The sequence below is a fragment of the Chenopodium quinoa genome, unplaced genomic scaffold, assembly GCF_001683475.1.
Source record: "Chenopodium quinoa cultivar QQ74 unplaced genomic scaffold, ASM168347v1, whole genome shotgun sequence".
Classification (NCBI taxonomy): Eukaryota; Viridiplantae; Streptophyta; class Magnoliopsida; order Caryophyllales; family Amaranthaceae; genus Chenopodium; species Chenopodium quinoa.
In genome coordinates, this window is record NW_018742914.1 from 7,227,592 (window position 1) to 7,299,680 (window position 72,089).

The following is a 72,089-nucleotide window of genomic DNA, read 5'->3' on the forward strand; positions in this document are numbered from 1 at the left end:
TACAGGCGGTGAACTAAGAAAAAGAGTGACATTATTACATTTTTTTTTCTTTAAATTACTTGTCCTTTCAAATTAGTTGTCACACATTAAGTATATAAAAATTGTATTTTCAAGCGGAGAATAGGAGACAGAAAATATTGTTAATATTAATAATATTACAATTAATATAAAATTGTATACATAACAAAATGTATTTGTATGACTATATGTAGTCTCTCTGTTTCTTTTTATTTGTCCTAATTTTCTTTTTAAGGCGTCTTTTTAAAATTTGTCCTAATACTTTACTCTCATAAAATACTTTAAATTCTGCTTTTTTTTTTCTTCTTTTTTTTTCTTGCATCAAATTTACTTAACTAAAACTTAATAAATTGAAATATCTCTACGGAATAAAAAACCGAGGACGGAAGGAGTATTTAATTGGAGACGAATGGGAGAAGTAGTTTTTTAAAATTAACCTATTCAAGTGTATGAATCTTCCCATAACTATTTATTTATACTCATCTGCTCATCAGTAACCCTTGTTCAAGTAGTTAATATTGGTCAGAGGTAGCAGAATCCAGTTGCATGGATGCAGAAGAAAGTAAAAGTGTACACTTCAAATCCAATCTTGGTCTATATTGGACGTTGAACAACACGCTCTGAAATTATCTGAACACCCTTTTTTAAGTAGCTACTCTTAATTGGGTTTTTCTTCCTCTTTTTGATTGGTTACTCATTAATTAATGTCTTGGGAATAGTTGATGTTCCTATATATATATGGTCATTTCATTCATACCATATTTATGGACAGACAATGGTCTAACCAACTATAAGCTCTTTTTACTACCTCCGTGTTACCGTGTATATTATTTGCTACAATTTGACATATTTTTCGTTGCAGATAATATACGAAGTATAATGGAGGTAGTAGTTATTGTCAAAAAAATTGTGGTAAAGTTTGTGGAGAAGTGAAATTGAGGGTTTTCCAATGGAGTAAAAGATTTTCAACACTTACAAATTTGAGGTATGAAGAGTACTCCGTAACTCGCTAGCTTAGTCATACATGATAAAATGAACACGCATTCAACAACAGTTTATTCAGTTGCATCTTATACATATGACTTAAGCCTTAATTAGATCGTAAAAGAGTCTGCTAAGTGTACACGATAATGGCCTAGACAATCTTCTTCAATGTTTAAGTTAACATGCACGATCAATTATGAATATGAAGAATTGCAAGAACATCTATAGTGATTTTATTGGTGTCTAAATTTGTGTCAACTAATTACCCTTACAAGTAAATTTGGTGAATTCACTTGGTAATGTTTGTTATTTGTGACTTTGAGGTTATGAAAGCACACATTTTTAATTAAGGGTTTTCTTTAGTGTTGAGCTTTCTTTACTATTCCCTTCCAAATGGTTAGGTCTAATAAGATTGGATATACCTTATATCCAACTATATGTCTAATTGTCTAGACTTTAAGTCTGCATTTTTGTAACACACTTTATAATATTAATTAATATGATTTTATGTCACCTCAAATCCGACTGTAATTGAATCATTACTAGGTCAAGTTAAAATTGAAATTCCTAACATATTGAGTTAGATTTAGATTGATATTTAATACATTAGATTGAACTCGAGTTTGTTTAAGTACAATAGCAAATTGTTTTAGCTTTAATCAAGCTCTAGCTAGTACTCCTCGAGTCAAGTTTAAGTTCAATACTCTAACATTTAGGCTCATATCGAGTGTTAGTCTCCTTGAGTCAAAACATAATTTGGTTCAAATTTTAAATTCTCAAGGCAACTCAAATGTTATGTCAATTTTGGTGTGAATAATATAAATGTGACGACTATATTATCGAATGTCATTGGTTCTGGTCAATCGATTACAGACCAATTAGATTCCGTCAATTTGAATCCGGTCAACTTCAACTTTCAATTCTATTTTTAAAACTTTAGTTACAAGCCATTCTCCATTATAGTGTATCATTTCTCTTTACTAAAGAAGTCATTCACAAAACTAAACTCATTCAATAAGACAAAGTCAATATACCTTTCTTCAAGGTGATGGTTGGAAACCCAATCTACTAAAGTAAAGACATGGAACGAGGAAGAAGTGGGCACTAATGCACTATAGAATGCACCTGCAAAAGAAATTAACTCAAAGTTAAGTAAAACAGATAGCATGTCAGACTACTAGTGTACTCTTTTTTTCTTTCTTTCTTTCTTTTTTTTATCTACTATGTATTTTATTCTTTAATTTATACTACGTATAATAAACCAATTCAACCCTTAACACCCACGATTTTTTTAGGCCTATTATTTATGAGTCAGACACTTAATAAAAAGGAGAAGAGCCAAAGAGGCGATGAATATCTCCACTTCCATGCACACTACTTAATAAGATTCAACCACTTACACAAGTACACGATAGTAAAAAAGAGTCTTACCAAATGAGTCGATCATTGCTCTGAATGTCAGACTACTAGTGTCCTGAGTACTAAAAAGAAATGAGAGATAGAAAAGGAGAGAGAAAGAGCTAAATTCCATTTCCCAATTCATATCATGCACACATTCAGTTGACACAACTCTCAACATTACAACCCACCAATCTCTTCTGAGACTGACATGCAGAACAACTGCATTTGAGAGTACTGTCTATGCATCTCTCTGTCTTATCTCTTCTGTTTCCTAAGCCCATACATTCATCCCCTTCTTCTGCTTTGCTACTAACTTCAACTTCCCCTTTTTCTTCCTATTTATACAACAACAAAAATTGAAATTACTTGCCTTCAATTCATAAACTATTCAAACTACACACCTTTTGTTCTCTAAATTCTTCTGCTACATTACATTACATTACACCTAATAATTCTGAGTTCTGAGATATTTTGCCTTGTTCTGTACTAGCTATAGTCTGATCCCCTGCTTCTTATCTTCAAGGTTCATATTTCTATCTAATTCTACTTTTTTTTTGTCATCAATGTTCATTTTATTTTGTTGTATGTCTATGCATGTGCGACTGTTTTTATTCTCATACTCGCTTTGTCCCACTAAGATTCCATTTATATTTCGAGTATGCCCCTATTCCTTAAATGGAACAATGCCCCCTCCTCGATTAACAACCCATGTGCACCACAAAAGAATCAACTCTAAGAAAACAGACAAAAAGATATGGGACAATTTTAATGGGACATAGGCGTTCAGGATAAGAATGTTAGATGTTGCTTAATGTTTTGAATTTAGTAAGGTAGCTTAGCAATGTTAACTAAATAGATGTATATGCTTTTGTGGTAAAAGACTAAAAGTGTCACATGATGTTACAATTCAACTTATCAAGAGCTTTATCTTGAAAATGGATCATTTGATCATTAATATTATGCTTTAATTAAAATAGCCACACAATTGCATAGCTTACATGTGTGAGTGTAGAAGCAAATATGTAGTTAAAAATGATTGCATTGAATAAATAGTAAAAGGATTATGAAATGTGTGGCAAACGGTTTGTTGATATCTAGTGCACCCAAATTAGTAAAAGGGTTATGGTTGCATTTAATGTGCTTTATATATCTTTGGTTATGTTGCTCATACTTTTACATTAGAATTACAAGTTACAACGGGTGCACCAGATATTTTGGATGTCCGAGTTTAGACTGTGATGTATTGAGTTAGAATGAAGAGTTCGAGTTATAATACATAAAATAAGACGAATTTGCTTTAAACCCCCATCCTCCACTTTTTAAGAAAGATCACCTAGTCTTTAACTTTTGTCTCAAGTGTTGATGGGCCTAATATGTTAACGTTATTCCTACACATGATTATGTTTTACATAATTTATGACTTGTAGCACACAAATTTGGTACATGTGAATGTCTTTTACATAAACTTTATGATCTTACTAAGTTTTTAAAAAATTGTGTAGATATGGAGAAACAAGAGGGTGAAACTATCCACAACAATATGGAAGAAAGAACCAAAGTATTCCCTTGTATGTTCTGTTCAAGGAAATTCTATAGCTCACAAGCTTTAGGAGGCCATCAAAATGCTCACAAAAAGGAGAGGATTGCAGCAAGAAAAGCCAAGAGGGTAACTGAATATTCTCTCCTCAACGCGTACTCGCCACCATCGTCTATGTCGTCGCTATTTTTTTCCGGCAACCACCACCAGCAACATCCCCATATGGCCCTCCTTAGTAGCCCACCCCCACCACCAATTTACATTGCCTCCCATGCTTCCAACATGTCTCATTTTCCTACTAATAATCAACTTTGTGACCCATTTGGGCCTGGTGGGCCGACTCGATTTCCTAATATGATGGTTTATAATAGTAATGGTGGGAGTGGCCCAATTAATCCTTACTCATCATGTTGTGAAGAGGCCCATGACCAAAATATGGGAAATTGGCAAAGGGAGTTGAGGTTTGGTGGGCCCAATAATACGAGTTCAATGCAAGTGTTGAAAAAGAATATGGAGACTTTTGGGAGAGATTGTCATAAAGAGATGGAAATGAAACTTGATTTGTCTTTGCATTTGTAAAAAATAAGATTAAATGGAGGCTTTGTATTTTGAAATTTTTAGAACTTTAGTTTATGACTAGGCTTGGAGCCTTCAATTTTGGCAAAGGGAGAGAAATTAAATAATAAAAGAGTTATGATGAATTTGGATCTTTTTATGCTTGCATTAGAGCTAAAAGAAGATTGTACTTTTGTTGGTACTATAATTCACATTTCTTCCAAGATTTTTGTAGGCAAAAGAAAAAGCCAAAACACTACATTTAATAAATCTATTCAATTAATATGATAATTATCCCTAATAAGAAATATTATTATAAGGCTCTATGTTTATTAGATATTTGCTTACAACAGCTTGACTTTTACAGTATCTGTATAGGTGTAGAGGAAATTCTTTGTACTCCTTTCGTCCCTTTATTAGATGTCTACTTCTCTTTATGTCTACTTCTTTTTATTATGTGAGCGAGAAATAGACATCTAATAAAGAGACAATAAAAAAGAGATGGAGGGAGTATTATTATTCCTCGATCTTATAGTCAACTTGTTTACTCAATAAACAAAATAAATATATAGATGGGAATATAACAATGAGAATTCCAATATACATAGCCAATCACTTGTCACTTAAACATGACATAATGCATAAAATTGCTAAAAATGGTTTATCAAATAAGAGACGGAGATAGTACTATTATAATACCTTTGTCTTCTTTGTTATAAATTTCTCTCAATGAATGTTCAAGCCATTAGGCCCGGCCAATTACTGCAAACACAAATGAATGGTTAGAATGGGCCAAATGGTCTGCTTTTGTAGAGTTGTTAGCCCATCAATTATGTCACGTGCCTCCTTCCTTTGGGCGGTAGGTCTCTTGTATCAAGCTGATATCTTTGCCCAAAAAAAATAAAATCCACTCATAAAAATATATATTATTTAAAATGAAATTACTTAAACAAAATGTGGTTTATTGGGACCAAATAAGCAAATACACAATGTTTAGTTATAAATGAGCTAAAAAGTATTAACCAATCACACTAATTGCGTATATATGTCGCTCGTGGAGTATCTCCTTTGCCTTTCTCAAAAAATACTACTCCCCTTTTCCTTGAAAAGTTGTTGTATTTAGCCTTTTTGCATCAAACTTAACTTGTTTTGATCATGGATTTACTAGAAAATATATTGATTTGTAATATGGATAAACATAAAGGTACCTTTTAAGTTTGATTTGATAAGATCTTTCATAATAAGATATTAGTTTGGTTGCCACAAATGTGGTTCTAGTTGGTATTAAACTATTAATATAGACATACATGATAAAATTATAAATTGACTGACATTGTTAGCATTTGACATATGCTTAATGTATACCACTTTAACAAATTACAATTTAACAAATACAGAGCAAAAGACAAGGCAATTCTTTCATACCGTAAACTGGAGGATGATGTTGGTACTATTAAGGAATGGATAAATCACTTTTTATATTTAGGGCTTCCTAATGTTTATTTTTCTTACTTTTTACAAAAATTATGAAGTATCACTTTTCATATTCACTCTATGCTCACAAGAATGTTTGATGATATAAAACAATACTGTATTGAATATAAGATAATACTATAATGATAATATGCCTTGATATCATAAATATATAAAATCTAAATAAAACAATTTGCAGATAGTTGGAATAAATCTAATAACAACTCATTTGAAAATCTAACCTTTTTTTATACATTAGTATAAAAATACATTAAAAGTTTAATCAAACAATGGCATGAAATTAGATAAGATCAAACTATATTTTACTTAAATTGGACTAAACACTTTATTTTAAGTTGAAGAGACCAAGTGTGAAATCATACTATTCATCACTCTATAGTGGTCAAATTCATTTTAAGGAAGGATCAATGATCAAGTCAAAACAATTTAATGTATTTCAAAATTCTCAATCAAGTCACTCTTAGCTAATTCTTTATAAATGCAAAAAGTTAGAAACATTAATTTCCAACTTTTATAGGCCAAACTTTTTTGGAGAAAAGAAAACAATAAAAGTAGAAAAATGGAAAAAAGAACACACATCCTATAATTTTGTTTTTACATACTTATAATCCAATCAGAAAACAAATTAGATACAAATACTACTTTAATTTTCAACTAGTTTACTTAATTTACCAATAATTGTGGATGATGCAAACAATCTAGAGTCCATTACGCCATGACATGCTACTGTTTATATCAAAAGTTGAGTGCGTAATTTGTACGTAGATTATATTAACTATGATTAAAAAAAAAAAAAAAAAAAAAGAGTCAAAGAAGCAGTTAGTTTAATATTTTTTTTTTTTTGGTGCTCTGTTAGTTTAATATTATAATGAGAAATAATAGACAGTCAACCTAATATACGAATATTCAACCTTAGAAAAAGTTAAATTTGTGGCTTAATTAGTGGAGCCCCCTTAACAAACGGTAAATTTAGCAATTGTACCAATCATATTCAATTATCTACTCATTTTCCATTTATTGCCGTGATTGTCGGACCTTCTCTTTGTCTCAATAAGTCACTGGTTAGTAGGGATCCGGTGCCCATTGCTCCATTACCCATTTTGTTGAGGAACTCACCACAAAATAATGCGTCGATTGGTGTTATGTTATGGTATATGAAAATGCTACTCTGTATTATAAGATAAGACTAAAATCGTTTGTTAAAATAAATTGCGGTAGTAATCTTAATTATTTTCCAATATTTGTAGTAATGTAGGTTTTTGTTTGACTGTATATTAATTTCAATAAAGGGTTAAGAATATTGTTCCTTTTTTTAAAATCTAAAATCAACCATCAGTTCACACTATTACCTACACCGGCTTAATTATGTTTATGCGGCTGGCATGCATTACACATGAAGTAGCTCTTTGCAAAATTGGACCAGCTCTCTATTTGAAACAATATTCTTTTTTTTAATATATTTTTTCATATTATTAACTAACACTAATTGTTTAAATTGGTTTTGGTTTAGGTACAATTTTACTTAATACAAGTACAAAATTTCCACTCCATTCGGATTAACAATCATGCATGTTGTTTCGGGTGAAAACAATGGGACCTTGCCGAAGGTCCGATGAAGCGGAGAAGACTAGATTCGATCCAAGTAATGTTGGGCCGAAGGTTTCCTGCACAGTAAACACACGTAAACTAGCCTCGGGGGTGTTGCCGAGGAAGGCCCCTCCGATGCTAAAGTCAGTACAGTGCGTAGAAAGAGAACACTATGCAAGAGAATTAATTGCTTGAGGCTTTGCTTGAATGAATGTACAAATGTAATATTGATGGCTTTTATACCTCTTCATACATGGAGAAGTTGGGCCTTAGCCCAATTGGCTTGCCTTGAGGACTGATCTTTGACTTTAGCACAATTGGAGAGATGAACCTTGACCTTGGGCTTTTAATTGGATCATTTAATGCCTAAGCCCAATTGGACTAAATTGGACCCAAACAACTTGCCCCCCAGACCCGATTTGGAAGGATGACGGGTCGGGTTTGATTTAATCAGAAAAGGAGGGAAGTGAATGATTTAATTAATCCAAAAATTTGAATTTAAACCGTAATTAATGAGATAACAACGGTTAAGGCGGATGATTGTGGAAGTTGGATGGATAATGGGCAGTTTAATCGCAAGGTCGTGTGTTTAACGGTTACTTAGTGGGGTATTTAAGAGAAATTGAAACGCGGACTCCCCGTATTCCCATTTCTGGAGATATAATCAGAGGCGCGTCATCTCTCCTCACTTATTCACCAACACAAACCCAGAATTCTCGAGAGAACCCAAGAACCCGCATCAAAACTTCGCAAATTCCCCGAGCATTAAGCTTAGAAACTGAGACTTGCCACTACCAATTCGTAAATCGGCAACTTTCGCTTCAGATTAAGGTAAATTCCTTTGATTTTAGTTTATTTTTCTTCGAATTCGAACTCCTTCCCTTTTTTTCGACTTTTCTCTTCGAAATTATCAATGGCGAGAGGAGTTAGGGGTAGAGCCCGTGCTCCAAGAAGAGCAAGGCCAATTCCCGATCCTAGGAACAGGATTGGGACCTGGAATGGACAAAGAGCAGAGTCTGACCCTGCTGAAGGGATTAGGGCGACTCCAATTTCCTCGGCTCCTCCTCAGAGAACGGAGGGGCCGAGCGCTTCTGGGCGGGACGATGAAGTTCTCGCTGTCCTTTGGGATATCCTCCCCGGGTTTTCAGAGTGGGAGGATGCCGAAGTAGCTTCGACCATGATAAAGAACCGCCCCTACTCATGGTGGGTGGAGAATGCCGAACAGTATCGGTTTTCCGAACAAATTGAGTTGCATTACGGCATCCTTGAAGCTGATGGGTATTGGTGCCGAATGCCCGTGGCATCCGATAGAATCCATCGTCCACCCCCGGGGTATGTGGGGGTGTACACAAGACAACTTCAGTATGGGCTGAGGTTCCCTTTGGACGTATTCGTCCGAGACTTGCTGATCCATTACAATATTTCCCTATGTCAGCTAACTCCTACTAGCATACACATACGTAGTACATTGTTTCGATTTAAAAAAATTTATGTCCATACCGTTATTGATTTATATATAACATGTACGATTGTGTTAGTTACTCGAAAGAAACTCAATAATTGACATAAATCTCAACTGACTAGCTACAAATATAATAAGATCATATCTCGATCTTTTGAATATACACTGTCCATACTCAATCCGATCCATAGCTTCCTACATTGTATTGGATTAATCCTAATATATAGGGATATAAACAATAATAACAGTCCAAACATTCATGTATGAGTAAAAATGTGGAATACGTAATATAATTATTCAATGATTATTAGTTAATATAGTTATTAGTTACAAGTCTAATGTAGGAGTAAGACAAGGCATGATTTAGGTAGAAAGGTAACATTACGTATGTACATAACTCCCTGACACTATCTTTATTGTTACTTCATACTTATTTATCATATGCATGGAGAATTGGAGATTGAAACGTTTAAGATTTGGGCAAAATTTGTGGGCAAAAATACAAAACCATAGTCAACAATTCCTTTAATTAATTGTGTATGTAATTACACATGTTATCTTAGCTTGAGTGTACATTAAGAAATTAATTAATTTGTTGAAATATAAGGACAAATAAATTTCCCATTTGCACTCATTTAATTTGACCTTAAAACAGATCTCTCTGTTGCAACATATATAATAAATAACTCTCTTAATGTGTTCTTAATTATCAACTAATGACTCTATATACTAATTTGATCTTGACATTAGAAAACAAAAATATATAATAAATTACTCTCTTAATGTGTTCTTAATTATCAACTAATGACTTTATATACTAATTTGATCTTAACATTAGAAAACAAAAATATGCACGTTATCCTTGTATTATAACTAATGGGCATGCATACTCAATTGATGTAAATATGTAATTCGAAGTGATTAGAAACCAATTATGATGTTAATTATCATTTTATCCGCGTATATATAGTTCAAATCAATTAAATGCTACAGAAACTATTTGGTATTCTTGTATGAGACGGGTGTATGATAAACCAGGAATAGATGTCGTATAAGGTTTTATTTAAGTGACTTATATGCCACGGAGTAATTAATTAGCATATAAAAGTGAGTTAAATCTTATATGAGACGGGTGTATGATAAGTTAGGAATAGAAGTTATATAAGGTTTTATTTAAGTGACTTATATGATACAGAAAAATTAATTAGCATATAAACGAATAGTGAGTCAAATCTTATGCTGTCACATGCAATATTTTGTCATTGAATAATCAATCATTTTCACAATTTATGAAGCTTAAGGAAATAAATGAATGTAAAAGAGCTAGAGATCGATAATACTATAAGAACTGATGTACTACGTGATTGATTTGCAATTGATAGTTTTTTTTTTGTCTAAAGTTTAAGTTGAGACAATTATATGGGGTTATTATGTCCTTTGATTTATCTTGATGATAATTAACAAGCAAACGACTGATAATTATTATGTAATATAATTGATTGTGATTGGTTGATCTTACAACTCATGCATTGGTGGATAATTGAGTTGATAATTTGATTTACTACATGAACATTAAAATACTTTCAATTTTTCACACACCTTCTTAGAATAAATTAACTCCTTGGAAATCTATTTCATCATTGATTATTATATATTTATATCCCTAAAAAGTCAACGAAAATCCTCATTTCATATTCACCATACAATCGGGTTTTTTTTTTTAATTTTTTTTTATTTAACAACTCACGAGGTACATTCACAAAGTGACATATAAGTATAGAAAAACAATCTTTGTACACGAGTCCGTGAACAAGATACAACCGTTTGTATAAGAAAATATTCTCATTATTTTACAAGTAGTTCGTTCAAAAATAAATAAAATTTAGAGTGCAAACCGCAAATGTGCAATAATCCAAACTACAAAAAAGTGGAGTACATTGCAATACAAGCAATGCTGATTATTTATTTCGGATTCAAGACTTTGTCATAGCTTTCCTAAATTGGCTCTATCGCATGGGAGAGTGAAATAGTCCAAAAAGATGGCAATTTTAACAAGTTAAGTTAATTCTAGTTATTTAAATAAATTTGGAGTACTACCTAAAATCTAATAGAATTTGTTATATACCATTGGGTATACCGTACATCTAGGTAATTTGCTAATTATTTTTCGCTCATTTAATAAATGAATAATGAATAAATTTTTTTTTGCTCATTTATAAAACGGAAATTTCACCAAATGTCACTGAGTAATTGAAAAATTCACCAAATGCCATCGGACTTTTCAGAATTCACCAAATGCCACTGAGTTTTTAAAAAATTCACCGAGTGCCATTAATGACTAACGGTAGTTAACTCCGTTAGTCATTAAGGCTAATTATGCCACTTGGTGGCTTATGATTGGTTGCTTATTAAATTAGTAAATTAATTACTTAATAAAAAACTTTTTTTAAAAAAAAAACAGCCACCATGACCCAGCCCCAACCACTATCTGTCACTGCCACCACCATATCTCCGCCTCCAGCCAGTCCCCACCGCGGCGCAACCCAGCCTAGCTAACCCGCGCCAACCTAGCTAACCCACGCCGACGACCGCACCGGCGACGACGCAACCCAGCCTAGCTAACCCGCACCAACGACGCAACCCAGCCTAGCCAACCCACGCCGACGACGCAACCCAGCCTAGCCAACCCACGCCGACGACGCAACCCAGCCGCGATTCACAAACTCTCTTTCTCCCTCGACAATCCCTCCCCTCCCCACCGTCGATGACCAAACTCCCCCCCCCCCACCGCCGATGACCAAACTCCCCCCCCCCACCGCCGATGACCAAACTCCCCCCCCCCACCGCCGGATCCCTTAATTAAAAACCCCAAAATCGAAATCTAGGGTTTCGACACCTTAAACCCCCAATATCGATTTCCCATAATTCGAAGCCCCTTCCCCGCTCCGGCGAACCCAAACCAACCCTTCCCCTCCCATCTCCACCCCCCTGAACCACCTCACTTAAAACCCAAAATCGAAAACCTTAAAATCGAAATTTAGGGTTTCGATTTTGGAGATTTCAATTTTGGGGTTTTAGGGTGTCGAGGATGGTGGTTTAAGGGGGGAAGTGGATGGAGATGGTAGGGGTAGGGGGAAGGGTGGCCGCCGACACCAAAGAGGATGTTGGTCGTCGGTGGGGGTGGGGGCAAGGGGTTGGGCTGGCGTAGGGGCGGTGGGAAGAGTGGCTGGGTTTTTTTTTTTTTTTTTTTTTTTTGTTTCTGATTTATTTTTTTTATTTTTTGAAAACTTCTGATTTTAATTTTTTTTGATAAATAAAATAGTAATAATAAAGTGAACCAATTAGAATACACCACGTGACATAATTAGCCTTAATGACTAACGGAGTTAACTGCCGTTAGTCATTAATGGCACTCGGTGAATTTTTTAAAAACTCAGTGGCATTTGGTGAATTCTGATAAGTCCGATGGCATTTGGTGAATTTTTAAATTACTCAGTGACATTTGGTGAAATAGCCGTTTATAAAATGAGTAAAAATTAATGAGCAAATAACCCGAGTGTACGGTTGTAATTTTGAGAATGACATTACATAACATATTACATCAGAACAAATTCAATTTTTTTGGGTACATTTTTATTGTATTTCGTTATTCAAAGAGTTGAAACATGAAAATAAGGGGTTGAAAAGTGCCCATAACTAATTAATTTGATAATCATAAAACAATTTAGCCACATCATTAGGAAGCTAAGAATGAATTCGCATGCAGTTGCGGACAAATGACTAATGCACAACAACATTTCAGAAGGAACAAGGTAGTGGAAGAATATTTCGTAAATTCCTAGAATTTTTTTAATAGTGGTATACCTCCTATAGTCCTATACATATCAACCTATAAATTGTGCAAAATCTTATTTTCTACTCTGTAATATATATACTTGTATTATTTTGACTTTTTATTAAAAATAATAATAAATTATTTCTGATATGATATTGCTACAAATTTTTTTTATAAATTGTATATTGAGTTCTATCCAATTTAAAGTGTTTTGCACATCAAGCACACAGAGTTGGGGGATTCAAATAATTCAATCTTGTGAGCTGTGACCTTAAAGTTATAAGGATATTTCCCAAATGATCAACACCTTATACTATACTTAGCTTGATCTTTCCATTATAGTTTTTAGAATCATTTATGAAAGATTGCAATATCATCATAAGAACATTTTGTGACACACGCACTACAAGCACGCATTGACTCTATTCTGGTTTCTCTCTTCCCTTGACCTAATTCACTTACAAGATTTTTTTTTTTTTTACAACCAAAATAGTGTTACGATGGTAAGGTTTTCTTATTTAAAATGTGTACATTATTTACTTGTATTGTTTTCAACATTTCAACTTGTACCTTACTTGTCACCTAATATATACTTCAGAAGTTTATAATTCGCACATTGATAATTATGAGACATATAAGGTTTTTTTCTTCCTAAATTCCTATTTACATTCTTAAGTGTTACCTAAATTATTATAGCCAACTGGAAAGGCATATATATAAGTTTACATTCATTGGCGGATCTATGAAGGGGCCTGGGTGGCACCGGCCCTCCCCCCCCCCCCAAGTTTTTATTTTTTTATTTAAGTAAATATATAAATTTATAAGTTAAATACAATTTTTATGCAATAAATAACATCAAATTAGCTTTATCATAGTGGTAATGCATTGAGTTTGGACTAAAAGTCTTAGGTTCAAGCCCTTATACAAGCATTTTATTTATATTTTTTATTTAGTGCCCCTCCACACTAAATATTCTACATCCGCCACTGTTTACATTAATAATCAGGTGATGTGTAACTTAATTTTTTTTTATCAATTATTAACCTTACAAAGATTATGAGTCACACTCTGGCACATTAAAATTAGAAGATGCATAATAAGATTATTAAATCTAAACTAATGCCTATTACTCCATGTGTTGCTTCCAAGGGTGTATTAAATCTAAATTAGAAGATGCATAATAAATATTCTACATCCGCCACTGTTTATATTAATAATCAGGTGATGTGTAACTTAATTTTTATTTATCAATTATTAACCTTACAAGTTAACTAAATAATAGGATAGGACTTCAAAAGATTATGAGTCACACTCTCGCACATCAAAATTAGAAGATGCATAATAATATTATTAAATCTAAACTAATGCCTATTACTCCATGTGTTGCTTCCAAGGGTGTATTAAATCTAAATTAGAAGATGCATAATAAGATTATTTATAACATGCAATTCCAAGGGTGTATGAGTTGCACATTAATATATATTAGGCAATGCATAAAGTTTTTCTCCTAACTTCCTATTAAAACATTATTATTTTTCAAATAATTTATAACATTGACTCATAATGCTTATTAGTTGCACATTAATAATCAGGCACCATCATTTTTTTAACTTCTCATTATAACATTACGTGTCGTCAGGTATAATATAGATTTATCTAAAAATATGAGTCTCCCCATATATAAAACGCGGCTCTAAAAGACGCGACTTGTAAGGCTATTTTTGTTGTAATGTGGATTGTCAAGTAATTACTGATTCCTATTAATGAATGATCAATATAATACATCTCTTCTTTTAAGAATATACTTGGTTTATGTAGTACTCAAGTACATGAACACCAAAAAAATTAATTACAGAAATTAATTGCAATTATTTGTTTGTTGTAATGTTGCATTAGATACAAAGTTGTTAGAATGATATGATTGGAATGACCATTAAGCATCTTACATGGAAACGTGAAAAGGTGCTCAAACAATAATACGGACTAATGAAAAAAAAATCACCATAAAAAAAAAAAAAAAAAATTATGAATAAAAAATACATAAATAAAAAAAAATAAGCAAGAAAAACTGAAGATAATCTTGAACCGGAACATTGCATACAAAACAAAGATTAGTGGGGTAAATGTCGAAATTACCTGGTATAATTAACAAAAGTTAATTAAATTAATGAAAATCCGTCTAAACTGAAACCGAAAGAACCGGTGACAGAAAGAGAAAAAAGTTGTCAGAGATAGTGGATAAGAAGGTTGAGCCGTACTGGTATTTGACACCTGTCCACCGCCCCACATGCTGTACGGTTTCTCTCAAAAATTTAATTTTTGAAGACCAAAGACCCCAAATCAGATATACTTAGCCATTGTAACATTTTTATACATGAAAAGGAATTTACTAAGGTACTGTTCACTTCACCTTAAAATAATAATATTTAGTAAAAATAATTTCTGTTTTGCAAATATAATTTAAGTTCAGTAAAAATCAGTCACTTTAAAGAAGAAATATAAAAGAGAATCAATAAAAATAATTTCAGTTCAACAAAAATTGTTTCAGTTCAATAAAATTATTTTCACTTCATTATAAATAATTTAATTTCAATAAAAATAATTTATATTCATTAAAAAAATATTTTAAGTTCAGTAAAAATAAGATTTGATTGTAGGCACAAAGGGAAAGCCAAAATGCTACAAATGGTAGGTTTACATTGTATTTTTGGATTGTAATAAGATTGGAGTGCACTATGAAGAGAATTGCTCCAAAATCAAGGTGTTGCTTATGACAATCGTGAATAAAAAAATCACGCATGTAATTAGAATTGCATCACAATACAATTGAAGAGAAGTGATTCATAATATCCTAATTTTAAAATGAGATCGAGAATACATCTGTTGAATGTAATGTTTAAAAATAGTGGATTAAGGGTTTGTTCATATTTACTGAATTAAACTAAACTGAAATGAATAATTTATGAGAGAGAGAAATTAGGAGTTGAACTGAACTAAACTGAACTGATTGAAGCTGAAATTGAGTAAGGGCCTGTTCTCTTACGTTGAAATTCAGTTCAGTTCAACTCAGCTCCTAATTTCCTTCTCTTATAAAATATTCATTTCAGTTCAGTTCAGTTCAGTTTAGCCGAGTTCAGTCAATGAGAACAGGCCCTACATGTGAACAGGCCCTAAATTAAGATACACAATAATTGATAATTGTATGCATTTGGTAATGGATAGTTTTAGTGGGTCACTACTCACTAGCTGTTTTGTTAGTAATTAAGGTAGAAATCTAGATTCAATTTTGGTTTCTAAGTGGTTTTTATTAGTCAAGCACAAGCTTTAGTTCTTGTAATTAGTTGTGTTAGTGGGCAACTATCTACCCCAATTTCTTAAATTAGTGGCTTAAGTTTATCTTTGTTGTGTGCTTATATGATAGGCCTTTGTTATGCACTTTACATACCACGATATGCAAGTTCATTAGCCTGAATTCATCTTGCGTGGTTAATGTAATTCCTTTAATTAACATTTTCAACTCATTTTGTGGAATTGTTACCAACACATTATTAGTGGATTGTCGTATTAAGATTTCTACTTTGACATCATGTAGTTTATTTAGATTATCTTCTATTATCAATCGGTTTTACTTCAATTGTTTTATTTTCATACAATTGTTTATGCACGTTTGACAATGCATAGTTTTAACCTTGCTAGCTTAATATTATAAACCTCAATTATTCCGGTCAAAAAAAGAAAAAAAAAATCAACTTCATTAATTAATTACTCCGTAATAAGCAAAATATATACTCGTATATGCGGAGTAAATTTTTTATTTGTATTTAAAATAAATTTATATATTGACTAATTGACATGAAGTCATGAATTGATTCATTGTATAAATCGGTACAGACCATTAATTCATCGTATAAATATATTTTAAATTCCCTAAAAAATCTTCATGTGTATAAATTTGTTTTTAACTAATTCTTGCCCTTCGTACATACGTAGTATAAAATAGAATCAGATAAGATTTTCTTTACACAAAATTATTATGCATGCAAATTAAAGATATGATGTGTGGTTGTATTCCGCAAATTACAATTAAAAGTTATTTTCTCTTTTTATATTGTTGTTTCATACAACCTTCACAAGAGTTTTAATAATCTGTTATAGCTGTGAAGTTGATTTTAGCATGGTTTATCTAATTGTAGACGAAAAACTATAATACTACACTACTACACCAACCATAAACATAGTAATGTAACAACTGGATTTTTGCACTATTCATCATACTTGTTTGATCACATAAGGTAATTTGAAATAATTGATTTTACAGTATCAACTTTTTATATTTTTTACTCATATATAATAATTGATATTTAACATATAAATGTGCTTTGAAATGAATATTGCGTAATTTCATCCTTGTTGCAATATTTGTGCAACAGAGGAAGTACTCCGTACCACTCTATGGAGAGTGGGGAGACTTAAGAACATAATTAAATCAAATCACACTCATAACGTGTAAAATTATTGAATAGACTCAAATCACAATCGTGATTAGTGGATAACCAATATGCAGTTTCAAGTTTGAAAGTCCGGAGTAATTATGTGCACTACACATCATGATTCCCAATGGATGATATATTCAATTTATGTAATATTCTTCAGTTTTTGTGTTTTGGTGATTTTATACGGGTTAATAAGATTAATAAGATAGTGGTAAACAACGATTAGGTGTTATATATATCAAGTATTTTTTTTTGAAATAGAAATATTTGTATTTACAAAAACTTTTGTATACACCCGGTTTACACTAATATTACTGTACATCGAGCAGTATAAGGGTAACTTTTATCTAATTTTAGGGTAACTTTTTGCCTGTTTTGGGGTAACTTTAAACATAATACAATTTTTATATATGTAGACAATAAGAATAGTTTTATAATGGTAATTTAATTACATTCAATCACTAATAATTGATTTTAGTCATTTAAAATGTGATCATTTATTAATAATTTTTATTTGTATTGGATTACTTTTATGCATATTAGGTAACTTTTATTTATTTCAATGGTAACTTTTGATCAAATTAGTCTATTTTTATAGTAGATGTACAATAATTATTGTACACCCGATTTTTTTTAAAGTTTGTGCTGTATTTATATATATCAAGTATTTATACATTATATTCACTTTAAAAATAGAAAATATTTGTATTGGAAGTATGTAAATATTTTGATAAATGAAGAAATTTGCATGGAAAATATTTATGTTGAAGAAAAATGACTAAAAGAAAAAACTTTCCCTAAATGAGCAGGTGAACTTCCGCTTTAAAAAAGCAGCAATTTAATCAAGAAAAAAATTTGAAATGTAAACATAAAAACGTCTAAAATGATAAACTTTAATTTATCTTTCAGGAAGGGATTAATGGAGTATAAGGGCCTGTTCACATTTACTTAATTTCAGTTCAGTTCAGTTCAGCTCTAATCAGTTCAGTTCAGCTCCAATCAGTTCAGTTCAGTTCATCTCTTAATTTTCCTTTCTCATAAAATATTCATTTCAGCTCAATTCAGTTCAGTTTAGTTCAACTCCAATCAGTCCAGTTCAGTTCAGTTCAGTTCAGCTCCAATCAGTTCAGTTCAGTTCAGTTCAGCTCATTTCAGTAAATGTGAACAGGCCCTAAGTATAAGGCATCTAATATAAGTTTATAAACTTTAATTTATTTTGGATTGAGTTTATCCGGTTAAGTTAGTTATTATCTTGCTTTGATTAAATTTAGTTTGAGTGATATAGTAAGTTTTTTGTTCTTAAAGAGAACATTATTAAATCAGATTTTGTTATATATGTATTAAATGCAAAATTTATATTCATAGTTTAAATTGACAAGAATATTATATATGGATCTTGCTAACGAATGCCCCCGGGCGTTGGATAAGTATTTAAAATATTGGGATTTGTTAAACATCGCCCACAAATTACTACATAAAGCCCACAAAATTCACTTGGTTTGACAAAATTGCCCTTGACCTTTAAAAAAAAAACACTCACACTCTCATCACTCACACTCTCATTGCTCATCTTCTTTCAACCTCTCTTAAAAAAAAAAAAAAAATTCAAACAACGACAATGTCGAGGCGGCAAGGCAAGGAATTGGCGGCGGCGGCGGAGGGAAGGATGTCCCAAGGTGGCAAGGTACAATTTGTAAAAAAAATAAAAAAAAAATAAAGGGAAAAACCGCCGTGACGGCGGTGGGGCGCCCTGGCTGGACGCCCAGCAAGCGGTGGTGGCGCCAGCTGCAGACGCCGCCACCAGTTGGCTGGCGCCTGGGCTGGACGCCATAGCCACGGTTGTGGCGTTTATTCAAGGCGCCGCAGCCGTGGCTGTGGCGTCCAGCCCAGGCGCCAGCCCACTGGTGGCGGCGTCTGCAGCTGGCGCCACCACCGCTGGCTGGGCGTCCAGCCAAGGCGCCCCCCCCCCCTTTTTTTTTATATATTTGTTTTAAAATATTGTTTTTAATTTTTTTTTTTGTGTAATATATTTTTGAATTGTTTTTATATTTTGTTGTTTATTTTTATAAATTTTTTCAATTTCGTTGTATTTTTTCTATGTTTATATTTTGTTTACAATTATTTGTATGTTTTTAGTTTATTTGATTTGGGAGTGGTAGCTATTTTTCGTATAAATTTTTGTATGTTTATATATTTTAAAATTTTGTGTAGAATTCACTGGGTCGTCATGGTGCGGAGAAGAATGTAGAGCTTCTTAGTAGAAGCTATTCAGTGGAGAGGTCGGGGCATAGACATGTCAGATCCCGTGGTATTTCGGCCTCAGCTCGTAGAGAACGGATCCACCGTCGGGATGAGGATGACGATGACGATGATGATGCTGAGGAGGGTGACCAGGAGGAGGAGCAGGAGGAGGGCGCAGATGAGGATGAGGATGTGGACGATGGCAGTGGACCGTATGATGATTACGGTCCATTCAGTCAGAGGGTTGATGACATGTACGAGACACATATGGTGGAGGTGCGTAAGGGTAGGGGTGGTAGGTTTGTTAGTAGATCTGGCACATCATCTGCGTCCACTGTATCTAGGGCAAGCAGGAAACGGTCGAGGGCCGGTAATGATTCTTGGGTTGTTAGGAGTGAGGTGCCCGGTGGGCCTGTTGACGGGAGTGTGATTCCTAGCTTTCTAGGACACATAGCTGCCCGTATTTGGGAGGACCAGGAGAGGCCTTCAGTTACGGGGTTGTTGAAATGTCATACCCGGGAAAAGACTTGTAGCTTTTTGCGTACATGGGCTGAGGCTTGGTCGGCGGAGAGCGAGATGTTCGAGCGACTGGAGGGCACTGGGGTGAATCACGTTCCTGCCACCATGCACGATAAGATTGACAGTACGCTGATCACGGCTTTCATTGAGCGATGGCAGCCGGATACAAACTCTTGTACGTTGAGTCGATCAAAATCACAAATGGCCAAGACTTGATCATATCAGCACAATCAGGATGCACAAGGAAAAGATGAGTCACCTCCGCTGTATCTTCATCAGAATCAAACCAGAACAGGTAACCACGTGATTGTGCCTGGTGTAGCAGCTGCTGTATAGGGTTCCTTCCCTCTGTCCGTTCAAACCTGAGTTGTTGTCTGACGTTGTAGATGTGTCTTCGGTTTGGATGGTCTTCTGGAAATTTCTCTAACACAGATGCTAATATTTTAGCAGGCTTCACTTGAGCATCACTCATTTCTTTCACAACTAGTTTCGCAGCAGGACTTAAGCCGCTCAGTTGTCGATGACCCTCTTCATATACTATCATCTCATGGTTGTGATACCCCCATTTAGAGTAACCAATCACTTCCCAACCGTCACGACTCCGTAGTTGTCGAACCTTTACTCTGAACTCACACCCACAACCTTTCCGCTTTGTATCAAACCGAGTGGCTGTACGAAAATCTCTTTCTTCTCTTTTGCGATAACGGTCACATCTCAAAATGCGATCCATTCTACCATCCCGTTGAGATTTATGAGTTACTACTACCAAGCAAAATCCAGCTGCAATTGCAACCTGTTTTGCCCAATCAATCGCCTGTTGAGCTTCTTCGAATGGACCATCATGTCCAAATATCCCACTGTAATCATTTCCGTCTCCACCATATTCCTGCATCAATTATATATTACAATAAATACATTTAACGGATAATACATTTAATTTCTATATTTACACAAAATTAACACAAAAAAAAGCATAATTATATATAATCAAACTTAATTTTTATAAAAACCCAATTCGAATTTTCAAACTAAATTTAAAAAATACCATTTCGAATTTTCAAATTTAATTTTAAAAAAACCTATTTCGAATTTTCAAATTTAATTTAAAAAAAACCCATTTCGAATTTTTTTAAAAAATCATTTTCGATTTTTTTTTTTAAAAAAAAATAAATAAAAAACAACAACAAAATCAAAAAAGAAAAAAAAAAAAATTAATTTATAAGGGTGGCGTCTGCCAGGGCTGCCACAGCCACTGGACTGGCGCCTGGCAGGGCCGCCTCAGCCAGTAGAGTGGCGCCTGGCCAGGACGCCAGTCTGGTGGTCTGGGCGTCTGGGCTGGACGCCACTCTGGTGGTTCTGGCGTCTGGCTTGGACGTCCAGGCTACGGTATGGGCGTCCATCCTAGGCGCCGGAGCCACTCCGACGGTAAACCGTGAATTTTAACGGTGACTTACCTCGTTTTCCGTCGACGACGACGTACCTCCGGCGTCCCCCGCATCTCCGGCCTGCCCTCCGGTCTCCCCCGGCGAGCCAGTACGGCTCCACATTTTTTACACCGAGATTATTTCAATTTTAGAAAATGGGCATAATGGTCAAACCATATCATATTTGTGGGCTTTATATGGTAAATTGCGGGCGATGTTTAGCGTTTCACTAAAATATTACCTAAAGTGGTACTCCTTTCGTTTCATAATGTTAGTCCCATATACTATTTTGGGCGTTTCAAAAAGATCTACCCATATTGAATATATTTCATTTATAACTTGATTTTTTTTTTTGAATTGATTGATTGTGGATTGATGACACAACTCTAAGTAAGGAAATTTTTACCTTAAATTATGCAATTATGACTTGTGCTTTTCTAATAAAATATCAAAAAAGTTAAATAAGGTAAACTAATTATGAATTATGTTGTACTTTAATGTTAGATTCCAAATATATTTGTTTTCTTATTTTATGTGATTGATTCTATATGGGACTAACATTATAAAACGGAGAGAGTATTAATTTGGGAAAGCATGAAAAAATCACGCTTCGATCGGTATAATTAATGTTAATTTTTAATTTAATCCTTCTACTTTTAGCTAGCTTATCCAACGCCCGGGGCGTTCATTAGCTTTTTCCATTATATATTGACAATTTGTCACGAATCATTATGTATTTGACAAAATACACTACGGATTGATAAATTTTAATTTAAGAAATAAATGGAATAGAAAATCTGATTCAGGTTGTAATTCACCTTATTTTTACCGATTAGAATTTATTTTTTCTGGTCTGACTTGATTTGAACTTTTTCATGATCTAAAAATTTTTTACCTTTGAATTGTAAAAACAATCTTGGTCTAGTGGTAAAGTTTGCATCTCATAACCTTGAACTTGTAGGATCAACTCCCATTAGAGCTTAGAGACACTTTGGAGTGGGAATTCTCTTATCCTTCCCCTTACTCCCGTATTACCTAAGTCGGGCCGGGAAGACCTATGAGAGGTTCCAACCCGGTAAGGCCCGCCCTTTCTCCTTAACAACCACCCCCCAAAAAAAAAGTACCAGTACATTCTATAAAAATACAAAAATAAAGCATATCTATCACCAATTAGTCACACAATCTACTCCGAGGGAGTCGTAAAGTTCAGTTAGGGGCAGTTAGATACCAAATGGTAAAAAGATTAGGTTGTTATTTAGTTAGTACTTCTTCTCCCTTTAAAGTCCAATTAATTTAACCAAATCTTCCAAATTCCTTTCTTCTCTTTCATTTATCAATTTCATTATTATTCTAGACAAAAAAAAAAAAAAAAAAAAGGCTAAATTAAATTATTAAATAAAATTCTCTTCAAAAAAATAAAAATAAAAAATAAAAAAAAAATAATAATGAAAAAGAGCATGTTAGGCTCCACCTTTCTGTTATAAAAACCCGCCTACCTTGGCCATTTTCCTTTCACTCTCCTCTTCTCAGTTCTCACAATAATCTTCTACTCTCTCTCTCTCTCTCTCTTAACCCTAAATTTCAGGAGAGAGATTTTCAATTTCTTAGGAGAGAGAAATAATGGCGGAAATTTCTTTGATCAACTTTACTCTCTTCACATTGTTGTTTTCAGCGCTTTTCTTAAGCGTCGTTAATGGCAGATTGACTAATGACGACGTCGTTAATTTGAGGTAATGTTAATCATTTTAGCTGCATTGCGTCGAAATTGTTGAAATGTGTTTTTCAATTGAGTTTAAAGGTTGATTTTCTGGTTTTTAGGGTTGAAGAGCATTTGAAAAGCTTGAAGAATTCATCAATGGCGGATAGGTTTGTTCGTCATTTCTACTAATTTTTTTAAAAATTATATTAAATGAATAAAACAGTAATTTTATTCATTATTAATTAAATCAGATAAATAAATATAATTTTTCATTTTAGTTTTGATTTTGATTATTGTGGTAAATTGCTCTGTTTTTCTCTGTTTTTGAGAATGGAAAAATGGTTTTCAATAATATACCGTTGAAATAGCTTTTTCTGGTATGAAGTGAAGGGCAATTTTGTCATTTAATATGAAATAAGTCGTTAAAATGACGACGTCAGTGATTTGCTGATTGTTAGTTGTTACACTACACTAGTCCACTGTAGTACTGTACTATTGTTCCGGTAGTTCTGTTATAACTGGTGTATATTATTTTAATAAGAATATATTAACATGCTTTATCAATTATAATGAACAAATCTTTTTATGCTTAATCTTTGGGATATTTATAAATGTACCCTAAATATATGGTAGTATGATTTATCCCAATAATTTAGCATGTCATTAGTCCTTCAAAATAGTGTAAGTACTTACTATGGAGTACTATCGGTAAATATATATTTGGTCAAAGTCGGGTCATTTGGTACTAACACTGAATATAAAATATTCTCCCAACTTTATTATTGTATCCTATTAAGTTTAAATAGAGTAAATTTTAGTACGTTGTGAGTTTGTGACTATAAAAAATTGGAATTTGCAATTTTTATGGATGAGTTGTTCGTTTGACCTAAGAAAAACAGTTGAAATTTGATTAAATCCCAACAATAGTACATTTTTTTTGGGTTGAAATAAATTGAATCTCATAATTGTTGGTCAACGAAATTCTGATTTCAGGGCCAAGAATGCTGAAGTGAAAAATGAGCAAGCAGCAGTTGAACAACCAGAAGAGATTGTTTCTATGGTCCAAAGGTAAAAATTTCATTTTCTAAAATCATTGAAAAAAAAATACACATTCCTTTAATGCTCACCACCAGAAATCTCACCCACTACAAACCCTCTTAAATTCAATCTCCACTTTCTAACATGGATGTCAAAGTTGTGAAAATGCTATACTACTATTATGTCACTTTCTTCCTCTATTATGCCACAATTGACGGCATCGTCCATATAGGATATTTCCTGGAGTAGTAATCCTCCATCGAGATTTAGCTATTATATTACGGTTTAAATGACAATATCAACGTGACTATCTTAAACGATGACTTAAAAATAACTTACATTATATAAACATAAGATGGTCCAAATCTTAGTGAATTATTCTACGTGTCAGTGGTTTTTCTTAAGCTCTTAAGCTCTTATTTGGGATTACATTAAATTAAGCTGCTTAATAATTTAGCCCAACCCATGTTATTAGGAAAACCGTTTGTTATGTTTGATTGGTAAACTCACATGCCTCTGCCACAAGATCCGCACATACTGCATTTAATTTCTGATGTCTTTTTTCTCCATTTTATATGATACCCATGATATAAATTCTTTATTTCAATATAATATTATAGGGATTTGACTGTTGTTAATCACCAATTAATTGTGGGTCTCCATTAATTTTTTAATATTTATTTAAATATGACAATTTTTTTATATTTTATATAGAACTTTCTTTGACTGCACATAGGAATCCTTCTCTTATCTCAGTTGGAAATATTCTCCAATCTTCATCAGTCAATAACTCATCACATGACTTGAAAGATCTTTACAGATTATGTGTTTTTTCAGGCGAATTTATGTTGGCATTGGCAAACCCATGACCAAATCAGATGGATTTACAACAATAATCAGAAATAATATTTCATAAATTAATTTCATAGTAGTTACATACTCTTTTCGACTCATATTATTTACATGTTATGAATATTTTTTTGGTACGAGTAGTAGATTTTGTAGCTTTCACATCGGGTGGAATAGATTTTGTAACAATAATCTTATTGGTAGAGTTGCATAAATCCAACTATTAAGATGTTTTGACCTTAGCAGATTTCCCTGCTACTGAAAATGAGGGGAAAAGTAGCAATAAATATGGTAAAAACATAGAAAAAGCACATTCAAGTCATGCCTTGAGTTTGGTCATCTAGTTTAGTTATATATAGTTATGCCATCTGATTGCATGGTAGGTTACAGGTAAACTCATTAAATCCCAAATTTTGACCCTTACAAAACTATCCTCAAAAGAACTTAATTTTAAAGGCCCCAAATTTTGGCATTACCATAATACAATTGTAGAGGCCATATTTACATACTAACCCATATCATCAAGAGGACCTTACTTTGGTATGTTGGCTTTAGGCAAATGCTGCATATCAATTCTGTTTCGAGTTTGAGTTCGAGTCTTCTTATCATTTAATAAAATAAAGAAACAATGTGATTGTAGAGGAAGCAAGAAGGCCACATCTCTCATATATAAAGCTTAGATATGTATTTTTTTGTTTTTGGGTTAACCACCAAGTTGATCAAAAGAGGCAATATTATTTGGCAGATTGAATGTGACCACCCATGACCTCATTTAAGCCTTCTGTTGGCTGGTACGAGTACCTATCGTAGAATTAGTTAGTCTCACCGACACACCACATCTTTCATTTTAGCTACTAAGAGTAATAATAGGTCCTTTTTTTCTTGCATTTATGTCACATACTTTTTTTTACTAAATTTACTCTATAACACTATAAGGAGGATGTAGCAATAAATTCTTCTGATCCCTGCTTTTTTTCCGTATGATCCGTATTTCATCCTTTCTGTATGACCATCACACCCTGCACATGTTGTCACATGACATACTCTGGTTTTGTAAAGTGATGATTTCCTAATTTGAATTATGCTAAATGAGTTTATAATTGGATGGTTTTGTTTAATGCAATTATTTAATTTCAGGAGCATTAGCAACAGCACAGCAAGGAGAAATCTAGGATATTTTTCGTGTGGAACAGGAAACCCGATTGATGACTGTTGGAGGTGTGATCGTAACTGGCACAATAACAGAAAGAGGCTTGCTGATTGTGCTATTGGATTCGGACGCAATGCTGTTGGAGGTCGTGATGGGCGATTCTACGTGGTTACTGACCCAAGTGACAATGATGCAGTGAACCCGAAACCAGGGACTCTCCGTCATGCAGTCATCCAAGAGGAGCCACTTTGGATTGTTTTTAAGAGGGATATGGTGATCACCTTAAAGGAGGAGCTTATTATGAACAGCTTTAAGACAATTGATGGAAGAGGGGTGAATGTTCATATTGCTAATGGCGCTTGCATTACCATTCAGTACATCACCAATATTATTATCCATGGTATTCATATACATGACTGTAAGCCAACTGGTAATGCAATGGTGAGAAGTTCTCCTTCTCATTATGGCTTTAGAGGTATGGCTGATGGTGATGGGATTTCCATCTTTGGATCAAGTCATATATGGATTGATCACAACTCTCTCGCGAATTGTGCGGATGGGCTCATTGATGCTGTCATTGCTTCCACCGCCATTACTATTTCTAACAATTACTTTACTCATCACAATGAGGTAAAACAAGAACCTCATTCTGTTACATTATGCATCAGATTAGAATACACCCTCTTTACCTAAGGAATAATAATCATCGAACTTCTTCTAACCCTTTCGATCAAAACAGGTGATGTTGCTAGGTCACAGTGACTCATACACAGGAGATAAGATTATGCAGGTCACCATTGCCTACAATCACTTTGGTGAAGGTCTTATGCAGAGGATGCCAAGGTACACAAAATTGTGTCTTAGTCGCGTCCTCCCTGTCTCTCTGCTTGTTGGGTTTAGTTTCATTACTAACTGCAACTGAATTCAATTTACAGGTGTAGACATGGTTACTTTCATGTTGTGAACAACGATTACACTCACTGGGAAATGTATGCTATCGGAGGAAGTGCAGATCCCACCATTAACAGCCAAGGGAATAGATACCTTGCCCCATCTAACCCTTTTGCCAAAGAGGTAATATAACTAAGAATCATCATACAAGTATATATTTAGGATAATTCTATTTTTTGTTCTCTGATTTTGATGATAAATTTTCTGTTCTTAGGTAACTAAAAGGGTAGACACAAATCAAGGAAATTGGAAGCACTGGAACTGGAGATCAGAAGGTGATCTACTTCTAAATGGCGCCTTTTTCACTGCCTCAGGAGCAGGAGCTGGTGCTAGCTATGCCAGAGCATCCAGCTTGGCAGCCAAGCCATCGAGCCTTGTAGCCACCCTGACTTCAGGTGCTGGTGTTCTCACATGTCGCCGTGGTAGAGCTTGTTAGCCCAATTTACCAGAATTTCTATACAAATTAAACAAAACACCCAATTGCTTAAAGAAAAACTAAAAAAAAAGCCCATTTCCATTTCTTCCTAAGCTTTTTTTACATCAATTAAATTGGCTATAGTATATATTTCACTTCTTATTGTCTTCACCATGTACACCACCACACAGATTGTTAAAACTCTATCCTTGTGATCGCTCAACCTCCGTCTTGCACCCATTTGTAAAGGTTTTATTTTTGAAAACCATAAATGGGGCGATTCTGGAAGCGTTGTTCATTTCCTAAGTTGTATTCTATCACCTCTTCTGAACCCTCCCATTGTTCATTTGCTCCAAACTAAGAAACATTGGCTCTTAATTTTTCTTTTTCAAGTTCTGAGTGACACTCTCAGTCATTCAAGTTGCTTTGTTCAATTTTCTGGCTTTTAGATTTATTTAAGAAAATCGAAATAGACAGGATAGAAACACAGATTTTACAACAGCAAACAAAACAAGGAATTGGAGATTGTAACCATCATCGTGGAATATTAGTACAAGTAATATTCAGCAACAAGAGTTTTAGTTATTTTCATTATTCTGTGCTTTTACTTCTGCTCTTTTGTTTATACTTATTTTGCATAATATTAAATTAGAACTTAATTAACTTACTAATACATGCCCACCAATTAAATTAGCATATGGGAAGTAGGTCCATTTTTGGCAAAAGACACATGACAAGACTCTGAGGAGCCGCTGAAAATTGATTATCTAAGACCCACCAAGTTCAATTTAAGACTTAAATTGCACTTCCCATTTCAACTCATAAATTGATTTGAATACTCAGATTCAAGATAAGTGAGACTAACATCAAATAATTGAGCATTGGCGATGTTTGGTAAATGACTTCTATGCGAACTTCCGCTAATATGGTCAATTCATCAAAATAGCCGAGTAGTTGTCTAACAAGGGCTATTTACACTTCGATCTCATAAGGAGCCTTTTTCATAAGGGTAAACAGCAGCTAAACCCCATGGAGTATCGAAGTGATGTGAACTAATGTACTACGGAGTACGGATTATGTGCCTAATAAAATTGGGTATGCAGTGACATTAATGAACAATTTGCCTGTTTAACACATCAGAAATACATACTAACAGATGAATGTGGGTTTGTCATGACTGAAAGCAGAAATATTATCTGTTTATCTGTTGCCATCAGTCATGTACTTTGCATCTGGGAAGAAACTGCAATACGAAAGACATCTAATCACCGATATTGACATCTTCGCCAGCCCCACAGATTATCTAACATGAGATGCTGGAAGAATCTGTTATCGAGGTTTCTTAGACAGAACAAACTACACCAAATGAAATCAGAAAGAAAAAGAAGTGTATATGAGCTAGCGAATCAAAACTGGAGAAAATCACCCTATATTCGTAGTTAATACATGTAAATAGTTACTTTGGTACAATCACAATATTTATAATAAATCTCATCATTTTAACACTACTACATCATAATATAGGAATTAGATGAGAAACCTACAATAGATAATGAATCACTGTGCATGACTTCACTACCTCTGCCATAAATTACATGCACAGAAAATCGTATCAATTTAAGGAGACTTTTTCCTACAGTAATACAGACAGGTTTTACCTCTCAATCTAACAAAAACATGGTGAAAGAAGATCAAAAGGGAGTACCTGTCCCACTTCTAGTTTCAGTAGGGCTGTACAAAGCAGACCTGTTTCTCGGTCTGTTTTCTTCCAACTGCTTCAGTACTTCCTCCATTGTGGGTCTAGCAGTAGCCACTGGAGCACAGCACCCCATCGCAAGCTTCAATGCATGAACCAATCCGTCTTCCATGGGACTTCTTATTCCCTTCAAAACCTCAACGTCGAAAACCTCCATTGTTGTCTCCTCCAAAACAGCTGTTTTCACCATCGATGGTAGATCCATATAATCACCACTTCGAGAGTTTTTGTCAGGCTTTTTTCCTATCAAAATCTCAAGCAACAATATACCAAATGCATATACATCAGTTCTTGGATTGCATTTATTCATTTTTTGAAGCTCAGGAGCCTTGTAACCATCTGTCTTCAGTTGAGACAACATTTCATCAGCTACATCTGGGATCACCAGCTTGTCTACCCCAATTTCAGTAAGTCTAGCTACGAAGAAGTCATCAATAAGTACATTCTTTGATTTAACGTTCCCATGAGTCATTGTAGTCTCTAGGCCAGTATGAAGATATGATAGTCCTCTGGCTATACCCAGTGCAATTTTGTGGCGTCGAGCCCAATTTAGCACTGGCTTCCCTGGCTTAGGTTCTGGTTTACAAAAAACAGAATTTAGTGAGAACAGAAACAAGTCATAAAATACAACAGTGTATGAACTCAGTGAGAAATGAATCTACACAGACACAAATAAAAAAAATAATAAAAAAAAGACTGTTTTGATGTTATAAAATACTCCACATACTGTAATGACCACAATTAACACTAATTATTGAGAACTGTGACACCGATACATATTCAAGTACATAAAAGCATGCTGCAGCTGCATCTATTCAAATGAATCCTTAAGTCTTAAGTTGACTATGTTTCCTATTTTGCTTACGAGTGGGGTTAAAATGCCGGCAGAATGCCTGACCAAGAACTATTAGGCCCATAGACCGTTGAGCATATCAACATGAGTATGCACTGGTGAATTTAGTTTCTCTGCTTAGCCTACCAAAATTTGGCGTGTGAATTTTTTTTACTTGACTTTGGTGTGTGAATGTTTTTGACTGGACATAAGTTCTTCATCAACGTAATTTTTAAAGATTACAGTTTCCTCAATTAGGCAACTCTCCTTAAACAGGTTTTCAGCCTAAGTTAATCCACATTCTCAATAAAGCTCTTCTTCAGCAATGTAGATGTGGTAATATCTTTCAATTTCATTCACCATAGGTTAAAGCCTGCTACTCGGCAAATATTAGTCAAGACAAATGACAGAAGTTAGACTTTGGAGTTGGACTCAGTTAGACCTTTGGCTTCTAGTGTGAAAAATGGGTACGTGTCCAAATAATATCCGTTATTTGAAAATTTTGCATGCTCTAGTTTCAAGTATTTATGACCATATTAGAGATTGGAGTATTTAGCATTTGAGGTAAAATGAAGAGCTTGGGTAACATATCATCTAATTAAATTGGAAGGTCAGGGCGTAAGACTCTCCAAGTACAAAAACGTAAACATATAGAACAACTAAGCAACAAAATGTTTTCCACGTAGCACCAAATATAAAGATGCAATCATCCTAGAGTCCTTGACAGATCCAAAGAGAGCATACAGCATTGTTAAGATCCCTTGTTTTTTTTAGTCCATATTTGCTAAGAGCCTAATTTTGAGAAACATGCAAAAAGTCCTTTCCAGAAAAACTAACTAGAACATAAACTAATAAATGGGGGTGAGAAACTAGCTCACTGTGAACCAGCCTGGTTCGGGATGTAATAATGCAAGAAATTCCGACTATTGGTGATTCTTTGTTATCGACCTAATAGGACTTTGAACACTAGAGAAAACCAATACTGTATTAAATAACTTCCTTTATGTGTTTGCTTTTCCAAATTAACAATCATCAAAGCAACTCTTCAGACAAAGAACTTTTTCAACTAGACAGAAGAAATCTCTACAATATTAAAGCACATATGGGTTCATTTCCAGCTAACCAAGAGCAGTACAATACTTCTCGACAGTTTGTCCCATTTATATATTAACAACTTCTCAGCAGTCTATTCAGTTCTAATGCAGGATGAAAGAAGTTATTACTTGTCGTTATACATATTAGTCATGAATGTTCAACTTTGTACTTGTATATCCAATTTAAATCACATTGAATGTTGATTTGACAATATATGGTATCATTTCGATTCTTGTTTCATATACTTCTGTTTATACCAATGAAAAGACAAAATAGACAGCAAATAAAACACGAAAGTGACACTTACCATGTAAAAGCTCAAAGAGAGTTCTGGTAGGAACATAGTCATAGATGAGCAACTTCTCTCCTCTTTTTCCTTGATAGAAAGCTCTTAATGGATCCAAATTCTCATGTCGAACACGACCTAACTGCCTTACCACAGGCAAACATGAACTTCTATCCTTGCAACAACCTTCTCTCAACAACCTCAATGCGATGGTCCCTCCATCAGCAAGCTTAGCCTTATAAGACGTTCCATAGCTCGTTTTTTCAATAACTTGCCCGGTAGCATTCAACACATCCTCAAGTGTCAAATTCTCGCCGCCTTGAAACACAACAAGCTTAGCCTCACCAGTTTCACCAGCAGTATCATCCTCTTCACATTTCTCCAATTCATTATCCTCATTCTCCCTCCTATTCTTCCTCCTCCGGTTTTGCAAATACCCGATTAAAATCGACACAGCAACCACAGAACCCGTCATCAACCCGATCACTAGACCAGCAATTGCACCAGGAGTCAAATTAGTCCTACCACTACAACCCCCCAAAGGGTACCCACATAATCCAGGATTGTTCCCTTCAAATGCCTCAGCCCCAACTTTACTCTCCCCAAATTTTGGCAAAACCCCACTAAAATTATTATAAGACAAATTCAATTGATCAAATTTCAACTGCCCTAAACCCTCAGGAATCACCCCAGTAAGCAAATTATAACTAAGATCAAGAACTTGAATATTTCTAAACCTAGTTATAAAATCAGGAAACAACCCAGTAAACTTATTATCCCCTAAATCAATAACTTTCAAACTATCACAACTAGAATTAGGCAAAGCAGGAGCAGGGATAGAGCCAGAAAGAGAGTTACCATGAAGCTGAATCGATTCGAGGCGGTCACATAGGTTCCAAATTGAAGGAGAAAGAGACCCAGTAAGCAAATTCTGCCCCAAATCAATATCTGTAAGAGAAGAACTGTACCCAAGTTCTAAGGGTACCCCAAGAGACAAAGAATTGACACTCAAATATAGGGTTTTAAGAGCAGAGAGCTCCCCAAGTTCTCGAGGAATTGAACCAGAAAGATTAGCTGAAGGAAGCTGAAGTGATTGAATGTGAATAGAAGGGTCTTTGAAGAGAGTAAGACTAGACCATTGAGGAGAAGAGAGAGAATCACAAGCTAAAGAAGTGCCATTGGAGAACACCCATTTGAGGCCTCTCCATTGACAGAGAGGAATGGTTGAGTTCCATGAAGAAAGGAGGAGACTTTCAGAGTTTCCTTGTAAAGTGGGTTTGATTTTGTAAAGAAGAAGATCAACATCAGAAGATGAAATTGAGCCACCATTAATGGAGGATGGAGAAAAACAGAGGATTAGGAAGAAACAGAGGAGGAAGAAGAAGAAGGGTTTGGTGAGATTTGGCATTGGAGAGAGTTAAAGGTTTGAGAATGGAGGAGAGAGAAAGTGAGGAGTGAAGAGGAAGGAGTGTAGGAGTGGAGTGAAGGAGTGAGTGAGTGGGAGAATGAATTGAGAGGGTTCGATTGAGGTTTTTGCTTTTTGAGAAAAGGGAGTTTTGACTGTTGGGACATTGTGATTGAATTTTTTGGTGTCTTTTTTCTGTAGATTTATCATTTTGTTTGTATCAGTCTTATGTGTATTTGTGATTGCTTGCTGATTTGATGGTCAGAATATGAACCTTTTGAAATCATGCTTCAAGGCCTTCCACTCAACCGAGTTTCATCTGTCTTGATTTAAGGCATTCAACTTAATAATTTGAATTTGAGAATGAAGGATAACTCGAGTGGTCAGAGTTTTCTTTCTAATTCCAGAACTTCTTAGAATCGATTTTCAACCCTGCCCTTGTAGCTCTCTAAACACCAAAAGAAAATATTCATCTCAATTTACTTCTGTTGTTAATAAAGGTGAGCTTTTCACGTGAGAGGAAATAATTTTTTTTTAAAATTACTTTTTTTTTCCCCTTATTTCTTTGTTGTATAAAATTACTTGTCCGATATTGAGTTTGCTCTATTTTTTGTAAAGTTTTCAAATAAACTTCTAAAAAAACTTTGTCCAACTTGATTTAAGTTGAGAGCTTGACAATTTAATTTACATAGATTAAAGACTTTAAGTAGACTACCCAGAGTACATATTTTCTATTGGGGGTGTTGTATATACATGCAATGCAATTTTATGTAAGCCTAGTGAAGTGCATGGGAATGATAGTCCATTAGTTTGGTAAGAGTGTGTTCTATTTTCCTAATAATTTTCACTTTATTAAACTACATAGTTTAATTTTAATTTGAACCTGAATATCCCTTATAAGAACAAATCTTTCCTAATTTGATTTTATCTAGACTTATTTTCTTAAAATAGATGAAACTAATACGAATAGAAAATTGCAGGATGGATTTAAGCTATGTTATTTAAAAATTTGTATTTAAAAAAAAGTAATTTTATGATCAATTCAATAAAACATATCGTATTTCAATTTGGTTGAATTTTCTTAAAATAAAAAAATTGTTATTTTAATTGAAATATGTCCATTCAACTAAAATCAATTGGTAATACACTAATACTAATGAAGTTTAATTTATGGCAAAATGAAAGATAGGGCTATGATTTTCTTATTATTTTAGAAAGACAAGAAAGACATTAATTATTTTATGCCTTAGAAAATTACAAAGAACTACAATCAAACTATTCATTAGAAAACCCATTAATGTGTACTTCATAGTTGATTATTGGTCTTACGCTCTTACTAATTTTATGTCCTAATGAAAAGCCAAGTGAAAGCATTCACAAGAATCTCGAATAAACCAACCCAAATACAAGTACATGGGGTGCATATTTGGAATCTTATCATTGGTATTACATTGTGATAGATAGTCCTTGTAAATTGTGATAATGCTCCTATCTATGACTTATAGCCTTCTAGGACATAATGTATATATGTTATAGCCTAATAGCACTCGAGTTACAAAAGCAAATAACTAGACTCCTTATTGCTTGTTTGATGAAAACTTAATTTCTTCAATTTATATTTAAATTGGACAATACTAATATAATGAAAAAAAAAGATATATTCTAATCATTACACAAATAGTTTAGATGTCGAAAGAGAGATTTCCTAATTTATGTGCCACATTTAGGCCCTGTTCACATTTACTTAATTTCAGTTCAGTTCAGCTCTTAATTTTCCTCTCTCATAAAATATTCATTTCAACTCAGTTCAGTTCAGCTCCAATCAGTTCAGTTCAGTTCAGCTCTAATCAGTTCAGTTCAGTTCAGCTCAATTCAGTAAATGTGAGCAGACCCTTACTCTTTACTTTTTCTCACGAGTCTAATCTATCTCAATTTCTCGCTAATTTCGAAAGAGATTTGAATTACTCTTTACTCTTCTTCAACACTTGAGGCGAACTATAGTTAGTTTTTTATTATTTTTTTTTTTTTAGATTATTACTTAATTATCGATACAAATACTATGAATCCTGTTCCCAACTTGATTTATCCTTATTAGAGCTTATAGGTAGTATAGCCTACCCGAATCATTTTCGTTACTTGGAAATAAAGGCTTCTCTTTCTCAAATGTTACAATCAACAACAAATAGTAAAAATACTACAGTAGTAGTATTATACAAAGAGTTCACTATTAGAAATGCACGCCCACCATTACAAGCATAGAGTTTTCCAAAACTTTAACATATTGCCGTTTAGCTCCACCGCAACTTTGCAACATGCCCAATGTACGATTGTCTCTCTTCTTCATAAAGTAAGTTTTAACCAAGATACCATGTTTGCTAATGGTGTTTCCAATGATTATTGACCCTACACGTGGCAATGATATTACATTTAAGCCCTTGGATGAGATCAATTAGAGACAAGATATGATTAACCATAATCTTGTAATGCATTCAATGATGTTGTATTCCTAAATGTGGGCTCCCAATGTTTTTTTGGTCTAAGTATTTAAAATTAAATGAAGAATATCTTTTAAAGGGATAGATTTTATGATAGGAAAATATTATCCAGGCAAAATTCACATGGAATGAGCTCCACTTTCATGTTTGTGGGTCTAATTTCACACATTTTTTTACTTAAAGATTTTGTGACATTTGCTAAAAAGTGATCTTTTTTAAGGATAGCTTCTATAATGATGCTACCATTTTAGCTATGTTGAGTATCTTATTTTCACAAAGAGAAGCCACTCCAATCATGCACCATAATTACTAGACCTTTTTAGGTTGAAATGTTATGTTATGTAATGTAAATTGACTTTGCTCAAGTAAGTAAGTATATGTTAAGCTCATAGAATGCTATTTTTGTCGACTTTTAGCAGTTTGACTTTAACTTATCCTTCTTCATAAGGTTATAGATGAAGAGCCTAAAGAAAACTTACGTGATTAAATTAAATAAGGCGTGATTATTGTATGATAAGGATATAGGATATAAAAATGATGTGTAAAAGCCATAGTAGTATATTTTAGGTTAATTTGCAATTTTAACAAAAAAGGAATGAAAAATAAAATTATAACCTTATCTTTTGTTATTCTCTTGTATGTCATCCAAGGTGGAAAAAAGTTAAAGATAATTTTGATCACTTTTTCTCCTCCATGTTCTCATTTACCTTATTATTTATCTTATTATGCCATATAAATTATTTGAATTTAAAACCCGATTATTTTACTTCTATAAAGAATGAGTACTTAAACTCATTCAAATTGATTACTAATTAACAAAGTTGAGTTATAAGTTATCTCGTCTCATTAGCACCCATTTTTTAGGATAAGGTGCATAGAAAGCCCCTCGAGGTTGATAGGAGGGGGATGAGGTTCGAACCCTCGTCACACAAGAACCATCCCTCTAATTCCTAGATCTACTTCTTTTTCGCAAGTGACAATTAAGGCCGGTTCTCATAAGATTAATTTCAATTCAGTTCAGTTCAGTTTATGTCTAATAATATTGCTAATGATACAAAGCCAAATTTCATTGTGTAAAAGAAAAAAAAAGCCAAATTTCATACTTTTAAGCTTATATTACAACAACGACAATAATAATAATAATAATAATAGTAGTAGTAGTAGTAGTAGTAGTAGTAGTAGTAGTAGTAGTAGTAGTAGTAGTAGTAGTAGTAGTAGTAGTAGTAGTAGTAGTAGTAGTAGTAGTAGTAGTAGTAGTAGTAGTAGTAGTAGTAGTAGTAGTAGTAGTAGTAATAATAATAATAATAATAATAATAATTGTCGTTTCAGCTCTAATAAGTTCAGTTCAATTCTGTTCAGGTCAGCTCATTTCAATCACGAGAACAGACCCTTAAAATATACTAAAAAAGTCTTTTGAGTAAATAATTTATCTAATAAGGCCCTGTTCTTTTCACCTTAAAAAATAATATTAAGTAAAAATAATTTCAGTTCAGTAAAAATAAGTTCAGTTCAGTAAAATTAATTTCAGTTCAGTAAAAATAATTTCAGTTCAGTAAAAATAAGTTCAGTTCAGTAAAATCCAGTTTTCTTAAAGAAGAATTATAATAGAAAATTAGTAAAAAATAATTTCATTTCAGTAAAAATAATTTAAGTTCAGTAAAAATAATTTCAATTCAGGAAAATTAAGTTCAGTTCAGTAAAAATAAGTTCAGTTCAGTAAAAATAATTTCAATTCAGCAAAATTAAGTTGAATCAAACAGAGCCTAAGTAAAATTTTCAAATTACAAAAAGCAAAGCAAAGGATATGCGGGCTTTAATCCTTGTCACACCATGGTCAATTTTTATGTAACCTTTGTTATAGGGCTAGTAGACAAGTTGAAGTAAAAAGTCCCATCTCCTAACGACAAAATAAACAAAGTCTGATAGTAGAAGGCATGAACATGAAATTTTTGAAAAAGTAAAAACACAAATTGTTAGAGCATCTTTAATTCTTTATTTGTAAGATTTGTTAGTGATTAAGCTTTAATAATGAAAAGTTCTTTAGTGCCAAAAACAAATAATGATTTTAACAGGTGAAAAAAATACTATATTTAGCGTGCTAACACAAAAGCTGGACCATGTCAAAACACTAAAGTTAAGTCTTAGTACAACCATTGTCGTTAACTATTTTACTCGTGTGTTTTCATTGTCCTTTCTCTTTCATATTAACAGTATGATAAACTTAGAATATGTATTTTTATAAAATTATAGAGAAGTTAAAAGCTACCCACTAGCTAATCTAAGAGGGAATACTTTGTTAAGATTTTGTGGTTATGAGACTTAAAGACAAGAGTTTTAACAGCTGCAAGAATTATTACAAAATCAACAAAAAAATAATACTCCGTATAGATTTTACGTGGTTCACTATGAGATATACACTAGGTTATCCATGTGTGATGTATGGTTAAAACTAATTTTTCTAGTAACTTATGATCTGTTGCATTACATTGTATATAAAGATTAGAATTAAATATGATTAGCTTCTAACAATTAACAGTTTGTATAGTAGTCTGTAGAAGCATCATTTTGATTTTTTAGTCAAATTTCATAAAACAATTTACAAGGGGGAGTGCATATAGATTCACACTTGAGGGAAAGATGGTTAAGTGTAAGTGTAAGTGTATCATGTATCCTAAATTGAAAGATAAAGTAAAGAGCTTTTACTTTATCACCCAAATAGGCTACTTCTCCCGATGCCAATTAGTTTTAAGATGAAACCTCACTTAACTTGGGCTCTGGTAGCGAGCTTGTTTCTCTTGTCTATCCTTGTTTCATTAAATAAGATTATTAACCTAGAGGTTTAGTAACAACCAAGCAAGATATTTAATTGAAAGAAAACCACATCTCTGTTAAGATTATGTGTTTATGAGACTTATAAAGCCAAAAGAGTTATAACAGATGCAAGAATTATTCACAAAAAATAATACTCCGTATAGATTTTGCGTGGTTCACTAATGATGAAATAGTACAGTAGGTTATCTAGTAACTTATGATATGTTGCATTACATTGTATATAAAGATTAATATAAGATATGACTAGCTTCCAACAATAAACAATTTGTATAATTATCTGTAGAAGCGTCTTTTTGATTTTTTAGTTGATATTCATAAAACAATTTTCAAGGGGATTGCATATGGACTCACAGTTGAGGAAAAGATTGTTAAGTGCAAGTGTAAATGTATCACGTATCCTAAATTAAAAGATAAAGTAAAGAGCTTTTACTTTATCACCCAGATAGGCTATTTCTCCCGATGCCAATTAGTTTTAAGATGAAACCTCAATTAACTTGGGTTCTGTTAGCGAGCTTGTTTCTCTTGCCTATCCTTGTTTCATTGAATAAGATTATTAACCTATAGGTTTAGTAACAAACAAGCAAGATATTTATTTGTAAGAAAACCACATCTCTGATTCTCTGGGCCTAGAGCAGTGAATCCTTTCCTGCTTGTCTATTTTGTTCCTTCACAACCCCAAACCAACCTTGGCCTTTTGGGCTTACCACCTCTAACAATAATGAATTACTCACAAAAAATAACTTAACTAAATTTAATAAAGTAGGTAAAATATGAACAATTATACACTTAAATGAATTAAACTCAAAATCACAAATCAACTTGATTTGAATACAAAATAGAAACAAAGTGGGCTTATTTACTGTATGTGAATCCTATATTACATTATTACTTGTTCCATATGGATGCTTGCTGAAAAGTAACACAAGAAAATACCACTTGTTAGCGGTCCAACTCAAACAAAAGCTTAAGCTGAAGCTGAAGGTTGAGGCCTGAGAATAGGTTTATACTCAAACAAACTGGTCGAGTTATTTTACTTATTTATTTATCTGCCCAAATGTTATAAATTTGCATTTCGCTTCTGTAGGTTTGTCGGCTGGAGAGTGTAGTTAAATGGTGTATATGAACTGCAACCGATACATCAGATCATGTACTTCCCGTACTAACAAGGGAATGTAGCCGATAGATCAGGCTTGTATTGTCATAATTTTATCATCTCAATGGTAGGATGTCTTCTCTTAAACCAATAAAGCTTTAAATAATTCAGTTACATGCTTAATTATCAAGAGTTGCATAGCATTATCGACTTGGAAGATTAGTGCCTTGAGAAGAAGATTTGATGATCTAGTGGCTTAGGTACATATGTTGTGCACTTGTATACCTTTCTCTTTCCCTTAAATTTTTTTTTACAGATTATGATTGAATTTCCTAATACCATTACTTAAGCCGAGTGATTTAAGGATATTTTTGAAAAATAGTCATATTAATAATTTTAACAGGTTGAAACAATGTGACAACTAGTTCCAGATAAAGGGAGTATGTAATACGAGTTTCACTATAAATTTCCATTTCTCTTTAGTTTTGGTTATCAACATGGTTAGTTGTTGATAATGTGGAGTTAAGTTGTGTGGTGAAGTTTCAAACTTAGAGCCAAGTCATGATCCCAATAACTTGTCCTTGCAAAGAAAGAGGAAGAAAACATACACATGGAGTCAACTGATGAGAACAAGTTCAAACTTCTTTTTACTAATGCAACAAATTTTGTAGGGAAATAAATAGCTCATTATCAAGTTATAGTACATTTAGTGGTCCACCCACTTTCTAATCTTGGTCCAAACCTTGTTTTATCTATGTATCTCTACTTCATTTATCATGTTTGTCTTCATCATACTCATCTCTAACCTATAATTTGTATTATGAAATTGATTCTAATATAAAGTTCGGAAAACTTGTTTTACAGAGAAGTGAGAACTCATCTGATTGATCTGAACATTACCAATGTCTAGTACTGCTGGCCTTGTGATACCCTGCAAAGGTATGAATCTGAGACTCGTCGTGTTAACTACAAAATCTCATCTTCACTTTGTTGATTTATTATTATTGGTTTGTTGTATAGCTGCTGTAGCATGGGAGGCCGGGAAGCCATTGGTGATAGAGCAAGTAGAGGTTGCTCCACCACAGACCTTGGAAGTCAGAGTTAAGATCAAGTACACTACTCTTTGCCGTACTGACTTTTACTTTTGGGAAGCTAAGGTATATCTTATTTACCTAGCATTCTGCTTTCTTTCCATACTAGTTTGTAGCCCTTGAGGTTCTGAACTATGTTTTTCAAGAACTGAAAACTCCAAGTATTCCCTCTATTCTGCAGGGCAGTACTGCTACACAATTGTTTCCTCGCATTTTCGGTCATGAAGCAGCTGGGTATGCTCATATATTCTCAACTAGAGTTGATAAAAAAGCCGAGCTAGAGCTAGGGATAGCTCATCTTGGTTTACCAACTCGTATAATATTGATAGTTTGTGTTATTACTTACGGTTTATAACTAGAACTCCATTTAATCTACAAATCCAAGCCTGTTCATGATCTTATTTGAGCCAAGCTATGGAGTAATTGACCTAGCTCATTTAAATCTCAAGTCAAGTTCACTTACTTTCCAGCTATAATGAGTGAAAAGATATGCAGAGTATCCGATAAGCTTCTGTTTAAATTTTGACAGAATTGTTGAAAGCATAGGTGAGGGAGTGACTGATTTCCAAGTAGGCGATCATGTTCTTCCAGTTTTTACTGGAGAATGCGGGGAATGTCGTCACTGCAAATCTGAGGAAAGCAACATGTGTGATTTGTTAAGGATGAACCCTATTCGAGGAGTGATGCTAAACGATGGGAAATCCCGGTTTTCTCTCAATGGAAATCCCATTAACCATTTCATTGGAACTTCTACTTTCAGTGAATATACAGTAGTTCATTCTGGTTGTCTTGTTAAGATTAACCCATTGGCACCCTTAGATAAAGCCTGCATTCTCAGCTGTGGTGTCTCAACAGGTTTCCTATCATAAATTTCAGTCTTTTCCCATTTTCACCAAAAAATTGTGATTTAAAGCTTATTATAATTATTGTTGTTCTGATCTCAATTCAAGGTTTGGGTGCGACTTTGAATGTGGCAAAACCGAAGAAGGGCTCTACTGTTGCTGTGTTCGGACTTGGAGCTGTTGGACTTGCTGTAAGTTTAAGGCAGTGTTGTAAGAGTGGTAGAATATTTATTATATTAGCTCACACATATACTGCAGGTAGGGAAAGTATGTAATATGATGCACTTTACATATTTGTAAATTGTAACTTATATTCAACTCTATATTACCAAGGCTGCTGAAGGTGCCAGAATTGCTGGTGCATCAAGAATAATAGGAATTGGTCGAAATCCTAGCAAATTTGAGGAAGGTATAGATATTACTCCATCCATTCCCAAGCTTTCGTACCAATGTGTTGGCAAAGAAATAATTGGATTAACAGTACTTAATATCTGTTAAATCTAGAATTATGAAATGAAAAATGGAGAGCAAAAAAATAAAGAGAGAGGTTTGAAACAAGATCTGAAGTCCTTATGAGCCACACCAGCATGGAGGGTATGAAAGTGTTGTATTGGCAAGGTACAATTCAATAGCTGGACTAATGTATTGTATAATTTGTATCTTTCTTCTTTTTAGCCAAGAAATTTGGTGTCACAGACTTTGTGAATCCAAAAGATCATGACAGACCAATTCAAGAGGTAAAGTTTAATCTCTAAATCCCAATTTCAAAAGATTCAGATGGCTGCTGTGCAGCTCTGAAGAACCCATTTCCTTTAACAGGTTATCAAGGAGATGACAGACGGAGGAGTCGACAGAAGTATAGAGTGCACAGGAAACGTGGATGTTATGATATCTGCATTTGAGTGTGTTCATGATGTAAGAGTTTTGGTCCTTTTTTTTACTCAGACATACAAAGTAATTGATTTTGACATGAATTTTGATTCAGATCAGAGCTTTCAATAAATTCTGTATTTTTTTTGGGACTGACTGTACAGGGATGGGGAGTGGCTGTGCTTTGTGGAGTTCCTAGCAGGGATGCTGTTTTTATGACTAAACCTATTAATTTGCTTAATGAGAGAACTCTCAAAGGGACTTTCTTTGGCAACTACAAGCCCAAGTCAGATCTCCCATCTGTTGTTGATATGTACATGAATCAGGTAAAATGTTCTTGGATATCAATTTTGCTTAACTAATGCAAGAGCCTCTATCATATACCCTCGTATATTTTTAAATTATTATTTTTGCTCATTTGTCTGTTTTTAGCTCACTAAGAAAGCTTCCAATGAGCAAAGTATCCCCTTGAGTTACACCTAAGAACAAAGGATAGCCATTTATTATAACAAATAGACCCACTTATTATGTCAGTTTGGTTGGATCAACTCCAATTCAGTAATCAGTAAAGATCAAATTTTGGGTCGCTTTTGGATCAGATCATTATTGAGTAATCGTTTCAGAGAGTTTCAGGTTACAAGTTTGGTTGAACAGGTTATCAAATCAGATAAAAGTTTGCCAGCAATTAGAATTCAAACACAATGATTTGAAAAAAAATCTATCAAATGGGGAAAAGGGGTAAAGGTGGGTGAGAGGAATAGGAATAACCAGCATCTCTAATCTAAACTGTTTTTTTCTGGTAACTTACAGGAGCTGGACTTGGATAAATTCATAACTCATAGAGTATCCTTCTCAGAAATCAACAAGGCTTTCGAGTTAATGCAAAAAGGGGAAGGCTTGCGCTGTATCATAAGCATGGAAGAGTAAACAGCAAACATTATCTGGTCTATAAGGGTATAATTCAAATTTTCTTGCAGAATTCAGAAAATTGCATTCACTTATTTTTGTAATAATGTCAAACCAAGTGAACAAATATGCTATTCAAACTCACCAGTTGATTGAATTTGTACATGGCATTGAGACATGATATATATGCCTCTGTTTACCATAAAACAATGCAAATTTACTAGGAACTACAGTAGCAGTCACAATCACCTGACATGGAAATCCAAACATTCTACAGTCACTCTACATCATATCCCTGATTTATATAATATCAACCTAGAAGCGTACCTGGGCAAAGACCAAGCCCATAATCACCACGAAACCTAACGAATTGGGATAATGGAGCTCTGGTTCATGAGACTGCCACAAGTCACGAATAAAACAATACTTCAATGAAATACTTGATCATCTTCAGATTGGTCCAGACTCCAGACTAGAAAACACAGCTTCTGCAGGAATTTTTTTTTGCCAAAAAGCTTAAAGTATCAGTTCCTCAAGAAAAATGAAAACAAAAGCTCAAAGAAATTTCATTCAAGTGTGATACCCACAAAATGATTGGTGATACACCATTCTAAAAATTATCAAGAATTTACCCTATGGTTGGATTCTCATAGTCATTTTTCATGCTTCCACTAGACATTTTGGATCCACATATTCGTGCGAATTTAATTTCTATAAAAGTTGCAACATTCAAACAAACTACATATATACGTTTGAAAAATTGATAGCAGAATACACGTAAGTACTGTCAAGCTTGCAGCCTATTTGTATTTATCCATGATCTTCTTAGCTTCTTCTATAGCTTCGTCTGTTGAACCAGGCTTGTCGTCCACTCTAGGTCCTTTGTCCTTGTTGAAGGCAAGATAAATGAAATACACAAAGCCCATGAAACCCTGTTTTGCAGTTGATTAGATTACAAGTTAGGTGATGGTCAAAGATCTTCAGCCACAATCACAGAGATTATGAGACATTAATCATCTACATAGAATAGGAATATTACCCAGAAATCATATACTGTATACATAACCCCTCCCCACTCAACACATGAACGCACACAAAGATGTTTATAGTTATGTTTAAGGAAGGAGAAAGAGATCCAAAAGTAAGTCAAATACTACACTAGAATTCAAAAGTTAAGAAATTAAAAACCCTTTCAGTTTGTCACATCTTACTCAATTAAAATTGTGACCTTCACATACTAGTGTACTACAGAAAAAGTAGTCATAGATAATATGCAAGGAGCAGCACTTGACTTTCAAGTTTCAAACAGGGATGCTAGTTGGACAGAGGGGATTATACTTTCACAGAATCACAGGTCTAAATCCAATATGAAACAGTTTCAACACGGAATACTATTGTTTGGAAAGATTGAATCCAAACTCAATTCAAAACATTCCAAGTCCAAGATATCTATGACTGCATAGATCTAGATTTAATATTTTGTGATAATAAAGTATACCCCAAGCTTCATCAATAAAGAACCGTACAGTTTGGATAGGTGCCCTCAAGTTATCCGCTAGTCTATATACATCAGTTCATCATTAAATTTTAACTTCTACTGACATTGACAAAACCTTCTAGGCAATCTTCAGCATATTATATTGTAAATGAATGAATACAATATTCATCTGCTATTATTCCAGTGCAATACATCACTAGGATTGTGCTAAAAATAAGCTTTGTCAGAGGCAGAAAACTTTCAGAACAATGCACCAATCAACCTAGCAACATACTTCTTCACGAAGCTAAACTTTCTGTGCTTAAAACAGATGATTACATCTAAAATGCAGAGTACAATTTAAGCAGAGGAAGATTATCCTATGCTGCCACATGAACTATGCATGATCATAAATGCTGGATAGTGCCTATTGGTAAACTTAAGCAAACACCAGGGACGCAAAGAGAAAACAGTTATAAGCTACTATGTATATGATTCAACAGGAAACAGATACCACAAACGTACCAATGCGAAGAAAACTGTAGACACGAACGACCGAAGCACAAAAAGAGAAACAGCAGCAGCAACTACAGTTACAGACAGTCTTGCAACTGGCCTTGGAACAGCATCCTGACAATCAAAAAGAAATTAGATCAATCAATCAAAGCCTTAATCACATCAAAAAGAAATTAGATGAGAGGTTAAAACGACATAGCTGCAATGAGAATAAATTTAATCATCATTGACAAGAGTATCTTACTGGCACAAGATTGGTTCCTGCCTCAACTCCATCTTTGCCAACTTTAAAAACTGTCTGAATGGCTGCTTCAAATCAGATAGATGTCAATAGAGTCACAAACATGGGAACTGAACTCATATTCAATTGTGACAGACTAAGCAGAATGAAAAAGGTGAATACAAGCAAAACAAATCTACATCGTATTCAGCTCATGAAAACGAGTTGTTTTAGCATATGCATTCAGCTTTTGTATTTTCTGTTCTAGTCTTCTGCCATTAATTGCATGATTTCAATTTACACAAAAGGAAATTGAGATATTCATCCATTCTGATAAATTGATTAGAAGAGAACTTTCGGAGACCAAATCAACATTTTGATGCTTCTATGCAACGTCGTTAATCAAAGGAGAAAAAGGTTTGTCTGAGGTAGTTCACAATTTGCATTTCATAGTACAATTGGTATCAAGATTGGTTGGACCTCAATTACAAAACTGTCATACTTACTCATGGGCAAAACTACAAATTGAGAGCATTATCAGTTCTCCAACCTCGAAATAAATAAAATCCACGAATTCAGCTGTTTTCAAACCTAAGTCATTGAGACTACTCTAACATACATCATTTAAAGCTGAAAATCGAAGAATACATTTCATGAATGAATTACTTATCAAATTGTTGCCTAAATCATGAGCATTACTGGCCTTAACCTGGAGCCACCATTGGACACAAACCAAAGCTCATGAAATGGTCCGTTGTCACAAATATAAATTAGGAAACCTCAAATTAACCCAAATTCATACAAAAACTAAGGCATGTCCAATACTTTAAAGTTGAAATACATCCATATCATTATAATATATCTGAATTGTTATCCATTCAAATTGCTATTTTTGTCAAAATGGTATAACATTATTCAAAATCTGATTATAAAGAAATGACCTTTTAACAAAATAGAGCAGAATCATTGAACAAACCCATCACAAGAACAATAGTATAGAGTCATAAACTATGAATCACATATAGAATTAGCAAAATTAACCAAAAAAAAAAGAAATTTATTTATCTAATAATGAATTATTAGCTACCCATCAAACAAAAGAAGGGAATTAAAGCAAAAAAAATCAACCTTGGAAGACTTTGGATTGAGCATTGAAGATGATGGGCACAGAATTAGAATTCCGCCTTCTTAGGCCGCTAATTTGGAGCTTTGGCAGCAGAAATTTAGAAGAAGAATCAAAACTAAAACTGGAGGAAAGAGATTGAAAAGGGGAATTTGAAAGATTTGGGGTTTTGAAGCGGGTTCGAGGTGAGATGGGTTGAACGCCATAAACAATACTTGAACAAGAAGCGGCCATCGTCACTCCTTTGTCCTTTCAACTTCTGCTTCTTGTTTTACAATTGTTGTTTTTTAGTTTTCCTTTTTTTTTCTCGACACTTTGGCATTTTTATTCATTTTATTATTATTAATTTGTTAATAAAAATATAATTCAAAATATAAATGTTTTGCAAAATAACACCGCAAAAAAGTCACAAGTTAGATTATAACGCCACCACCACCAAAAAAAAAAAAAAAATAGATTTCACCATCACTTAATCCGTTTAGTGGGACCTGCCATGAACACGTATGAGTTGTTTATTGGCTTATAAAATTAAAATTTAAAAAAATTCCTACACCTTAACCCATCCACCAACATCACCGCCAGCTTCCCTACACACCACCGCCGGTCGGGCGACCCCATTGTCGCAAGCCCAACCAAGCCAAAGGTAAACTCCATAGCCAAACCAGCCCTATACCTCTATAAACTCCATCGCGCGCCCCAACCACCACCGTCACCGAATCACAACAACATCACACCACCACCACCTACCACAACAGCGTCACCACCACCGTCGCCAAACTCAGCCAAAACCGTTGCCAAACTCAACCAAACCCGTCGCCGGATCGCCGAAACCCCAACCCACACCCATACCAAAACCCACATACATTATGCTCAATAATTCTAATTATAGCTCTTTTAAAGATACATAAGTCTTGCTTATTAATTTCATGCTTCCTTGATACTTGAAAATAAAACATACTTTCATGATCCACATGTATTCAACTTGTATCATGCATGCTTCAAATATCATATTCACATGCTTGCATAATAATTCATATTCAACCAACATCAATTCCAAGCATATAATTAATCAACCAAACATGCTACTAATTCATCACATCAATCATAATTCATAATCCTAACATGATACCACGCATACACAAATATTTTTGTGCACATATGTACATTGAATATTGCCTAAACTCGGCCATACTCGTTAGAAATCACTTAGCTCAAAGCTTCCTACAAATAAAAATACATAACTATATTTAATCCGCAATTCTCACAAATTTTCATCTACTATATGTAAGGAGGGTGATCCCATCGTAAGGGGCACCCTCCTTAAATTCCCTTGGCCACTTAAAAGCCTAGGACTTTACACTTGTTAGGGTGTAGTAGGATTTGAATTCCTGTCTGTTTAGGAGACCTTGAATTAGAATTGATTCTATCATTACACTTTTTTGTAATAAACAAGTAGGAGTCGCCAATGAGTTTTAGGAAAAACTCATAAACCTCGTTCATGCCTTTCTTCCATGTGGAGTTCATGGAATAATTAGCACAAATAATAAGTTTACCCATGCCCAAATTGGTTTATAAACCAGAAATGAGTTCGGGAGCGAGGGTACTAAAATAATGTTTCTTTTAGAGGGGAATCGTTATCCTAGCCTTAGTGCGGACTCTACTAGCTCTTCCTTTTTTACAATTTCATCACCAAACAATATATGCAACGCGATACCTAAAACTATGTTAGTTGATTTTATTTACAAACATTAATTCACATAGGAATTACATCGTAAAGTCATTATTCTTATTTAATCAAATTCGTGAAAGAACAAGAAAATAAACAAGATTCGCCTTGGCTTAAGTAGTCAACCAACAATTATTTAATTCAATTCTAATCTTTATTTAACGCAAGATACTATGTGGAATTGATTAATTAATTATTTTAAAGGTGATCAAACAACACTAATTAATTAATTAAAGTCCTTTTAAACAAGAAAATAAATGTGATTTAACTAAGTTCTCGGGAATTTACCACTTCTCTTTACTAGATCTCCTTTTAGAACACTTATGGACTTCTTCTTGTTGGGGAACCTCCACCGTAGTAACAAAATATCAAAAGGGTGAGTGTTTAGGACAAGAAGGGCTAGGTTGCACAAGTTCACAAGTTATTTCGCCAGAGTTTTTGGTTAATTTCTGTCTGTTTAATCCTCGGTCTAAGCTCGTATTTATAGGGAATGATTAGGTTTACGATTTTGAACATTCTGCCGCAGCAGGTGTCGCGCGCAACATAATGAGTTGCGCGCGGCATCCCAGCGCAAGTGATTTGGTTGCGCTGCTAAGGGCAGCACAACTAATTGTCTTGCTCGCGGCTTTATGGTAAGATTCGATTTTATATTTTTCGTATAATTCTGAATCTTCCACAGTGCAACTCTTAGGGTTGCGCTGGGTTTCGCACGCAACTGAATTAGTTGCGCGCGGCTGCCCAGCGCGACTCTTTGAGATGCGCGCGGCTTTTTCTGCGGCAGCACTAAGATTTAACCTAGGCGCTCCTAAATCCGTCATTATTAAGGTATAAGCACGGGCTTAAGCCTAATTATAATCGGGTTTAGTTAATTGGACCTTTGTTTTTGCATTTTCTTTAACTTGGGCTAGTCTTTTGTGTTTTATGGCTTAACTAGTTATCCATAAGTATTCTTCACTTTGATCCAACATGAAGATGGTTTTATTTATCGTCATTGCACTTCCTGTCGGGACAGGAGGCCAAAAGTAGATGTCTACATTATAATACTCTTTAAACCTTATTAACCAACCCTCTTTTAATGACATAAAAGCCATATATAAAACCTTTTCTTTAAGTGGTACTTCAAATCCTTTAAAAATGAGTTAGATTTCACAACTTAAATAAAATTCCAGCATACTTATTTAATATGAAATATCTCTTTTAGACTAGGAAATCATATTTAAATCAATAAAACTTTTTTTTTCTTTTATGGGTAATCAAACCCTAACTCAATAATTAAAAAGTAGTGTATATAATTAAATTCTAGCATTAAATTGAGAGTTTTAAACTCATTAAAAACATGTTGAGACTATGAATTAATCAATAACAACAACCTAGCATCAATCCTTAACTAATTACACAAAATCTCCAATTTCTAGGGTTCATACTTTAGGGTTCTTGATTAAATAAAAATTTAAAATTTATATCAATAATTTAACATTATCAAAATCCCAAAACCAATACCAAAACATAATACCTCCTATTTAGGTGTATGCTTCCGCAATTTTATTTAAAGGTTGTTTATTTTTCCTTTAATTCTTATTTATTATTAGTTAGTAAATCGGGGGTGTTACAGGAGTATTTCATTTTTTAATTTTTACTAATCTTCTATTGTTTTTTCCCTCGGTTTTTGTTTTTCCCTTTCTATGTTTACATGTACCAGTAGATAAACTAGATTATTAATCATAGCATAAAATATTTTATAACAAGTTATATACTAATACGTGTAACATGTTTTTTTTGGAAAACAAAACATGTTATATGTATTTGTATAAATAAATATATAATACGTGTAGACAAATGTTTAAAAAAATTCGATGTGCGATAACACTATTGTAAATCAGTACAAATAATGCAAGTTAAGCACTTCAAATTGAGCTGACACGTGAGCCCTCTTCTTTATTTTCTTTTTTCAATTTCTTTCTCTCTTCTTAATTTTTACCCACTTTTACGATACTTCCTCTCTCTATCTCTTGTTTTTCTCTCTCCTCTCAATATTTACACATTCACTCTCTTCCATTTATTTCTTTGATATTAAGCTTCAAACTCTTCCATATCCGATTTAAGTTTAGCTTCAAATAAATGGAGATCTAAGTTTAATTTTGCGAAATGTTGATGAATAGTAAAATATGGGTCATTTTTGTGAAAAATATGGGTTACTTTTTTTTAAAAAAAATAAAATAAAAAAAAACTAGTGAGATTATGAATAATAAAATTAGTGAAAATATGAGTCACTTTTGTAAAAATATGGGTGACTTTTGGAAAATAAAAAACCTACTCTGTACTATTCACATGTGCGTAATGCTCGATGTACAGTAAAGTCACTGTAAACCCCGGACATGCAAAAGTTTTACATATGTGTAACATGTTAATTATAAATTGAGGACGCAATTTTTTTTTTTGTAAAACTTATTGAATACCGCCATCAAAAACTATCAACCACCATCACTTCAAGCAAAGAGACATCATAGCCCTTACTAAATAAATTTCCCATTTTCTTTCTCTAACATTAGTTTATCCACCACAACCAAGTCAACCCCCACTAATCACGACACCGATACAATCCCTGCCACCACATCGACCACCATAACCCATAAACACCATGTCAACACCCACCATCTACATCAGACTACCAACAAAATTGCGAAAGTCGACGAGAAATGGATGGTGATGGAGGTGGCTCATCGGAAAACAAACCGAGAACGCCACCGTCGGCTTTTTTAAGGTGATTTGCAGAAGAAACCGACGTCTGATCAAGGTGACCAGACAGTAACCGATTTTGGCCTCCGATTACGAGCCACCTAAATTATATAAAAAAACCTTCACTGGAATACTTCTTTTTCCTCGGATTTTCTACCATCCTGCCACTTGAACCACCGCTTCTTGACCTCCGCTTCCTCGGCTGTAATATTCCGTATTTTTATTATATTTTATTCATTTAAAATGTTTCGTTTTATTTTCAAAATAAATTAATTATTTAAATAAAATGTAAGTGTGTATAAATTAAATGCATATGAATTGAGGCAACAAAAACATTTTTAATTGGATCAATCTTATTTAAATGAGTGCACCAACTTATTAGGAAGTTGAGGAAAATTAAAGGCCTAATAAGTTGGCCCCGAAAAGTTGAGGGGGAGTAGGATTTAATAATGGCAATGTTATTATGATTTTGTTTTAAAAGGGGAGTATAAATACCTTAAAACCTCCATTCAAAAAAAAAAAAAAAAACCTTAAAACCTCAAGATTTTTCCAATCAAGATTCATAATTGTTAGATTTTATAAAAGTTTAAAAAGTTTTCTCTTTATTTTCTCTCTCCTCTTTCTCCTAATTTTTCTTCTCTTTTCCCCTTCTTTTTCTCTCCTTCCCACACCACTCACTCTTTCTTTTTCTTCCCTCACGCCTGCAGCCACCACCACCACCGGCGGCAACAGCAGCATCGGCGGCCACCACCGCCGACCGTCTCTCTCCTCCTCCTCTCCTCTTTTACGATTTGGTTTTTGAAAAAAAATAAAAAAAATAAAATAGCCTCTCTCTCTCTCCTTCTAAATTAATTCTACTAATTTATTGTTTTAAAGGCATGATTTTAATTATGTTTTGGTATTGGTTTTGGGATTTTGATAATGTTAAATTATTGATATAAATTTCAAATTTTTATTTAATCAAGAACCCTAAAGTATGAACCCTAGAAATTGGGGATTTTGTGTAATAAGTTAGGGATTGATGCTAGGTTGGCGTTATTGATTAATTCATAGTCTCAACATGTTTTTAATGAGTTTAAAACTCTCAATTTAATGCTAGAATTTAATTATATACACTACTTTTAAATATTATTGAGTTAGGGTTTGATTACCCATAAAAAGAAAAAAGGTTTTAATGATTTAAATATAATTTCCTAGTCTAAAAGAGATATTTCATATTAAATAAGTATGCTGGAATTTTATTTAAGTTGTGAAATCTAAGTCTTTTTGAAAGGATTTGAAGTACCACTTAAAGAAAAAGATTTTATATATGGCTTTTATGTCATTAAAAGGGGGTTGATTAATAAGGTTTAAAGAGTATTATAATGTAGACATCTACTTTTGGCCTCTTGTCCCGAGAGGAAGTGCAATGACGATAAATAAAACCATCTTCATGTTGGATCAAAGTGAAGAATACTTATGGATAACTAGTTAAGCCACAAAACACAAAAGACTAGCCCAAGTTAAAGAAAAAGCCAAAACAAAGGTCTAATTAACTAAACCCGATCATAATTAGGCTTAAGCCCGTGCTTATACCCTAATAATGACGGATTTAGGAGCGCCTAGGTTAAATCTTAGTGCTGCCGCAAAAAAAGCCACGCACATCTCAAAGGGTCGCGCTGGGTAGCCCCGCGCAACTAATTCAGTTGCGTGCGAAACCCAGCGCAACCCAAGAGTTGCGCTGTGGAAGATTCAGAATTATATGAAAAATATAAAATCGAATCTTACCATAAAGCCGCGCGCAAGACAATTAGTTGCGCTGGGATATCGCGCGCAACTCATTATGTTGCGCTCGACATCTGCTGCGGCAGAATGTTCGAAACCGTCAACCTAATCATTCCCTATAAATACGAGCTTAGACCGAGGCTTAAACAGACAGAAATTAACCAAAAACTCTGGCGATGTGGGGTCATGTGGCTAGGAAGGTGGTTCTAGTGGCTAGGTGGGTGGTGGGTGGGTCAGGTGGCTAGGCGGGTGGGTCAGGGGGGTCAGTTGGGTGGGTTAGGTGGCTAGGCGGTTGGATTAGGTGGGTCAGTTGGGGGGTCAGTTGGGTGGGTCAGGTGGCTAGGGCTTGGGTCAGGTGGCTAGGTGGGTGGGGAAATAAAAAAGGCAAAATAGGAATTTTAGGGTTTTTTTTTTTTAAAAAAATGTTTTTAAATGTTAACCATGGTTAAATAATTAGAATAAATCATTATTAAGGTTACTAATTGATTAGTCATTCTATTTGGGGTTTACCATTGACAATTAATTTTAAGAATGTTTACCATTTATAAAATTAAGTAATTGGAGTTCACCACTGAGAATTTCCCAACAATAAATGTTAGTAACAAATCTCATATTTTGTTGATTTAATACTAATAAACATTGTTTTATAAGAAGGTGTGAAGTAAAACAATACTCCCTCTGTTTTTAAATACTTACTCCACTTTTCTTTTTCGGCCGTTTTTAAATACTTGCTCCATTTCCTTATTTAGAAAGCTTGTACAATATTTAATTAATTTCTCTCACCTAGTGTACCCATCATAAATCATATTTTATTACTTTCATATTCTCTTTCTTCAATTCTCTCCACTACTTTTGCTTTTTATAATTTTTTATCCTCCCATCTACCACTACCTCTATATTTTATCACTTCATCCAATTTTTCCTAAAACTCCGCGCAAGGAGAAATGAAGCAAGTATTTAAAAACGGAGGGAGTAGTTATAGAGACAAGAATTGAAGTCAAAGAGGAAAAAAAAAAATATGCAAAAGCTTTTAATTTTTTAATTTCAAAGGCAACAATGGAACTGCATCTTTGTTATCAATGAATATGAGTAATTTGAAGAACAAGCTCTGCCTTTTTTTAAATTTTTTTTTAACTCGCTGGTGGCGATGAAGGTATATGTTTATTTGTCTTATATATTATGGAAAGTTTTTGGGATCAATAATATGAGATCGATTCATATTTATTATGTATCGTATCTAATTTCTTGTTATATATTTTATGTTTTTATATTTCAATCATGTAAATACTTAAAATGCTTATATGTTTTATGTGTGTAGTTCAATGTTGTCTACTAAAAGACCAAAGATGGGAAGTTCTAAAGGAAAATAAGTTTCCATATTTCGTAAGACATTTTCCTTGAATAGAATTTGAATTCAGGTTTTAAATGCCACCAAACTAGAAAGTGATGTATGGGTGGAAACTGAATTTTCTTTTGAAGAGATGGGTAGAAACTGGTTTTTTTTTTTTTTTTTTTTTTTTTTTTTTTTTTTTTTTTTTTTTTTTTTTTTTTTTTTTACAATCATTGAATTTCGTATCCTTGATGTTTGTTCATATGAAGTAATATATAAATTTTATATACTTTTGAGATTATGGAATTGCTTAATATTATTTGTGTTTAGTCATTGATCCATTATTGCACGCCAGGTGCATGATGAAATTCCCGAATTAAAATTATCATTATCATGTTGCTTAATTTTGATAAAAGCTATGATTATTGTGCTAACTGGTAATGATAATGTATGTTTGTTCAACTTCGGTTTTTACAAGTTAAGTGTAATTGTTTATTGAATGATTGATTGGCATTCGCAGTAATCCTAGCAAATTAAAGCTTACAAATTTGAGTGGGAACACTATAAACATGAGAAACACTTGATCTACTTCTACTAGATGATGTTACATATGTAAAATCTTCTTCTTCCTGTATTCCAAGTTTCCACATTGTCAATTGTGTTTGTCTTTGGAAGTCAGAACTTGCTTGGTAGTTAAAGCTAGAACTTCATGATTTTATGCTCATAGTAAGTGAGACTTGTGCTAGTTAAGCAGTTAAATGGTTTATGCTTAATAGTGAGTTAGTGATAATGTTTTTTTGCAGGAGAGAATACTATAAATACATTAGGCTGATTTGTGCTTATTATATGACTGTTCATAGTGTTGATTTTCTAATTATATAGCTGTGCATAGAGAAAAATAATATTTGCAAGTTGAAGCTTTAAAAATGGGGAAAAAATAAAACTAAAGGAAAAACACCCAATTAAAACATAAAGAAAAATAATAACCAACTAAATGTGCCAAATTTTGTAGACTAACCTGCATAAGGACATATTAAGGCAGTCTACACATGTCAAACAACTTGAATGCATCAACTAAGCTTATACTACCATATAATCCTTCTATAATCTTTGAAGATGGTGTCGTCTGTTGAAACGAGCCAAGAAAAGGATGCTCACAAGGATGTTGTGAGTGATGTGAAGAAACCACACAAGGATGTTGTGTGGATGAAGAATGTGCACAAGGGTGTTGTGCGTGGAAAGCGGGCTAAGGGTGTTGTGCGTGGAAAGCGGGCTAAGGGTGTTGTAATTAGGTGGGAGCATGGTCAGAATGTGCCACAAACAAAGGGAAAGGCCAAAAGCTCGTGTGTTGTCATGGATGGTGTCAATTTCGGGTGGGAGCATGGTATGAGTGTTCGGAGAACAAAGAAAAATTCCATTGCTTTTGATGTTGATTCGGGGTTGGAAGAGACCTCGATTTTGCTTCCTTGGTAGAAAAGAAGTATGGGTTTAGATGGTGCTCTCTTGGTTGGAAGAGAGTGTGTTTGATTGCTTTATTGGTGAAAAGAAAATGCTTGTATCATGGTTGGTGTAGACCTTGGTGTTTTGTCCTTGGTGTAAAGGATGTGCCTAACTTCCTTGGTGTTTAGGAAGTAGATGGCATGCTTTGGAGATTGATGATGATGATATTGTGTTCATTGGTTGTGTGTGATCTCTTAGAGATAGTTGTATTTTCGGGTTGAGAGATTGAAGGGTTATGGAGAGATGTTCATCAATGGATGTGTTTTGAATATATATGAAGTGCACACTTGAACCGATCTCCAGGTGTGAGATTGTTGGGTTTTGTAATGTGTGGAGAGTAGTTCAAGAGTATGGAGGCATAAGTTAATTGCAAAGAAGTTGTTTTGCGCCGTCGAGGTTCGACCAAACTTGTGAAATGTTCAGGTGAACAAGGTAAAAGATGAAGAACCTGTAGCATGTACAAATCCCGAGCGCGTTCGGTCGAACCAAGGAGTAGTCCGACCGAACCACCTCCCGATCGAACTTAGGGTAGGTTCGGTTGGACCCCCTGCGCTCTATTGCAGCCGCTGATTTGCTCGATGTTTGTTGCGTTTTAATCTTAGCCCTTAGATTGTATTTTTATACTATTAGGGGCCGTTTGGTTGGGGGTAATAATCAAAGGAAAAGGGTACATGCCCTATTCCCTTTGTTGTTGTTTGTTTGCCACTATCAATCATACCCTTTACCCTCTTTCATTATTGACTTTACCCATTTTTGCTCTAACATGATTCCCCACCCCCCTAGACTTTTCCATTCCCTTTCCCTAGCCACCAAACCCACCACCATACCCCCACCTAGAAACCTTCTACAGCACAACCACCACCCAGCCACCTCGCCACCCTTCCCCCAGCCACCGCCACCGCTCCCTCAGCCAGCGCCGCCCTTCCCCCAACCACCTCATCGCCCTTCCCTTCCCCCGAAAGCATCTCCCCTCCCCGAAAACACTTCCCCCCACCCACGAAACCCTCCCTCTCCCCTTAAAACCATCGCCCCTCCACCCTCGAAACCCTAGCCACTAGGGTTTCGATGGTGGGGGGAGTGGCGATCGATGGTTTTAAGGGGATGGGGAGGATTTTTTAGGGTTTTTCGTGGGTGGGGAAAAAGTTTTCCGGGTAAATCAATGACGGCGAGAGTCGGAGGAGGGAGGGTGAGGGGCGGCGAGGGGCGGAAGATGGAGGGTGAAGGGCGTCGAGGTGGTGGCTGGGTTGTAGGGTGGCTGGGAAATGAAGAAATAGAGTGTTACTACGTGGATGTGGTGGTGCTGTGGTGGAGGTGTTTCCCTGGTGTTTTTTTTTTGTAAAACAAACAACATGCTAAATTGAAAGGGATTCATTTCATTCTCTTTGATACCCTTCTCCATTCCATTTCGATTCCACCGTGCGAACCAAATGACCCCTTAGACTATATATACTCATGTATGACATTAATTAGGGGATGATGTTAGATTTAAGAGAGCGAAAAGCCTCTTGAGATTAATTCATCTTCTTAGGGTTTAAGTGAGAATTAAGAGAGGTATGAGCTTTCAAGAGAGATTGAGAGATTGTAATCATCATCATTAAGTTACTCCATAGTGGATTGTAGAGGTGATAAAAAATCGGGCTGGGCCTTAACACAATTTCTCGTGCCCAAACCCGTAAAAAAGTAGCGGGCTTATCGGGCCAAAATGGGCTTTTTCGGGCCGGGTTCGGGCTTTTAACTAACAATGCATTTTTTTGCTTGCCCAAACCCGCCCTACTTTTGGGCCGGGCTAGCGGGTCGGGCCAATGTTGATCACCTCTAGTGGATTGGTGGGTTTCCTCCCTACACTCGGGTTGCCACGGTAAATTCGTATTTGTTCTTTGTTTTACTTTGTTTCGTTTTTCGATTATTGTTAACTGTTGTTAATCATAAACTTGCTAGCATCTGTAATCCTAACAATTTGTATCAAAGCCAAGGTTAATTTCGTGGTATTTTGGATTAAATTGTGTGGAATGGCTTGTTGTTTGTGATTGAAAATCCAAAATTTGATTCTTTGGTGTTAAAGTTTCAATTTTAGATGTTGTGGGTGTTCAAAATTTGAGTGGTTTGTTGGAATTTCAATTGTTTGTTATTAGAATTTGAAATCTTGAATTTTGGGATTGATTAACAATGGAAGACGGAAAGTAAGGATTGAGAAGTGTATTGGAAAAGATTTTAGGTTTTGGAAAATGCAAATAGAGGATTATTTGCACCAAAGGGATCTTTATCAACCTCTTGAAGAAAAAAAACCCTCTAGTATGAAGGAGGGGGATTGGAAGGTCTTGGATCGCAAGACACTTGGAGTTTTGATCTTGTAATTGTCTAGGAACGTTGCCTATAATTTCAAGGACGAGAAGACAACGACAGAGTTGATCAAAACTCTATCAAGTATGTATGAAAAGCCCTCGGCGGTGAACAAAGTTTATTTGATGCGCCGGTTGTTTGATTTAAAGATAAGCGATGGTATCTCGGTCGCGGAACACATGAATGAGTTCAATTCGATATTGAGCCAATTGTCTTCGGTGGAGATTAAGTTCGATGATGAGGTGAAGGCATTGATTTTGTTGTCTTTCTTGCCTACGTCGTGGGAAACGGTGGTGGACGCTATTAGCAACTCTTCGGGGAAGACGAAGCTAAAGAGTGATGATGTAAGGGATTTCATTTTGAGTGAGAGAACTCGAAGAAGAGAATCCGGGGAGTCATCCGGTAAGGCATATGCGTTTAAAAGTAGGGGAAGGGGAAGACAACAAGGTAGGAGTGCTAGTCATCATGGGAGGTCGAAGAGTACGAGTAGAGGGCCAAGAAGATCGAATGTCAACATATTGTGTTGGAGATGTGGCGGTGACAGGCATGTGAAGAGAAGTTGCCCCAAAATTAGGAAGAAAGAGAAAGGCAAGAGCCAAGGGAGTGATGAGGATGAGGAGGCATCCGCAAACTCGGTGGCGGAGTATGATTCAGATGCTTTGTGTGTAAGCACAGAGTGCTCCGTGGATGCTTGGGTTCTTGATTCTGAATCTTTTGTTCATTCCACTCCATGTAAGGAGTTGTTTCAGAGGTTCAAGTCTGAAAAGCTTGAGCATGTTCACCTTACAAATGGTTAAGTGTCAAAGTCATGGTGAGTGGGGATGTGAGTGTGAAGCTCATGGATGGTGGCTTGTTGGAGTAGAAGGATATCATGTACATCCCAAAGTTGAAGAAAAGTTTTATTTGTGTAAGAAAACTCGACAAAGCCGGCTACAAGGTTATGTTTTAGAGAGGGTCTTGGAGGATTATCAAGGGAGCTCTTGTTAAAGCTCATTGGACTTTGAATGGCTCGCACCTTGTTGTAACACCCTAGAAATTTCTTTCCTTTAAAATATTTTTTTTTTCTCTTTTTAAAACCCAAAATAGGAAAATTTAAGACATTACTGCCACCGTTAAAACGGCTATGAAAATTATCAAAGACACACAACGGAAGACAATCTTTAAAAATATTCAAAACGAGTCAACTTAAAAAGTCAACCAAACGAAAGTAAAATCAAACCAAAGTCAAACAAAGTCAACCTACAACTTGGAACCATTGTAGGCCCTTATTAATTAAAACCAAACCAACATGAAAACTTTGCGTTAGTCTCACAGATAAAATAATAAAATATTCAAAGCAATAAACCACAGCGTAAACTTATGGAAACTAATCATGATTAGCTCATCGCTCATGCCCATCATGAATATGCTTCATCGCCTGAAAATCTTCTCTTTACTTGTCCCCACTACTTTCCATTAAAAATGGGTCATCATAGGGCCAAAGTAAAGATAAGGCCAAACAAACATACAAACACACAATCAGTAAAGCTGAGTACATAAGCATAAATAAAACACACTAAAATGCTTTCATCCTATCATTCACACAACTTACCTGGTTGCACCTGTTTACAAGCATACAATATACAACATGACTTTATAATCAAATGACTAAATAATTTATTTAGCTTGATTACGCATCAAACGGGTTTTCTCCTAACTTGCCCCAATAAAGGGGTACTAACACTACAAGAAAAAGGCATGTTTTCGACCGAAAGATTTCCATTGCTGAAGTTAGAAATTTCGTCGCAAATCACCTTAACAACGGAATTCTGTCGTTAAGGTTTGTCGGAAAACCGTTGGTAGGAAAAAGTTGATTTTTCGAGGAAAATTCCGTTAGAAAGAGGTATTCATTCCAACGGATTTTCCGACCAGTCTTTTCCCGTTGGAAATTATTTTGACTTTAGTACATAATCCGTCGTAGTTTTACGACGGAATAATCCGTCGTTGAAATTACCTTAATGACGGAAAAATCCGTCTTAATAAACTCATTTCCGACCAAACAAATTCCATTGCAAACCCATAATATTGCGACGGAATTCAAATTCGTCACACAATTACGACAGAATTGTGGGTCATAAACTAACGACGAAATTAAAATCCGTCGCAATTTTATGGGTATGCGACGAATTTTTCTCCCTGTTTTTCCGTCGTAAATCTTTTTCCAACGGATTTTAAGCTTGATTTTCCGTCGGAAAAAACAGTCCATTTCAACAAATTCTGATTAATTTTTTTTAAAAAAATTAGCATCATTCAAAAACTATATTCCTGCACCTAATACCTGTGATAATTAAAATCATAATTGAATTACGGAAATATTAATATATATATTTCCACAAAAGCTATATTGAAGTAGAAAATAATCAAAAACTACATAATATATAGTCAGTTCTACAAAAGCGGGAACATATTCAAACGCTACATAATTCAAATTAAGTACATGTCCATACTACATAAACCAAAGCTACGCTAAACAATTGTAGGGGTACCCTGGCCTGCTCCTCACTACCCGGGTCGTCCCTGAGGTCTCGACGCTAAACATGTGTCGTTGCTGGCGAATCGACTCATGAACTCATTCCACCTCTCCTTGGCTCTTATCTCCATTTCGGCCACTTCAGCTTGAATTCAGGTTTGCATCTCAACTTCCATTTCACTCCGGAGTTCACTCCGAATTTTACTGCGAAGAGCCTGCACCCTATGCTCCATATCATCCTGCATCTGAGAAACAACGGACTGTGTGTAATACTGTGAAGACCTAGAAACTCGACCCATCCGGTTGCCATAGTACAACTCTGCACTTTGGCAAAGTCCCCTCACCCGACCCTTCTTGTTGCGACCACCCACAGTCTCCCAATATAACTCGTTCGGACTCTTTTTAATCCCTTAAGTGGTGGCTACTTCAACCTTCTTCTGGTAGGTCTCCTACAAGAAATACATTATACAATCATATATAGCTTAAAAAAATTACCAACAACATAAGTTACAAGTAAAGCAAATAAACATATAAGTGATTATGACTTGAAATCACATGAAAAAAGCTACTTTCTAAGTTTTTGGGGTCATATCATCCAAATAAAGCCAAAAGGGCTTCTAATATGTCTATTTTCTTCATTTCTTAACTTATGAACTCATTCGTTCTCAAACCATCTCACAATTACATAGTTATAAGGGGTTATGACTTGAAATGACATAAAAGAAGCTACTTTTAAAGTTTTTGGGGTCATATCATCAAAATAAAGCCAAAATGGCTTCTAATATGCCTATTTTCTTCATTTCTTAACTTATGAACTCATTCTTTCTCAAACCATCTCACACTTACATAGTTATAAGGGGTTATGACTTGAAATCACATGAAATAAGCTACTTTCTAAGTTTTTAGGGTCATATCATCAAAATAAATCCAAAATGACTTCTAATATGCCTATTTTCTTCATTTCCTAACTTATGAACTCATTCTTTCTCAAACCATCTCACAATTACATAGTTATAAGGGGTTATGACTTGAAATGACATAAAAGAAGCTACTTTCTAAGTTTTTGGGGTCATATTAGAATGCCATGTCATTTCCTCCTAAATGTTCTTGATTGCATAGAGCCTTTGCAATCTCAGTGTGATCGAAAAATAAATCAAAACATTCAAAGGCACTATTCTACCTATAGAAGTATTCTTGTATTGGTCGCTACCACACACCCTACATGTAGATAGCTGAACATCATCCTTCCAAAACATCATATATCCTTTCGGGCATGCATGAATCTTTTCATGAGGCAACTCCAACCCCTTCATAATATTCTTCACCTCATAGAATGTGTCGGCCATATGGTTGTTGTTAGAAATCGCCTCACTAACCAAAGAAGCAAACCCATTAACACATCTGTGGGGCAAAGTATACTCGCACTTAAGACTAGTAATTCTGGCAGCCATATCTAACACAAACAATGAACTCCCTTCGTATAATGGTTGTTCTGAAGCCTTTAACAAATCCAGGAAATGCTTAGCTTGTGCATTAGGCTCTTCATCTGCCTCTTCTGAATGCCCTTGATCTTCATTATGACCAAAAGCATCGAAAACCAATTCACGATATTCATTTGACGGTCCTTCAGAAACTCCTGAAAACCCTTCCCCATGACACATCCGCTCATAGTAATTAGGTACAAAACCCTTGCGATATAAATGAATTTTAACCGTTTCCACATCCCAAAGTCGTTTGTTCTTACATTTAAAACATGGACACCTAACTTCATTCGGGTTGCTGCTCTCGGGATGATCTTCCACGTATTTAAGGAATTCATCTACCCCTTTCAGAAATTCCGGATTAATAGAATGCCCAACCTTCCTTTCATACATCCACCTACGTTCTGTTCGTTTCATGATTACAACTTCTACACAACTTACGAATATGTATATTCACATTAGTCAATATGCGTATTGAATATTCATTATCCATCAAAATGTTATGAATATGAAAATAAGATTGTAAATGATGTCCAAAGGTCCTTATCACTCCAACCTAACCCATCCTTGGAGATTTAATCTCACTAGCGAATGTATGCCAGGTCATATTTTCAATTCTATGAAAAATCCGGCAGTATTTCCCTTAAGTTCTCCAAGTACACGATGTAGGCTATTAGATAACCCATCATATGTACCCAGAGAACATTGTAGAAAAATGACAAGCCAGGATATTCCTTAAAATCAATAACAAGGCATACATTCACCACCTAAGTGAGAATAGACGTACAAGGACAGTCCCAACCGGGGACTATTCAAGACATACTCTTAATGAATATGCCTTGAACGGGTATCTAGGCGCGCAAATGATTCATTCAAAAATATGTAAAGTAAAGAACACATCCATTATTATAACACATCCAGTATAACATATCCATTATTATAACACGCTCATTTAAAAATATGCCAAGCAAATAACACAACTATTATAAAGTAAAGAACACTCATTTTACCAAATATATCATAATCATAATTAAATTGATATAAACAATAATATATAAAGAATTAGTATTCATAATTAAATTGCTATAAACAATTATTAATCATTACATTAAACTTTATATAAAACAAATATATTTTACTAAATAACTAACATAGATTATATTAAACTAAACAAAACTAACATACATTATTAAATTATAATAAATTAAACTAAACTAACATACATTATTATAATAAACTAAACCAATGTAAACTAACATATCATGTTGTACATTATTATAATAAAATATCAACTTAAACTAACATATCATGTCATACATTATTATACTAAACAAAAACAAAATAAACATGTCATGTCTTACATCATCCAATTATCATGGTCCGGGATTTTGGACCCCGAAACGTGCGGCACGCTCTAGCCTTTTGGCGGCAAAAACTCTAGCCTTGAGCGGAAGAGGGGCTTGTGAGCACAAAGCAACACAAGCGGGAAATTAAATCAAAGGAGCACTCACGTCTATTTGGGCGACGGAGTGCGGGTGGTCGGGGCTTGTGACGGCCGATACTTCAAGGCGGCACAAGTGGGTCTGAACCACGAGTTCTTAATGCATCAAGTTGGTTTGGAGGGGAGCTATTATGAAAGTAAGACACAATATCTATAAAGGTCTAACAACAAACAAGCATAAAAGCAAAGCAACAATTGGTAGAGGAAACCAAACTAAACTAACATTTCAACCATTATCATAATAAAGTAAACCAAACTAAACTAACATAAAATAAAAACTTGAATAAACTAACATATATCTAAGTCACTAACATGCCAAGTATAAACTAAACTAAGAATTTTAGAAATTATAATGTCACTAACCTCTAGATCTGCACTTGTTATTGAGATTTAAAGCATGTAAATGTACAAATCCTACAAATAATAAAAAATTAAACCTTATTTAGGGTGTAAAATGTCAGTTTTTATTCAAAAAAAAAAATGAAAAAAAGAAAAAATAAAGGAACACTTACCGGCGGCAGAACTGCGGGAGGATGAAGGTGGCGTGGTGGTTCTGCTCAGAGCAAGGAACGAGTTTGGAGGAACCTGTGCAAAAAGGGGTGGTGGTGGTTAGGGTTTAAACAAAAAAAAAAAAAAAAAACTAATCGGCGGCTGCCCGACTTTTTGAAAAGGCGCCAACGGGAGACAGTTTGTGACCGGCGCCTCCTATAAGCCGGTGGTGGCTGTTCACAATGAGCGGTGGTTAGTGGTGGTCCGGCGTTTTTAAATTAAAAAAAAAACCCAAAACAAAACTTACCGGCGGTGGAGAACTATGGGAGGGTTGGCGACGATGGACTCCAGTGGCGGCAGAACGACTAGTGACGGTGGGCTCTGGTGGCGGCGGCAGATATGAGGATCATCCTCTTTCTCCCTTTATTTCTTTCTCTCTCTTCCCCCTTTTTTCTCTTTCTTTCGTGAAAAACAAGACTTTTTTTCCCCTCTTTTGTGATTTGAAATTTTCCGACTGAATATATTCCGGTCGGAAAATTTAGTTTTCGACGAATATTCCATCGAAAATAATTTTACGACGGAATATTCCGTTGGAAATAATTTTACGACATAATATTCCGTCGGAAAGTAAATATTCAGACCGAAATACATTCTGTCGGAAATTTTACGAGGGAAATTCCGTCGCAAATTAGCTTTTCCGACGGATTTCAACGACACATTTACTTCCGTCGTTGAATTTAAATTTAGCGACGAAAAAAACCGGTCCGTCAGCATAATTTCGTCGGAAACAAGCCTTTTTTAGTAGTGTAACACGGGAGCTAACCGTGCCAGTATAAAAGAACCACTCATAAGTGGCGGAATTCCTACGCATAATAATTTAAGGAAAATACAGCGTCTTGTACTCCCAATAGAAGTTATAGTCAAATATAAAGTCGCATAACTCCCCCCATATGTTCATACTCAAGGTATATACGTTCCAAGAGTTTTGGTGTGTAATCTCTTTCACTTTACGTTATTTACATATTATTAGACTTGGTGATGACTATCAAACCGTAATCATTCAATCATAATAATTATCCAAACAATCAAACATACCAATTTAATTCTTGAATAATTAGTGACCACATAATATTTTATGTTGAACCCTTTTAAAATCTACCTCGGTGTCAAAGAAAACTTAAACGCATAATGCGCCACAAATCCTATCCCTCGGTGTTGAAAACACCTTAAGTGCAATAAGACACCAAAATAAATTTATTCCTCGTATTCAAAGGCACTTAAATAACTCTTTCCTCATGCTTAAAGCATCAATAAATATTATATGAACCATGTAATAAAATTCTTTCTCATTAATATTCCAAACTCAATTAAACATGTAATTTAATTAAACATGATTTCTATCATGTCATAAATAAAAGTGTAGTTCATATACAACATGTCAAACAATGATTTCCAATCATCAATCCATCACAAATAATTCGTGCTTCATATTTCAATCACCAATATCAACAAATCCACAAAGTCCAATCACAATCTAGCATGATACTACTTGGAATTAGTTAATCAAAGCCTAGCATGCTCCTACATAATCAATTATGTGCCAAGAACGCGAACGTACCTTGAATACAATCTTAGAATTGCCACGACTATGCGAAATCATTTAATTGGAAATCTCGTACAAACTAAAATTATAAGGAGATATTAATATTTGCTCCACACAAATTTCCAGTAATATTAACACTCATTAAATCACTCATAAATGAATTAAAACAGACTGAAAATTAATTTAAAACCCCTTACTTTAACCCCAATTAATGGGTAATTAAAAATCCCTTCAAGAAACTCAATTATAACCAAAATTCCAGTTTTATTAATTAAATCATTAAAACTTGGTGTAATTTTGTTTTCAAACACCCAAAATAAAGATTTACAACATCTATAATCAAATTCTATCATAATACATTAATTTAGAAACCTGGGGTTTTCAATTTGAGGCTTTTTAAATAAAATCAAAATCTGAAAATTAATTTGCATCATACTTATAATCAAACATCACAAAATCTTCACAAAACCCATAATTAATAATTAGATTTAGGATTAAAACAAAATAATTAAAAAAATAATATTTTTTTTGTTCGATAAAGCCGCAAGCAACAACCACCACTACGACACTGCGGGTCCGCGGCTGGGCTGCTGGCGCGCCCAGTCGGTGCCGCTGCGGCTGCTGGCGCTTGCGTCGGTGCCTATGGTGGCGGCTAGTGGTGCGTGGTGGTGGTGTCGGCCGTACAAAAAAAAGGGGAAGGGGAAAAGAAAGAAAGAAAGAAAGAAAGAAAGAAAAGGGAAAATAAGAGAGAAGGGAGAGAAAATTTACCTTGGGTATTCTCCACTCTGGACAAATTTTAATTTGCCCATGTGTTGAATATTTATACCCCTTTTTCTCTAGAAACTCTCCTACCCTTGAAATCCCTTTCTATCCTTACTAATCCCTGTCCTAAACAAACTTGACTTTTATGAAAATTTCCTTTTATAAAACTTTCCTTTTACAAAATACTTCCTTTTATAAAATACTTCCTTTTATAAAAATCACATGCCTCAAAATATGTTTTTAAATCATAAAATAAAGTATTTCTAAAATAAATAATTAAAACACCATGGATAATTCATTTTGAATTATTTAAATACTTTACAAAATACTTATTTAAAATAAAATACGTATAAAAATACGGGGTATTACACTTGTACACCTCGGGAAATACATGTGTAGGTGTTGAAGGGGGATGTGATTCTTTAAAGATGGTGTCGTTTGTTGAAACGAGCCAAGAGAAGGATGCTCACAAGGATGTTATGAGTGTTGTGAAGAAGCCACACAAGGATGTTGTGGGTGAAGAATGTGCACAAGGGTGTTGTGCGTGGAAAGAGGGCTAAGGGTGTTGTGTTTAGGTGGGAGCATGGTTGGAATGTTCCAAAAACAAAGGAAAAGGCCAAAAGCTCGTGCGTTGTCATGGATGGTGTCAAGTTTGGGTGGGAGCATGGTACGAGTGCTCGAAAAACAAAGAAAAATCTCATTGCTTGTGATGTTGATTCGGGGTTGGATGAGACCTCGGTTTTGGTTCCTTGGTAGAATGGAAGTGTGGGTTGTTGTTTACTCGATTGAGAGGAAGAGATGGTGCTCTCTTGGTTGGAAGATAGTCTGTTTGATTGATTTCTTGGTGAAGAGAAAGTGCTTGTATCATGGTTGGTGTAGACCTTGGTGTTTTGTCCTTGGTGTAGAGGATGTGCTTAGCTTCCTTGGTGTTTAGGAAGTAGATGGTGGGCTTTGGAGATTGATGATGATGTTGTGTTCATTGGTTGTGTGAGATCTCTTAGTGATAACCATATTTTCGGGTTGGGAGATTGAAGGGTTGTGGAGAGATGTTCATCAATGGATGTGTTTTGAATATATATGAAGTGCACACTTGAACCGATCTCCGGGTGGGAGATTGTTGGGTTTTGTAATGTGTGGAGAGTGGCTCAAGAGTATAGAGGCATAAGGTGAATTGCAAAGAAGCTATTTTGCCGTCGAAATTCAACCAAACTTGTGAAATGTTTGGTCAAAGCAAGTAAAAGAGGCAGAACCTGCATAATGTACAAATCTAGAGCAGGTTCGGTCGAACCAAGGAGGAGTCTAACCGAACCACCCATGGTCCGACTGAACTCAGGGTAGGTTCGGTCGGACCCCTAACGCTCTATTTCAGCCGCTGATTTGCTTGGTGTTTGCTACATTCTAATCTTAGCCTTTTGATTGTATTTTTATACTTTTGTATGTCATTAATTAGGGTATGATGTTAGATTTAAGAGAGAGAAAAAGCCTCTTGAGATTAATTCATCTTCTTAGGGTTTAAGAGAGAATTAAGAGAGGTGTGAGCTTTCAAGAGATATTAAGAGCTTGTAATCATCATCATCAAGTTACTCCATAGTGGATTGGTGGGTTTCCTCCCTGCACTCGGGTTCCCACGGTAAATTCGTTCTTGTTTTATTTTTACTTCGTTTCGTTCTTCGATTATTGTTAATTGTCATTAATCATAAACTTGCTAGCTTAGCACATCTATAATCTTAACAGTGTTATCTTGGTTCAAGATCTTTCCAATGGTAGGTCATATGCCCAATTCCGATAAGAAACAAGAAAGTTATGGTCGTTTTACAAAGACCTAACGAAGTTGGAAACTTGCCATAAAAGCCTAAACACCACCTCCCAGGACCTTAGAAGAATAAAGATCACGGACTACCCATCTTGCTCCTACCCTGTAAGTAGAACAATCCCAAGCCCCGTCTACAATCAAACAAGTCGTTGAATAAATATAAGGTAACCCTCGCAAACACAACCACTTGACATCCTGCCTAGCCTCCAAACTAACCGAACGAGAGGACCTCGCCAACCTCTTCCAATCTTGAGCCCGCATATTACAAAGAACCCAATCTGACGCCAGACCAACAATTGACCCAGGCGACCAAACAACTTTCCTAAACCTCAATTGATTACAAGAAATCCAAATCGCCCAAAGGAGAGAAAATAACGAAGCAATGCCCTTCCAATTTCTCGAAGACAAAAAAAGAGAAATTGTACTCGAGAACTAAATACTAAACGGAGGAAACTGCATAAGATCCCATTGGATGCCTAACGCTACAGACAGCCAAAGACCAAAGATAACAAGACAATCTTTGCATGTATGAGACACATATTCCACATCCACATGACAAAAGGCACAAACTAGATCAATAGGGAGGCCTCGAGAATTGAGAATAGTCGCCAAAGGAAGAACGTCGTGCAACAATTTCCAACCAAATATTTTCCACCGAGGAAGAATTGGTAAAGCCCAAAACTTCCTCCACCATGCTTGAGAGATTTGAGATGGACTACCTAACATGACCCCAGGCTCACAAAGTAAAGCATAATTCTAGTAAACTTCCGGTAAACAAAATCATCCATTAAACGCACAGGCCGATCCCACGAATGAATTCTAGCAGCAGAGCTAGAATCAAATAATCCATGAATAAAAGTAGCATCCCACACGCATGAATGCAAATCAAGTAAAGAAGACACAAGAGTCGGTCGAATCGACTCGGACGAAAGATCCTTAAAATGAACTGGTCCCCCCGGAACCCAAGAATCCTCCAAAATACGAACTCGAGAACCCAAACCAACCTTCCAACACAGACCTTTCGACAACAAGGACATCCCCGAAATAAGACCCCTACAACCCCAAGAGGGAAGAGAAGTCGAGAACGAATTAGTAGAACGAAGAACAAGATACTTCGCAAACAGAAGCCGAGAAACCAACAGTTGAGGGCACTTAACAATTCGCCAACTCTGCTTCGCCAGCAGGGAAGAATTAAAGGGGAAATAATACGAATTCCCAATCCTCCGAAACCCGGGATTCCCTCGGTCGTTGTTCCATCTGCCTTTTATATACCGTTTACATGATATAAAAGGTATATAAAAGGCAAAAGGAGCAGGCAGATAAAAGTCTCCGTAGTTGCTCCATCTGCCTTTTATATACCTTTTACATGATACTAGTTGCTACTCTGTATTTAAATACCTTTTACGCAATACTAATTGCTTTTTATATATTAATCAATAGCTATAGTCAAATTTATTGTGTAAATAGTGAAAAAAGTCAAATTGTGTCAATCTATAAATATACTAAAATAAAAACCGCTGAAATCATCACTTTTTAAAATTGTACACATGTCAAGCTGTTGTTAAAATTTTTTCCGCCTAAATTAATAACTGACATCATATTTTTATTTATTTTTTACCTTAAATTATTAGAATTTTTTTTAAGACAATTATTATTATTATTATTATTATTATTATTATTATTTTTATTATTATTATTATTATTATTATTATTTTTATTATTATTATTATTATTATTATTATTATTATTATTTATAAAATCTACCAATTTTACACCAAGTTTTGCAAATTGACAAGCGAATCCTTTGAAGGACGCGGTTAAATTATTTTACACCAATTTGTACAGCAAGGCAATTGAAGAACGCACTTAATTTTTCTTTTTTCTTTTTCTTTTTTTGTTATTGAAATCGTTAATTGAAATGTTTTATGAAGTAGAATTCAAGTTATACGATTTTTGTTGTTTGGAATGTGTTTTATTAGAAATTTAATGTTGTAATTGTTGTTTGATTCATTCAATTTGACTTGAATTGCAAATTAGGGTTCTATATAATTAAATTGGGGGTTTTTCGAATTTGACGCAGTTTTTGGTGATTGATGATATGTGTGAGCTTGTTATATGATAGTTGGTTGTTTCGTTGATGATTGTTGCATAAATTGTAGGAGAAACAATGTCTTTCATCATCACCATCCAAAGGCGAAGAGGAAATTGAATGTGAAGTGACATAGCTAGTTGGGCAATAGTGAATTGAATATGGGGGAATATCGTGAAAGAATAAAAGAAATAAGGAAGGAAAGTAATATTGTCATTATTGTGGGGCCATGCTCGAAAAACTGGCCAGAGTAAGGTTGGGTGGTAAAACCTACTAGTTTTGTAAAATATGGGTGATTATTTTTAATTTCTAAAAACAGTGGTTATTGCAACACATGGTACATGTTGGGGTGATAATTTACAAAAAACTAGGTTAGACCCGTGTCATTCATGGAGATTTTTAATAATTAATTTTAATTAACATTGTATAAGGTTTTTTTCTTTTTTTAAATGCATAAGTGGGCTAAACCCTACAAACAAAAGACTAAAAAATTTAACATTGTATAAGTAAATTTACATGTGTAAATATTATAATGGATTATAAAATATCCTATTTGCCAAACAGATATTTTAAAATATGCATTTGACTATGTATTGTATCGTGGAAGGATACATCAAATATTTTATTTATGCAAATAAGAAATAATGTTTTATACTTAGCTTTATAGTTGGCAATAAATATAACGACACATCAAATCTTTTATTTATGTATAACATTTGTTTTTTTATATGGATTTTTTTTTTAAAAAAAATAAAATACAAAGGACACACCATGAAATCACACGTAGTGTCATTGCTGGTGTGCCTTTTAGTATATAGTATATAATAGTATAGAACCCGTGCAATTGCTCGGTATTAAAAGTTCAAGTTCTACATGAGTAAATCTTATAAAGTTAAACTATAATAGTTAGTTTAATCTACAATAGTGACTCTCCATATTATTCATTATTTTGTAACAATTGCTATCACAACAACCTCCTATATTAACTTTATTGATTGAATTTGATCATTTTTCTACACATATTTGAAAATTAATATCTAGTTTATTGATTAAGTTTGATCATTTGTCTACTATCCGACATTATTTGCTTATATCATTTATCCATCTCATATAACTCTTACACAGATCCATAATAAAAACCTCCTATACCAACTATCGATCCACACTAATTGCATGCATTCACATAACCCACATTATCTTCATGCATGCCACGTTGGCCTAGCCTACCCTAGCCTCCTCCTTTAATTTTGTAGTGTTTACAAGTATTTTTTTCTTATAATCATTTTTTATTAGTTAGGATAGATGCGCTTTGTGGCGATTTAAATTATGTAGTAGGCATATAATGGCTAAAAATAATATTACTGAGAATATTCTATTCCAAAATTGAAAAAATAAATAATAGCAAAGTAAATTTGAAAATTATAAATTTCTAAACATTAACAAAAAATAAATTATATTACAAAGTTGTTCTAAACCGTTGGGTTGGCCTAAAACTTTGGGTTAGAGTTGAACATATCTCAACCCGTGAAATGAAGTGACCCGACATCAAAATGACACGTGGTTTGGAATCCACCCGAACCCGACCCAATTGACAGGTTAATAAAATTGTTCTAAATTGTTGGGTTGATCCAAAACTTTGGGTTAGAGTTGAATATTTCTTGACCCGTGAAATGAAGTGACACGACGTGAAATGAACCGTGGTTCGAAATGACCCTACCCTACCCGACCCGATTGACATGTCTATGTCCATCTTTTTGTCAAAACTTATTTAGGATATTATTTTAAATATATATAAATTCTTATTTACAATTTTGCGTGTAATTTGACAATTGTAAAACAGTACAAGTTACATTTTTTTTTTTTTGCAACAATTTGACACAAAATCAATATTTTGACAATTTATAGAATATATTACAAAGTATATTTACAATGTATATTGACATGATATGATGCAA

The 72,089-nt window shown here is 34.5% G+C and overlaps 5 protein-coding genes across 6 annotated transcripts; 3 read left to right on the forward strand and 2 right to left on the reverse strand.

Annotated features, from left to right (window-relative positions):
* Window positions 1-3,907: 3,907 nt before the first annotated feature.
* Window positions 3,908-4,519, forward strand: LOC110727790 (zinc finger protein KNUCKLES-like). The gene has a single exon (XM_021907362.1). The coding sequence runs from the start codon at window positions 3,908-3,910 to the stop codon at window positions 4,517-4,519; it is 612 nt and encodes a 203-aa protein (XP_021763054.1).
* Window positions 4,520-22,960: 18,441 nt separating this feature from the next.
* On the forward strand, window positions 22,961-28,246 carry LOC110728094 (probable pectate lyase 8). The gene is made up of 7 exons (XM_021907730.1): window positions 22,961-23,280; window positions 23,369-23,416; window positions 24,243-24,317; window positions 26,274-26,916; window positions 27,026-27,129; window positions 27,222-27,360; window positions 27,452-28,246. Exons 1-7 carry the CDS (start codon window positions 23,171-23,173, stop codon window positions 27,671-27,673), a joined length of 1,341 nt encoding a protein of 446 aa, XP_021763422.1. The 5' UTR covers window positions 22,961-23,170; the 3' UTR covers window positions 27,674-28,246.
* Window positions 28,247-29,033: 787 nt separating this feature from the next.
* On the reverse strand, window positions 29,034-33,411 carry LOC110728095 (putative kinase-like protein TMKL1). Its single transcript, XM_021907731.1, has 2 exons — window positions 31,643-33,411; window positions 29,034-29,984 (listed from the first exon to the last, which is right to left on the reverse strand). Exons 1-2 carry the CDS (start codon window positions 33,027-33,029, stop codon window positions 29,344-29,346), a joined length of 2,028 nt encoding a protein of 675 aa, XP_021763423.1. The 5' UTR covers window positions 33,030-33,411; the 3' UTR covers window positions 29,034-29,343.
* A 6,806-nt stretch (window positions 33,412-40,217) lies between these two features.
* Window positions 40,218-43,333, forward strand: LOC110728096 (alcohol dehydrogenase 1-like). Its single transcript, XM_021907732.1, has 10 exons — window positions 40,218-40,385; window positions 40,467-40,603; window positions 40,719-40,771; window positions 41,067-41,392; window positions 41,488-41,570; window positions 41,713-41,788; window positions 42,055-42,116; window positions 42,199-42,294; window positions 42,414-42,575; window positions 43,060-43,333. The coding sequence occupies exons 1-10, from the start codon at window positions 40,349-40,351 to the stop codon at window positions 43,174-43,176; spliced, it is 1,149 nt and encodes a 382-aa protein (XP_021763424.1). The 5' UTR covers window positions 40,218-40,348; the 3' UTR covers window positions 43,177-43,333.
* Window positions 43,334-43,400: 67 nt separating this feature from the next.
* Window positions 43,401-47,341, reverse strand: LOC110728097. 2 transcript variants are annotated; one of them, XM_021907734.1, is made up of 5 exons: window positions 46,497-47,341; window positions 45,393-45,454; window positions 45,158-45,262; window positions 43,931-44,087; window positions 43,401-43,643 (listed from the first exon to the last, which is right to left on the reverse strand). In XM_021907734.1, the coding sequence occupies exons 1-4, from the start codon at window positions 46,723-46,725 to the stop codon at window positions 43,956-43,958; spliced, it is 528 nt and encodes a 175-aa protein (XP_021763426.1). In that variant the 5' UTR covers window positions 46,726-47,341; the 3' UTR covers window positions 43,401-43,643; window positions 43,931-43,955. The 2 variants fall into 2 exon arrangements, with proteins under 2 accessions (XP_021763426.1, XP_021763425.1); XM_021907733.1 differs by lacking the exon at window positions 43,401-43,643 and having other exon boundaries at window positions 43,711-44,087; window positions 46,497-47,340.
* Between the last annotated feature and the right edge of the window lie 24,748 nt (window positions 47,342-72,089).

Excerpts from the sequence above, each read along its gene's own strand:
- LOC110727790 (XM_021907362.1), top strand. The coding sequence starts at position 3,908 with ATGGAGAAACAAGAGGGTGAAACTATCCACAACAATATGGAAGAAAGA.
- LOC110728094 (XM_021907730.1), top strand. The coding sequence starts at position 23,171 with ATGGCGGAAATTTCTTTGATCAACTTTACTCTCTTCACATTGTTGTTT. Across the intron at positions 26,917-27,025 it reads ACTTTACTCATCACAATGAG|GTGATGTTGCTAGGTCACAG; the intron begins GTAAAACAAGAA and ends CGATCAAAACAG. Across the intron at positions 27,361-27,451 it reads CTAACCCTTTTGCCAAAGAG|GTAACTAAAAGGGTAGACAC; the intron begins GTAATATAACTA and ends TTCTGTTCTTAG.
- LOC110728095 (XM_021907731.1), bottom strand. The coding sequence starts at position 33,029 with ATGCCAAATCTCACCAAACCCTTCTTCTTCTTCCTCCTCTGTTTCTTC. Across the intron at positions 29,985-31,642 it reads TCTCTTTGAGCTTTTACATG|AACCTAAGCCAGGGAAGCCA; the intron begins GTAAGTGTCACT and ends TTTGTAAACCAG.
- LOC110728096 (XM_021907732.1), top strand. The coding sequence starts at position 40,349 with ATGTCTAGTACTGCTGGCCTTGTGATACCCTGCAAAG. Across the intron at positions 41,393-41,487 it reads CAGCTGTGGTGTCTCAACAG|GTTTGGGTGCGACTTTGAAT; the intron begins GTTTCCTATCAT and ends TCTCAATTCAAG. Across the intron at positions 42,117-42,198 it reads ATGACAGACCAATTCAAGAG|GTTATCAAGGAGATGACAGA; the intron begins GTAAAGTTTAAT and ends TTCCTTTAACAG.
- LOC110728097 (XM_021907734.1), bottom strand. The coding sequence starts at position 46,725 with ATGGCCGCTTCTTGTTCAAGTATTGTTTATGGCGTTCAACCCATCTCA. Across the intron at positions 45,455-46,496 it reads TCAATCCAAAGTCTTCCAAG|CCATTCAGACAGTTTTTAAA; the intron begins GTTGATTTTTTT and ends GATTTGAAGCAG. Across the intron at positions 45,263-45,392 it reads CAGGAACCAATCTTGTGCCA|GATGCTGTTCCAAGGCCAGT; the intron begins GTAAGATACTCT and ends TTTGATTGTCAG.